Source organism: Colobus angolensis, unplaced genomic scaffold (assembly GCF_000951035.1).
Source record: "Colobus angolensis palliatus isolate OR3802 unplaced genomic scaffold, Cang.pa_1.0 Scaffold14, whole genome shotgun sequence".
Lineage (NCBI taxonomy): Eukaryota > Metazoa > Chordata > Mammalia > Primates > Cercopithecidae > Colobus > Colobus angolensis.
This window is the reverse complement of record NW_012114488.1, coordinates 16,070,517-16,134,688: the sequence shown is the minus strand read 5'-3', so window position 1 is coordinate 16,134,688 and position 64,172 is coordinate 16,070,517. Positions and strand designations below refer to the sequence as shown.

The window sequence follows — 64,172 nt, the reverse complement described above, 5'->3', positions numbered from 1 at the left end:
AAAATTTTTTTCTTTAAGAATGTTGAATATTGGCCCCCACTCTCTTCTGGCTTGTAGAGTTTCTGCCAAGAGATTCGCTGTTAGTCTGATGGGCTTCCCTTTGTGGGTAACCTGACCTTTCTCACTGGCTGCCCTTAACATTTTTTCCTTCATTTCAACCTTGATGAATCTGACAATTATGTTTCTTGGGGTTGCTCTTCTCAAGGAGTATCTTTGTGGTGTTCTCTGTATTTCCTGAATTTGAATGTTGGCCTGTTTTGCTAGGTTGGGGAAGTTCTCCTGAATAATATCCTGAAGAGGATTTTCCAACTTGGTTTCATTCTCCCTGTCACTTTCAGGTACACCAATCAATCACAGAATTGGTCTTTTCACATAGCCCCATATTTCTTGGAGGCTTTGTTCGTTTCTTTTTACTCCTTTTTCTCTAAACTTCTCTTCTTGCTTTATTTCATTAATTTCTTCAGTCACTGATACCCTTTCTTCCACTTGATCAAATCAGCTACTGAAGCTTGTGTATGTGTCATGTAGTTCTTGTGCCAAGGTTTTCAGCTCCATTAGGTCATTTAAGTTCTTCTCTACACTGTTTTTTTCTAGTTAGCCATTTGTCTAATCTTTTTTCAAGGGTTTTAACTTCCTTGCAATGGGTTCAAACATCCTCTTTAGCTCAGAGAAGTTTGTTATTACCGACCTTCTGAAGCCTACTTCTGTCAACTCATTAAAGTCTTTCTCCATCCAGCTTTGTTCCGTTGCTGATGAGGAGCTGTGATCCTTTGGAGGGAAGAAGTGCTCTGGCTTTTTACATTTTTGGCTTTTCTGCTCTGGTTTTTCCCCATCTTTGTGGTTTTATCTACCTTTGGTCTTTGATGTTGGTGACCTACAGATGGGGTTTTGGTGTGGATGTCCTTTTTGTTGATGTTGGTGCTATTCCTTTGTTTGTTAGTTTTCCTTCTAACAGTCAGGTCCCTCAGCTGCAGGTCTGTTGGAGTTTGTTGGAGGTCCTCTCCAGACCCTGTTTGCCTGGATATCACCAGCAGAGGCTGCAGAACAGCAAATATTGCAAAACAGCAAATATTGCTGCCTGATCCTTCCTCTGGAAGCTTTGTCCCAGAGGGGCACCCGCCTGTATGAGGTGTCAGTCAGCCTCTACTGGGAGGTGTCTCAGTAGAGACACCTTGAGGAGTCTTGAGGTGGCAGTCTGTCCATTCTCAGAGCTCGAAAACTGTGCTGGGAGAACCACTGCTCTCTTCAGAGCTGTCAGACAGGGACATTTATGTCCGCAGAAGTTTCTGCTGCCTTTTGTTCAGCTATGCCCTGCCCCCATAGGTGGAGTCTATAGAGGCAGCAAGCCTTGCATCACTGCAGTGGACTCTGCTCCATTTGAGATTTCTGGCAGCTTTGTTTAGCTACTCAAGTCTTAGTAATGGTGGACACCCCTCCCCCTGCCGGGCTGCTGCCTGGTAGGTTGATCTCAGACTGCTGCGCTAGCAGTGAGCAAGGCTCTGTGGGTATGGGACCCACTAAGCCAGGTGTGGGATATAATCTTCTGTTGTGCCGTTTGCTAAGACTGTTGGAAAAGTGCAGTATTTTAGTGGGAATGTACCATTTTTCCAGGTACAGTCTGTCATGGCTTCCCTTGGATAAGAAAGGGAAATCCCCCAACTTCTTGTGCTTCCTGGGTGAGGCAACACCCCGCCCTGCTTCAGCTCACCCTCTGTGGGCTGTACCAACTATCCAACAAGACCCAATGAGGTGAACCAGGTACCTCAGTTGGAAATACAGAGATCACCCGTCTTCTGCATTGATCATGCTGGGAGCTGCAGACTGGGGCTGTTCCTATTTGGCCATCTTGGAACGAACCTCCGCAATCTTTGTCTTAACCTAACATTCCCTTTCTATCAATTCCAGATCTTTAGACAAACTCAACCAGAAAATATTTAACTTTACCTATAGTCTGGAAGCTGCTGCCATGCCCTCCTCACTTTGAGTTGTCCTGCCTTTCTGGACCAATTCAATGTATTTCTTCAATGCATTTGATTGATGCCTCATGCTTCTCTAAAATGTATAAAACCAAGCTGTGCCCCAACCACCTTGGGCACACGTTCTCAGGACCTCCTGAGGGCTGTGTCACAAGCCATAGTCACTCACATTTGGCTCAAATAAATCTCTTTAAATATTTTATAGAGTTCAACACTTTTATTTGACACTAGTACCAATTTATCATATTATTCTGTTCTCATGATACTAATAAAGACATACCCCAGACTGAGTAATTTATAAAGGAAAAGGTTTGACTCACAGTTCCATGTGGCTGGGGAGGCCTCACAATTGTGGTGGAAGGCAAAGGAGGAGCAAAGGCACATCTTACACGACAGCAGGCAAGAGGAGTCCTGGCATGTGAAGGAGAATTCCCTGTTATGAAACTGTCAGATGTCATGAGACTTACTCACTATCACAAGAACAGCACAGGAAAAACCTGCTCCCATGATTCAATTACGTTGCATTCAGTACCTCCGATGACACATGGGAATTATTACAATTCAAGGTGAGATTTGGGTGGGGACACAGAGCCAAACCATATCATGGGGGTTCAAGATCTTCAGATTCATTTGAGTTCACTCAGTGTCTCCATTCCAATTCTGACATTCCCTCCTTCCTACCCATTTTGTAACTTTTGTTTAAGAGACCTGATGAGGGTATGAATTCAGCCTATGGTGCAATTCTACAGCCTATAATATCAACATTTCTCTTCTTTCTTACTCCTTCCTTCCCATCTCTGGCAGTATGACCCACTGGTAGAGCCTTATAGGAAGCCAGGTGGTGAAGGCTCTGAGAAATGTCATTTTCAGGTTTCAACATTTGATGCCACAGAAGAGACTGTGGGAGGACAGGCATGCCTGCTTTCTCAGGAAGCTACTGGAAGTTATGCTTCTTTAAAATGTGACAAAAATCAAGAAGGAGATGGCATCCAGGAGACAGGAGACAAAAGGAACACCCAGGAAGGTGGGGAGAGAGAGCCCAGGGCAACAGTCTTGCTGCAGACCTAGAGATCCACCAGGCCACAGTGGAGCATAGGGCTGGGGGCTCCAGGTGGGAGGTCTCTCAGAACAGAAGAAAAGAGAAACCAATGTGCGATGTATTTGAATACATTGAGGGGAGAACTATTATTCTGTCAGACAGCTTAGAGGAAAATTAATGATGAATATGTAGAAAACAAAGCAATAAAAAAAAAACCAGTGTTCAGGAAAAGTGACATACTATAAAAGAAAGGAAGCATAATCATAGTACACTAAGTGACTCAGTGTTAATAGCCACAATGACATGAAAGTTCACTATTTGATTTAATAAAATTGTGATAAAGTTTAAAGGGAACAGAAAAGCCGTGTGTTGGGATGAAGGGAGAGATGAAGACAGCTACATTTGTATCTTTTATATTGAAAAGTAAATAAATAATATTTAAACCAAAAAATCAAGAAATGTCAAAATAAAGAAGTTATTTAGATGTATGGAGATGAATCTCAGGGGGAAAATTCACCTAAAATAGTCAAAAATTTTCTCTATGAAATTAGTAGAGGTGAAATAGTGTGAGGAAATTTTGTTTCTCATTATAAGCCTCATAATATTTAGCTTTTAAAAATGTATTTATATTACTTTTATAAAATATTAAACATATTGTAATATCCACAAATTTTGAGACATTTTTACCAGACTAAAAATGATCATCAATGGTTTTATAATGCTAACATTTTTATTGAACTCTTCTCAAGATCTTTTGTAGAAAATACACATTCATGCTTACCCAGTCTAAATATGGAAGGACCTCATGATTACTTAAGTTGTATTCCTGATTCTTTTATTTGAGATTCACTTTAAGTCTAATCTAGATAATAATCAATGTATTTTCAAAAATATCTTCACCCATGTTATTGAAAGGCCTATCTAAAGTTCTTGACATACATTCTGGACAATTTTATATTGTTTTGGTGTTTTATTTCTTTAAGAAAATAGATGCTCCTCTCCCAACTTTTCTGTTTTTCAGACTTTTTTCTACTTTGTTTCCCTGGTCCACGGTTCCCCTGTGTATTCTGGTTAGATGGTATTGTAGAGAAAATAATCAAATTTAAAAAACACAAAGATGGGAAAAAACCCTCCAGAAAACCAATGTCAAATGTCCTAGGAATGCTGAGAATAAAGTGAGCTGGAAGAACTTGGCAGGATCTGGTCCCGTAGGTATTTTTCCACAGTGTACAATAGACTCCACTGGCTGTAGACCTAGGTTGATAGGGCTCAGGGATAAGTTTGGTTGAGTTGTATGGGCTTTGTGATGAGTGCAGGAATTTCTGCTTTTGGTCTTGCTGCCATCAAAGCTAGGTCATGACAGCAGCAATGGTCTCTCTTCTTAGTTCAATGGAATGTCTAGTTTCTGAACTTGGAGGTAAATCATCTTTTCTTTATTTTTTCTTGGTCTGCAATAAGAAATAAAAATGGAGAGGGGAGAAAAAAATTATGAGGAGGCTGAAAACCAAAATAAAGTGGGTAATAAATAAGAGGAACAACAAATGATTATAAACTTTGTTCAGGATTAGTCTTGCAATGTATTCCGAATGGTGGGTCTCACAAAGAAAATGGACAGAACTTGTTGATAACTCATGTTGACAGAGTTATTCCTAAAATTCTCTTATTGAATTGGAACTGGCCTAAATAAGTTCCTTTTTTATTTAGGGTGTTCACCTTTCTTTGTAATAGAGAATGTGGGTAAAGACTAAACTTAATCTTATATCAGTTAATGATAAAGATTGCAAAATCTAGACATTGTTATCATTAGTTAAGCAAATAGAATTTGAAAAATTATTTTTTCAAAGTGTATTTACTTTTCAACAGCTTGATAAATGAAGAATGCAATTAAAACATTTGTTCAAGTTGCAAGTTTTCTCAATCATCTTGTCTTCGTGAATGCCAGGACATTGCTGATAATCATCATATAAATGCTGCTTTCTTCATTTTATTGTTGTCAGCCATGCCCTTTGGACCTGTTTCTGTTTATAGCAATATTGAATCAAGTGTGGGCTGCTCCCGGCCACCCAGCATCTCACAGAATTTCCCCAACCTGGAGTTGGTTAGTTTTGTCTCAGTTTCTGGACCAATCCAATCTGAGACGAGGGATGGCAGAAGCTTACCCAAATAACCCTATGGTTTTGGAATTCTCTAAAGCTCCAGATGGGGAGGTACAATCAAGTCAGTTGAGCTCCTCTGGTCTCTGTGCCAACAACAATAACAACAACTGCAGCAGCAGAAATAACAGTAGCAATAGAAGCAGCAGCAGGAACAACAAAAGCAACAACAGCAGCAACAGTAGCAGCAATACTAGTAACAGCAGCAACAACAGTAATAACAGTAGCAACTGCAGTAGCAACAGTAGAAACATCAGCAACAGTAACAGTAGCAGCAACAGATATGGCAACAGTAATACCATCAGCAGCAACAGCAATAGCAACAATAGCAGCCTCAGTAGTAACAGCAATAGCAACAGTAGCAACATGAGCAACAGCAGCAGCAACAATAGTATCAGCAATAGCAATAGCAACAGTAACAACAGGAGCAGTAGCAGCAATAACAACAGCAGTAGCAACAATAACAAAAGCAACAGCAATAGTAACAACAAAAGCAACAATAGCAACAACAGCAGCAACAATTTTAGCAATAGTAGCAATGATAGCAACAGAATCAACAGCATCACAATTAAGAGCAACAACAGCAGCAACAATAGCCACAGAAATAGCAAGAGCAGCAGTAGCAACAACAGGAGTAGCAGTAATAACAGCAGCAGCAGCAACAACAGAAGTAGTAGTAGTAATAGCAGTAACAGCAGCAGCAGCAGCAATCATTACCATAGTAGCAACAACAGTAGCAGCAACACCAGCAGCAGTAGTAGCAGCAATAGCAACAGTAATAGTAGCAGCAACAGCAATAGCAACAGTAGCAGCATCAGCAACAATAGCAGCAGTAACAATGGCAACAGCAGCAGCAACAATAGCAGCAGCAGCAACAGCAACAGTCGCAGCAGCAGCAACAACAGCAACAATAACAAAAGCAACAATAGCAACAGTATCAGCAACAGCAACAGCAACAGCAACAGAAGCATCACCAACAGCAATAGCATCACAGTTAACAACAGCAATAGCCATAGCAACAGCAACAGCAGCAGTAGCAACAGAAATAGCAGTAATAACAGCAGCAGCAGCAGCAGCAGCAGCAATAATTATAACAATAGCAGCAATAGCAGCAACAACAGCAGCAAGAGCAGCAACAACAATAAAAGCAACAATAACAACAGCAATAGCAGCAGCAATCATAACAGCAACAGCAGTAACAATAGCAGCAATGACAACATCAGCAACAATAGCAGCAACAACAGCATCAGCAATGGTAGCAGCAGTGACAGCAATAGCAACAGCATCATAATCAACGATGGCAATAACAACAGAAGCAGCAGCAACAACAAAAGCAACAGTAGCATCAATAGTAGCAGCAACCACAACAGTAACAACAGCAGCAACATCAGCAGTAGCAACAACAGCAGCTGCAGTGGCAATAGTGGCAACAACAGCAACAGCAGCCATAGTAGTAGCAATGACAACAGCATTAACAACAACAACAACAACAATTTCAGCAACAGCAGCAGCAGCAACAGCGCCATAATCAACAACAGCAATAATAATAGAAACAGCAACAATAGCAGTAGCAGCAACAACAGCAGCAGCAACAGCAATGTCAGCAATGGTAGCAGCAACAACAATAACAAAAGCAACAACAGTAGCAATAGCAGCAGCAACAACAAGAGGAGCAACAAAAGTAGCTGCAACAACAAAAGCAACAGCAGCAACAACAGCAGCAGCAAGAATTATAACAGCACCAACAACAGCAACATCAGCAAAAGGAGCAACAGCAATAGCAGAAGCAGCAACAACATCAGTAGCAGCGGCAGCAGCAGCAGCAAGAGCAGCAACAACAGTAGCTGTAACAATAAAAAAGGTGAACAGCAACAGCAGCAACAAAAACAACCACAGCAAAAGCATCAACAACAGCAAGAAAGCAGCAACAACAGTAGCTTCAACAATAACAAAAGCAACAACAGCAGCAACAGTAGTGACAAAAACAACAGCAGCAATAGTCACAGCAGCAACAGTAACAGTAGCAGCAATAACAACAGCTACAACACTAACAGAGGCAACAACAGTAACAGCAGCAGTAGCAGTAGTAGCAACAATAGCAGCAGCAATAACAATGGAAGCATCAGTAACAACAATAGCATCACAATCAACAACAGCAACAGCAGCAGCAACAATAGCCACAGCAACAGCAACAGAAGCAATAACAGTAGCAGCAACAACAGCAGTAGGAACACCAGCAGTAACAACAGCAGCAGCAACATCAGCAACAACAGCAACAACAGTAGCAGCAGTAGCAACAGCAGCAATAATTATAACAGCAGCAGCAACAGTAGAAACAAGTACAATAGCAATAACAACAGCAATAGCAACAGCAAAAACAATAGCAGCAGTACCAATAACAACAGCAGCAACAACAGCAACAATAAAAATGGCCACAGCAGCAGCAACAACAGCAGCAGCAGCAGCAACAACATCAGTCACCAGTGAGTGACTACTAACTAAATACCAGGCACTGTGATGGGTGCTTCATTGCATTGTCCCATTCATAAGCCCAACCCTCTGATGGTGAGACAAGTTCATGGGCCACAAAATCTAGCTGCCAGGATTGAAACTTTGGCTTTGTCACTTATTGGCTGTGTGGTTTTGAGCAAGTCCTTTACTTTCTCTGGCCTGTTTTTATATTCCAGTTGTCAGTGGGGTTAATAATAATAACACCTATTTCATAGGGTTGCTGCAAGGATTCAATGAGGGAATACAGGCATACCTCAGAGATATTGGGGATTCAGTTCCAGACCACCACAATAAAGTAAATTTTACCATAAAGTGAGTCATACATTTTTGTTGGTTTTCCAGTTCATATAAAAGTTATGGTTACACCATACTGTAGTCTATTAAATGTGCAATATTATGTCTAAGAAAACTATGTAATTTAAAAATACTTTTTTTTTTTTAATGCTAACAATCATCTGAGCCTTCAATTAGTTGTAATCTTGCTGGTGGAGGCTCTTGCCTCTATGCTGATGGCCGCTGACTGATCAAGATAGTGGTTGCTGAAGGTTGAAGTGGCTGTTGAAACTTCTTAAAACAAGAATACGAAGTTTTCAATGTTGACTGACTCTTCCCTTCATGAAATATTTCTCTACAGCATGTAATGCCGTTTCATGGTACTTTACCCACAGTAGAGCTTCTTTAAAAATTGGAGTCAGTCCTCTCAAATCCTGATGCTGCTTTGTCAACTAAGTTTACGTAATATTCTAAATCCTTTGTTGTCATTTCAACAATGTTCACAGAATCTCCACCAGGAGTAGATTCCATCTCAAGAAACCACTTTCTAAGCTCATCTCTAAAAAGCAACTCCTCATCTGTTCAAGTTTTATCATGAGGTTGAAGCAATTCAAGTCACATCTTTGGGCTCTACTTCTATTTTTAGTTCTCTTGCTATTTCTATCGTATCTGCAGATACTTTTTATGCTGAAGTCTTGACCTCTTCGAAGTTATCCATGAAGGTTGTAATCAACTTCTTCAAAACTCCCATTAACGTTCATATTTTGACCTCCAATGATTCACAAATGTTCTTAGTGACATCTACAATGGTGAAACCTTTCCAGAAGGTTTTCAATGTACTTTGCCTAGAACAATTAGAGGAATTACCACCTATGGTAGCTATAGCCTTATAAAGTATATTTCTTAAATAATAATACTTGAATGTCAAAACTACTCCTTGATCCATGGGCTGTAGAATGGATGTTGTGTTAGCAGGCATTAAAACAACATTAATCTTTAGGTACATCTCCATCAGAGCTCTTGGGTGACCAGGTGTATGTATTGTCAATGAGCAGTAATCTTTTGAAAGCAATCTTCTTTTCTAAGCAGTAGGTCTAAACAGCAGGCTTAAAATATTCAATAAACCATGCTGTAAACAGATATACTGTTATCTGTACACAGGCTTTGTTATTCCATGACCACACGCAGAGTAGCTGTAGCATAATTCTTAGGGACTCTAGGGTTTTAATGGTAATTGAACATTGGCTTCACCTTCTAGTCACCAGCTGCAAGAGAGTCAACCTGTCCTTTGAGTTTTGAAACCAGGCATTGATTTTTTTCCCCTGTCACCTTGAAAGTACTAAATGGCATCTTCTTCCAATAGAAGGCTGTTGTGTCTATATTGAAAATCTGTTGTTTAGTGTAATCACTTTCATCAACGATCTTTGTTAAATCTGTAGAACTTGCTGCAGCTTCTACACCAGCACTTGCTGCTTCACCTTGCACTTTTATGTTATGGAGACGGCTTCTTTCCTTAAGCCTTAAGAATCAACCTTACTAACTTCAAATTTTTCTTCTGCTACTTCTTCACCTGTCTCAGCCTTCATATAATCAAAGAGAGTTAAGGCCTTGTTCTGGATTAGGCTTTGGCTTAAGGAATGTTGTGATAGGTTTGATCTTCTGTCAGGCCACTCAAGCTTTCTCCATATCATCAATAAGGCTGTTTCATTTTCTCATTTGTGTGTTCACTGGAGTAGCATTTTTAAACATCCTTCAAGAACTTTTCCTGTGCATTCTCAACTTGGCTAACTGGTGCAAGAGGCCTTGCTTTCAGCTTGTGCTGGCTTTCAATATGACTTCCTCACTGAGCTTAATCATTTCTGCCTTTTGCTTTGAAGTTGAGACTTGCAACTCTTCCTTTCATTGAACACCCAGAGGGCATTGTAGAGCTATTAATTGGTCTAATTTCAATATGGTTGTGTCTTAGGCAAGAGGAAGGCCCAAGGAAAGGAAGAGAGATGGGGGAACGATCAGTGTGTGGAACAGTCAGATCACACACATTTTATTAATTAAGCTTGCCGTTTTATGCAGACAAGGTTTGTGGTGCACTAAAACAATTACAATAGTAGTATCAAAGATTACTGATCTCAGGTCACCATCACAGATATGATAATAATGGAAAAGTTTGAAATATTGTGAGTATTACCAAAACATGCCACAATGACATACAGTGAGCACCTGCTGTTGGAAAAATGCTGCAAATAAAATTGCTTAATGTAGGGTTGCTGTATACCTTCAATCTGTTAAAAAATGCAATATCTGCAAAACGCAATAAAATTAAGTGCAACAAAAGAAGGTACACGGGAAGGGCATGGAAAGCACGGGTAGAGCTCTTAGTAAATGTTAGCTATTGTTATCCTCATTTTACAGAAGGAAAACCAGCTTAAGAAGTGAGATAAGGGGCCAGGCGTGGTGCTTCACACTTGTAATCCCAGCAATTTGGGAGGCAAAGGTGGGTGGATAACTTGAGCTCCAGAGTTTGAGACCATCCTGGAGAACATGGCGCAATCTGTCTCTACTAAAAAAATACAAAAAAATTAGCTGGGTGTGGTGGCACATGCCTGTAGTCCCAGCTACTTGGGAGGCTGAGGTGGGAGAATGACCTGGACCCAGGAGGTTGAAGCTGCAGTAAGCTGAGATTGAGCCACTGCACTCCAGCCAGGGTAACCGGTGGGAGACTGTCTCAAAAATAGAGAGATAAAAAAGTGAGACGTGAGATAAAGAATAGGGTAAAAGTCCATGCAGGCTATATTTATAACTAGGACAGGTTTAGTGCCCTTAGGAACCAAATGACTTGGTTGGTGAGGGAGGGGCTCTTGCCCTGCCCTGTTTCTGCTGGCTCTCAGCGCATATACTGTTCTTGGGGTCAGTTTTCAGTGACGGCTGTGGTCTGCACTCCTGCTCCTAGACATCTTTGCCTCCTGCAGGCCACACGTATCCCTCCCTCTGTAGGCGCACTGTTCTCTGGCTGTCTCAGCCCTCACCACTCCCACTCTTCTGCAATTCCCCAAGTCTTACACATATCTTTCAGTGCGTGGTGAACTGGGTTATGTAATACAGAAACAAGAACAGTGCGAATCTTCATAGCAGTATCTGTAGATCATATAAATGGAAAGAATATAAAATAACAACAGGAATGATCTTTTGAAATATCTCTTTAGCCAGCTTTGAACCAGCCTGATGAAAATGAACAACTCTGACAAGCATAGGTATGTGTGTGTCGCTGAGCTACACTTCTCCATCTTACAACAACAACTCGGAATGTATTTTAAAATTTGATTTCCAATAAATAGTCTAGGCATGTATTTTTCTGTTTTATAGAACAGCTACAAAAGCTTCTGTGAATAATAGCAGGGCCTTGTAGACATTAATTAATTAGTGTCAGGCACTTTATTGACACTTGGTGAGTGTCAGTTGGAAAGCACTGGGTAAGAGCACTTAGTAAATGTTAGCTATTGTTATCCTCATTTTACAGAAAGGAAAACAGGCTTAAGAAGTAAGATAAGGTATTGGGTATAAGTCTACAGGTTATATTTGTAACTAGGACAAGTTTAGTGCCCTTAGGAACCATAACAGCTTAATTAGGAACCAGTTGACACTTAATTAGTGTCAGGCACTTTACACATATTTTCTTCTTTAATCCAGTGAGTAGGTACTGTTGTCCCCATTTACACATGAGGAAACTGAGGCTTTGAGGCCTTAAGGCAATAAAGCCACACACATGAGAAATGTGATGGCAGGGCTTCAGGTTCCACAGGTCATGCTCTTCACTACACATATTACTGCCTGCTTGGCACGGGCGCTGGCTAGAGAAAGAAACTTCAATTAGGGATGCTGTAGAAAGAACTTCAGCATTTATTCCACAAATAACTGGTAAGCTCCTGCTCTGTGTATGCCAGGCACCGTGCTGAGTTCCAGCGATACCACAGTAAACGGGATTTAGACCATCTTTGACGGGAGGTGCCCATGTGTGTGGGAAGCTGCATGGCGAGAGGGGTACGGGGTTGGAGATGGTTGGTTTAGATGAAAGGTCTCCAACTCAAATGTCTGCATGCACCAGGCAGATCATACAATGTACCAAAGACAATAGGAAACAGTGGGGACTGTGGCCTCCTGCAGAGGGCAAACCCTTCAGAAAGCCAAGCCATCATTCAGCTCCTACAAATTGACAACAAGAGGAAATATCTTCTCCGTGTTACCAAATCTTCTGCTTTTTTAAAACAGATCCTGGAAATCCAGTTTATGTGGAATTTACCACTTAAAAAAAAAAAAATACTGTGTAGGCCAAAGAAAGCACTGGAGAACTTGGTGGCCTGCAGGCTGCGAGTATGTGACCTCTGTCCGGATTCAAAGGCCTTTTCCAAATCTAAGACTCAAGTTCTAGGAAAAGCCTCAGACCACTGTGATTTACCAGCATTTTGTCCATGTACTGAAAATGTTAAACAAGAAGGTTTGGTAAAATGAATAAAAATCAGTTGTTTGTGGTATCAGCAGGCCAAAAATGGAGTCAGAAGAAAATAAATAAAAATATCTAAACATACTGTATAAACAAATTTGTGGGAAGAGTGTCAGACAGGTTTGTCTTTATCTAGAATTTTTTTAATGTACTGTTTGAATGGGCTCATATGGTCCAAAATTCAAAATTACAAAAAGGAAGCATTGAAGTCTCCCTTCTACCTGTATCCCACAGTCACTCTATTCCACAGACAACCAGTGTTATGGTTCTTGTACATTTTTGAGATACAAGTATTCATATATATGTCTTTCCCTATTTTTACACAAATGATAGGATATATATTTTTCTATGTTTTGTTTTTTCCCCCATCAGCAATATGTCTTGGAGAACTTTCCTTGTCAGTGTACGTGAAGTGGCCTCATTCTTTTTAATGGCTGTATAATTTTACAGAATGGCATATCATTTATTTGACTGGTGTTCTAACTTATGATCATTTAGGTTGTTTCCAAACTCTTGTTATAAAAAAATGCCTTAATGACTAGTCCTGTACACATGTCACTTTGTACACGTAAACTTCTAGAGGTGTAGAGTTACTAGGTTAAAGGATATACATGTTTGTAATTTTAATTTAATTAATTTTTTTTTTTTTAGACGGAGTCTTGCTTTGTCATCCAGGCTGGAGTGCAGTGGCGCTATCTCAGCTCACTACAACGTCTGCCTCCCGGGTTCAAGTGATTCTCCTGCCTCAGCCTCCCCAGTGGCTGGGATTACAGGTGTGTACCACCACACACAGCTAAATTTTTTGTATTTTTTTTTAGTAGAGATGGAGTTTCACCATGTTAGCCAGGAGGATCTCGATCTCCTGACCTTGTGATCGGCCACCTCAGCCTCCCAAAGTGCTGGGATTAGAGGCGTGAGCCACCGTGCCCAGCCCATGTGTGTAATTTTTATCCTACTATTGCACTGTCCATTACAGAGGTATCTAACTCCTAACAGCAACACGGAAGGCTGTTTCTCCCCATTCTTCCCCAACATAATGTGTTACCAAGTAATTTCATTTTTGACAATCCAAGTAGTGATTAGTGTGGTGTTAATTTGAACTTTTCTTACTATGAAGGAAGTTGAGCATATTTTCACATATTTAAGAGCTGTTTTTATTTCCTTTTCATTGAATTATTTGCTCACATATGTTGCCTATTTTTTTTTCTATTGGGTGGTTGCTCTTACAGATTTGTTGGGAAAATTAGCCCAATGTAGAGTAGTAAATATTTTCTTCAAGTTTATAATTTTATTTTAAGCCTATGGTAGTTGTTTAATGCAGAATCTTTTATTTTAATGAAAGCAAACATATTGACCTTCTTTCTATGGATTCTGGATTTTTTGGGTCATATTTAGAAAGACTTTCTCCACAGGAAAGTTTAAAGAAATTCTCGTATAGTGTCTTTGTAATGTTACTGATTTTTTAAATGCTTTCAAGTCTTTGATTTAGTTTGAATTTATCTCAGTGTATGGTGTGAAGTATGAAGTCAATCTAATTCTTTCCAAATAGCTACAGGGTTGTCCTAAAACCTTCATAGAACAGTTCATTTAGAACTTTCAACTGCCTACCTCTGCATATTTTCGGCTTCCTCGATGGTCTCAGGCAAAGCCTTCCCTTTAGTTTCTGGTAGCAACAGCACCAGACCTCCAGCAACCAAGCCAACCACGGCTGAAAGCCAAACAGATGAAAATCACATTAAGAACTGAAAAACTCAAGGTCTATAATTAGCATTTCCCTTATTTTTGTTTAAAACTTTTTTTTGGTGTTTTTCTATACTTACTTACAGATTCCTTTGCCATCTCTGACTGCTGTATTTTCCATTATAAATATTATACCAGTTCCAAACTCCATTGAATTACTATTCCTAATAGGGAAATGAAATACTTAACATTTTGAGTCAAGGTTATTCTAGGGTAGAGGACATTGCCACCATATTAAGATACTTTGGAGTTAGAAAATAACTCTGCAAAAAACGAACTGTTTGAAAAGGAGGACCACAACGCTGCCAGTATAAATCACTTAGTAAGGAAAATAACTCAGAAACTTGGGTCATTTCTAGCAAATAAAAGTAATGAATTATGTATTTATTATGATGTAAGAGCACTAAAAAGTATAGCCAGGATTTTAGTTTAAATTCAGGTGTTCATTAAATTCCCATTATTCCTTTTTTTGTCTCTAGCTATAATCTTTAATAATAAACACTTACATGTTTTTGCTTCTTTAGATTCCGATAAAAGTTTTGATCTTTTAAAGTTGTATTTCTATGTGTTTCACAATAATAGAATACAGAAAATAAGATGTGGATTCTTTACTAGTTTTGAGGTCTCAGAACACTGCATGCCGGTCTCTATTTTTACACCCTCAGAAAATGGCTGAAATAGAAGCTGCAGGGCACAGAACCCAAGCTCTGAGGGCCTGGGCTCCAGCTCTGGCCCCTCGCATACTGGTCTCAAGGCCTTGGGAAGTTCTGTAATCTTTCTGGTGCTCCAGACATTCCTATATAAATTGGGATAATATACTGTCAAATCGAGTTTAGCCTATAACTGCCTCCTTACATATTTTAAGTTTGGCCTGAAGGTTTATCTGTACGTTGTAAACTATAACCTAGATGGAATGGCAAACACACTGTAGCCTACTCTTGTGCCAGTTAAAACCACCTTTGCAAAATTATGACTGAGACAGTGAAAGAGATCTAACTTAATCGACTTCCTCTTGCTTCTACCGTCCAAGCTGTCCTTGTCATTCTTGGGTATAGGCTGACCTAACTTTGGGAGAAACTTAGTTTATAGATTAAAACAAAGATGACAACAGCCAAAGCAGAACTCTTTGCTGCCTAGGGACTAGGTTGCCTTTGTAGGACTAACATTAGCCACAAGATAAGAAATTACGGTTTAGGAGTCATGCAGCTGGAGCCTACAAGATTCTGACCCTTTCTAAACTGTTGCTAAAATCAGTGCTTGAGGTATTTTGCAGACCCTGCACTTGATGGATCAGCTGGCACCACCCAAATTGATAAACTGGCTTATCTGATCTTGTGGCCCTCACCAAGAACTGACTCCGTGCAAGAAGACAGCTTTGACTCCCTGTGATTTCATCCCTGACCAATCAGCACCCCCGCCTCACTGGCTTCCCCCACCCACCAAGTTATCCTTAAAAACTTAGATGCCCGAATGCTCAGGAGACTGATTTCAGTAATAATAAAACTCGAGTCTCCCACACAGCCGACTCTGTGTGAATTACTCTTTCTCTATTGCAATTCCCCTCTCTTGAGAAATTGGCTCTGTCTAGGCACCAGGCAAGGTGAACTCCTTGGATGGTTACAAAATCACCAAGTTTAGTCAAATATGGCCAACTGTTCAAACCACGTTCAAATAAGGCAAACACCAAGCTGTAACCCATCCAGTTATTTCTGTACCTCACTTCCGATTTCTGTACGTGGCTTTCCTTTTTCTGTCTATAAATCTTCTTTCACCATGTGGTTGTGTTGGAATCTCTGAACCTACTCTGGCTCAGGAGGCTGCCTGATACGAATCATTCTTTGCTTAAACTCTTATAAATTTAATTCAGCAGAAGTTTTTCTTTAAAAATACCACCTCACAAATGTAAACCAAAAACAAAATTCGAAGATCCCCAACTGATTGAATTGAACTGAAAAACTTCAAGACTTTTCACTCCCACCCCTTCCCATTCAAGCCCTGATGGAAAGGGGTGGGGGTCAGACATGTCTCATTATACCCTCTCCCTTTTGGAGTTCAAGCACAAGTCACCAGGGCTAACATTAAAACACATCTTAAGACTGACATCACAGACTCTTTGTAGCAATAAGATAGCAAATTCCAATCTGATCACAGAATATCACATGACAGACAAAAAAAATTAAAATATTTTACCCCAAAATATATTTCTTTGACCTATTTTGAAATGGCCTGGCAAAGCCATCTTTTGTGGAGAGAATTCTCATCTGTAAAGAATCTCTATTAACATAACTAGATCTTTCCCTTTCCAGACCCTCCCAATCCTGAAGAGATTAACTGAGAGTCTAGCACCTTTTAAAGGTCTGAATAGGAAACATTTGCTATTGATTGTCTCTAAAGGCACCACCTATGAGACTTCATTTACATAATAAGAGCCTTGGTTTCCATAACCACTTATCTTTACTCAGGCACTCTTTTCTACGGATTCTGGATCTTTAGATAATAATTTAACTCTTTCAAGTAATTGCCAATCAGAAAATCTTTGAATCCACCTATGACCTGGAAGCCCCTGCTTTGAGTTGTCTTGCTTTTCTGGACCAAACCAATGGATACCTCACATGTATTGATGGATGTCTTTTGTCTGCTTAATACGTATAAAACCAAGCTTTAATCCAACTACCTTGGACACATGTTCTCAGGACCTCTTGAGACTGTGCCTCAGGCAAGTCATTCACATTTGGTCAGAATATGGTCACTCATATTTGGCTCAGAATAAACTCTTCAAACATTTTACAGAATTTAGCCTTTTTCCTTGACATGTCAGAGGCGTTTGAAACACAACAACTTTATCTTGAATAGAGACTGGGTAAAATAAGGCTGAGACTTACAGGGCTGCATTCCCAGACAGTTAGGCATTCTAAGTTACAGGATGAGATAGGAGATCGGCACAAGATACAGCTCATAAAGACCTTCCTGATCAAACAGGCTGCAGTAAAGCTGTCTACAACCCACCAAAACCAAGATGGCAATGGGGGTGACCTCTGGTTGTCTTCACTGCTACACTCCCGCTGGTGCCATGACAGTTTACAAATGCCATGGCAACATCAGGAAGTTACCCAATATGGTCAAAAAAGGGGAAACTCATTAATAATCCTCCTTTTGTTTAGCATACAATCAAGAAATAACTATAAAAAGGGACAACTAGGAGCCCTCAGGGCTGCTCTGCCTGTGGAGTAGCCATTCTTTATTCCTTGACTTCCTTAATAAAGTTGCTTTCACATTACTCTATGAACTTGCCCTGAATTCTTTCCTGTGTGAGATCCAAGAACTTTCTCTTGGGGTCTGGATCAGGACCCCTTTCCAATAACATCTTTCTGGTGAACCCTGAAGGGAGGATACTGAGGAGACCTCCCGCCGCCAGCCCGAAGGAAACAGACTGCAGCACTGATTAGTCAACTTTGGGTAAGTGCTGGCATCCCTGGGTAAAGGACGTGATTGAATTAGAGGCCCAATTTAGGGGAGTTAGAGTCTCTTCTAAGACAGAGAGGGTTAAAAGTCTCTCTTAATAAAAGGCAAAGACACTTGACTGAATTTGGGTTTGAGGCCTAGCTTAGGAAGGTTAGAGTCCCTCCTAAGACTGAGGGGAGTAGAAGTCCCTCTCAGTAAAGTCCCTCTCAGCTAAGAATGAGTTTGGCACTATGGAATGTTAACTGCTATTTTCTTTGAATTAATTTCCCTTGCACTTTGCTGATGTCTGTGGGTGACAAGATTAGGCATATAAAGGATCTTGGAACAGGGGTAGTCATTGTCAGGCCTCTGAGCCCAAGCTAAGCCATCATATCCCCTGTGACCTGCACATATACATCCAGATGGTCTAACGTAACTGAAGAATCACAAAAGAAGTGAAAATGGCCTGTTCCTGCCTTAACTGAGCTGATGACATTACCTTGTGAAATTCCTTCTCCTGGCTCATCGTGGCTCACAACCTCCCCCACTGAGCACCTTGTGTCCTCCGCCCCTGCCCACCAGAGAACAACCCCCTTTGACTGTAATTTTCCTTTACCAACCCAAATCCTAGAAAGAGGCCCACCCCTATCTCCCTTCACTGACTCTTTTCATACTCAGCCCATCTGCACCCAGGTGAAATAAACAGCCTTGTTGCTCACATAAAGCCTGTTTGGTGGTCTCTTCACACGGATGCGAGTGAAATTTGGTGCCGTGACTCGGATTGGGGGACCTCCCTTGGGAGACCAATCCCCTGTCCTTCTGCTCTTTGCTCCATGGGAAAGATTCACCTACAACCTCTGGCCCTCAGACTAACCAGCCCAAGGAACATCTCACTAATTTTAAATCCGGTAAGCGGCCTCTCTTTACTCTCTTCTCTGACCTCTCTCACTATCCCTCAACGTCTTTCTCCTTTCAATCTTGGTGCCATCTTTCAATCTCTCCCTTATCTTAATTTCAGTTCCTTTCCCTTTTCTGGTAGAGACAAAGGAGACGCGTTTTATCCGTGGACCCAAAACTCCGGCACCGGTCACGGACTTGGGAAGACAGTCTTCCCTTCGTGTTTAATCACGCGGGGACGCCTGCCGGATTATTCACCCACATTTCAGAGGTGTCTGATCACTGCAGGGACACCTGCCTTGGTCATTCACCCACATTCCCTTGGTGGCAAGTCAATTGCAGGGATGCCTGCTTTGGCTGCTCACCCACATTGCAGCCCAGGGCTGCTCACTCAACCCCTTCTCTCCCTGTCTCCACCTCTTCTCCACTTTCCTGGGGGGCAAGCACCTCCCATCCCTTCTCTCCATGTCTCTACCCCTTTTCCACTTTCCCGGGGGGAAAGCATCCCCCACCCCTTCTCTCTGTGTCTCTACTCTCTCTTTTCTCTGGGCTTGCCTCCTTCACTATGGGCAAGCTTCCACCCTCCATTCCTCCCTCTTCTCCCTTAGCCTGCGTTCTCAAAAATTTAAAACCTTTTCAACTCTCACCTGATGTAAAATCTAAGCATCTTGTTTTCTTCTGCAACACCGCTTGACCCCAATCCAAACTTGACAGTGGTTCCAAATAGCCAGAAAACGGCACTTTCGATTTTTCCATCCTACAAAATCTGGGATAATTCTTGTCATAAAATGGGCAAACGGTCTGAGGTGCCTGACGTCCAGGCATTCTTTTACAAATCGGTCTCTCCCTAGTCTCTGTTCCCAATGCAACTCATCCCAAATCTTGCTTCTTTCCCTCCTGCCCATCCCCTCAGTCCCAACCCCAAGCATTGCTGAGTCTTTCCAATCTTCCTTTTCTACAGACCCATCTGACCTCTCCCCTCCTCCCCAGGCTGCTCCTCGCCAGGCCGAGCTAGGTCCCAATTCTTCCTCAGCCTCTGCTCCCCAATCATATAATCCTTTTATCACCTCCCCTCCTCACACCAGGTCCAGCTTACAGTTTCATTCCGCGACTGGCCCTCCCCCACCTGCCCAGCAATTTCCTCTTAAAAGGATGGCTGGAGCTACAGGCATAATCAAGGTTAACACTCCTTTTCCTTTATCTGACCTCTCCCAAATCAGTTAGCATTTAGGCTCTTTTTCATCAAATATAAAAACCCAGCCTAGTCCATGGCTCATTTGGCAGCAACCCTTAGACTCTTTACAGCCCTAGACCCTGAAGGGTCAGAAGGCTGTCTTATTCTAAATATGCATTTTGTCACCCAGTCAGCTCCTGACATTAGAATAAAGCTCCAAAAATTAAATCCCAGCCCTCAAATCCCACAACAGGACTTAATTAACCTCACCTTCAAGGTGTACAATAGTAGAGTAGAGGCAGCCAGGTAGCAATGTATTTCTGAGTTGCAATTCCTTGCCTCCACTATTAGACAAACTCCAGCCACATCTGCAGCACAGAAGAACTCCAAACACCTGAACTGCAGCTGCCAGGGGTTCCTCGAGAACCTCCTCCCCCACGAGCTTGCTACAAGTGCTGGAAATCTGGCCACCGGGCCAAGGAATGCCCGCAGCCAGGAATTTCTCCTAAGCCGTGTCCCATCTGTGCAGGACCCCACTGGATATTGGACTGTCCAACTCGCCGGCAGCCACTCCTACAGAGCCTAAAGCTCTAGCCCAAGGCTCTCTGGCTGACTCCTTCCCAGATCTGCTTGGCTTAGCGGCTGAAGACTGATGCTGCCCGGTCGCCTTGGAAGCCCCCTGGACCATCATGGACGCTGAGCTTTGGGTAACTCTTACAGTGGAGGGTAAGTCTGTCCCCTTCTTAATCAATACAGAGGTTACCCACTCCACATTACCTTCTTTTCAAGGGCCTGTTTCCCTTGTCTCCATAACTGTTGTGGGTATTGACGGCCAAGCTTCAAAACTCCTTAAAACTCCGCCACTCTGGTGCCAACTTGGACAACATTCTTTTAAGCACTGTTTTATAGTTATCCCCACCTGCCCAGTTCCCTTATTAGGCAAAAACATTTTAACCAAATTATCTGCTTCCCTGACTATTCCTGGACTACAGCCACATCTCATTGCCACCCTTCTTCCCAACCCAAAGCCTCCTTTGCATCTTCCTCTCGTATCCCCCGACCTTTACCCACAAATATGGGACATCTCTACTCCCTCCCTGGCAACCAATCACATGCCCATTACCATCCCATTAAAACCTAATCACCCTTACCCCGCTCAACACCAATATCCCATCCCACAGCACACTTTAAAAGGACTAAAGGCTGTTATCACTCACCTGCTACAGCATGGGCTTCTAAAACCTATAAACTCTCTTTACAATTCCCCCATTTTACCTGTCCTAAAACTGGACAACTCTTGCAGGTTAGTTCAGGATCTGCGCCTTATCAACCAAATTGTTTTGTCTATCCACCCTGTGGTGCCAAACCCGTATACTCACCTATCCTCAATACTTCCCTCCACAACTCATTATTCTGTTCTAGGTAAACCTAGCTGACCCCATAAATCCTAAATCCTTTCCCCACTCCCCTTTTAATTCCTTAAAAAATAGCCCTAAAAGCTGCTCCCATGGTGGCTGTCCCTAACTCATCACTCCCTTTTCATTACATACAGCTGAAGTGCAGGGCTGTGCAGTCAGAATTCTTACACAAGGACCGGGACCATGCCCTGTAGCCTTTTTATCCAAACAACTTGACCTTACTGTTTTAGCCTAGCCCTCATGTCTGCATGCGGCGGCTGCCACTGCGTTAATACTTTTAGAGGACCTCAAAATCACAAACTATGCTCAACTAACTCTCTACAGTTCTTATAACTTCCAAAATCTATTTTCTTCCTCTCACTTGGCTCCTCCAGCTATACTCACTGTTAGTTGAGTCTCCCACAATTACCATTGTTCCTGGCCCGGACTTCAATCTGACCTCCCACATTATTTCAGATACCACACCTGACCTCCATGACTGTATCTCTCTAATCCACCTGACATTCACCCCATGTCTCCATATTTCCTTCTTTCGTGTTCCTCACCCTGATCACATTTGGTTTACTGATGGCAGTTCCACCAGGCCTAATCACCATGCACCAGGAAAGGCAGGCTATGCTATAGTATCTTCCACATCTATCATTGAGGCTATTACTCTGCCCCCCTCCACTATCTCTCAACAAGCTGAACTCATTGCCTTAACTCAGGCCCTCATTCTTGCAAAGGGACTATGCATCAATATTTATACTGACTCTAAATATGCCTTCTATATGCTGCACCACCATGCTGTTATATGGGCAGAAAGAAATTTCCTCACTATGCAAGGGTCCTCCATCATTAATACCTCTTTTAAAAAAATGCTTCTCAAAGCCACTTTACTTCCAAAGGAAGCTGGAGTCATTCACTGCAAAGGCCATCAAAAGGTATCAGATCCCATTGCTCAGGACAACGCTTATGCTGATAAGGTAGCTTAAAAAAGCAGCTAGTGTTCCAACTTCTATCCCTCATAGCAGTTTTTCTCCTTCTTATCTGGCCACTCCCACCTACTCCCCCACTGAAACTTCCACCTATCAATCTCTTCCTACACTCGGCAAATGGTTTTTGGATCAAGGATCTCCTTCCAGCCTCACAGGCCCATTCTATTCTGTCACATTTCATAGCCTCTTCCATGTAGGTTACAAGCTGCTAGCCCATCTCTTAGAACCTCTCATTTCCTTTCTATCATGGAAATCTATCCTCAAAGAAATCACTTCTCAGTGTTCCATCTGCTATTCTACTACTCCTCAGGATTTCTCAGGCCCCCTCCCTTCCCTACACATCAAGCTTGGGGATTTGCCCCTGCCCAGGACTGGCAAATTAACTTTACTCACATGCCCTGACTTAGGAAAATAAAATACCTCTTGGCCTGGGTAGACACTTTCACTGGATGGGTAGAGGCCTTTCCCACAGGGTCTGAGAAGGCCACTGCAGTCATTTTTTCCCTTCTGTCAGACATAATTCCTCATTTTGGCCATCCCACCTCTATAGAGTCCGATAATAGACTGGCCTTTATTAGTCAAATCACCCAAGCAGTTTCTCAGGCTCTTGGTATTCAGTGGAACCTTCATACCCCTTACCGTCCTCAATCTTCAGGAAAGGTAGAACTGGCTAATGGTCTTTTCAAAACACACCTCACCAAGCTCAGCCTCCAACTTAATAAAAGGACTCTGTCAAGAATAAAGCCCCAAAACTCACCAACCAAACAAGTAATTACACAGAACCCCCTTGGACACTCTCTAATTAGACATCCTGGGTCCTCCCAATTCTTAGTCCTTTAATATCTATTTTTTTTCCTCTTTTATTCAGACCTTGTGTCTTCCGTTTAGTTTCTCAATTCATACAAAACCACATCCAGGCCATCACCAATCATTCTATATGACAAATGCTCCTTCTAACAACCTTACCACAAAATCTTCTTTCAGCTTAATCTCTCCCACTCTAGGTTCCCAGGCTGCCCCTAATCCTGCTCGAAGCAGCCCTGAGAAACATCGCTCATTATCTCTCCATGTCACCCCCCAAAATTTTTGCCACCCTGACACTTTACCACTATTTCATTTTTTTTGTTATTTTTCTTATTAATATAAGAAGACAGGAATGTCAGGCCTCTGAGCCCAAGCTAAGCCATCATATCCCCTGTGACCTGCACATGTACATCCAGATGGCCTGAAGTAACTGAAGAATCACAAAAGAAGTGAAAATGGTCTGTTTCTGCCTTAACTGATGACATTACCTTGTGAAATTCCTTCTCCTGGCTCATCCTGGCTCAAAAGCTCCCCCACTGAGCACCTTGTGTCCTCCGCCCCTGCCCGCCAGAGAACAACCCCCTTTGAATGTAATTTTCCTTTACCTACCCAAATCCTATAAAATGGCCCCACCCCTATCTCCCTTCACTGACTGTCTTTTTGGACTCAGCCCGCCTGCACCCAGGTGAAATAAACAGCCTTGTTGCTCTCACAAAGCCTGTTTGGTGGTTTCTTCATGCAGATGCAAGTGAGTTATTTCTTCCTAAGCAGGAAACTTGAGAGCTGATAGGACTGCTGGAAAAGATCCCTTAGCTACTGACAAGTGGTCACCTGAACAGTGTTGACCCACAGGGTGGGTCTTTCTCTGGCCTCCCTGAGCACCTCTCCTTCTCCATCCTACTGCAGGAGGAGCTGCCCCTGCCACCCCACTAGGCAATGCTTTTCTCCCTTTCTCTCCTTTCTCTTCTATTTTTTTCTGTTACTCAGGGCAACTGTCTGCTCTTTCATCTTGCCCAGAGACCGCATGTTGAAAAATGTCCTTGGGAGCTTGAACTTGTAACCACATGGCAGTTCATTCTCCTGGTTTCTACCATCCAACAGATAGGAATTTGGGGGTTCATGTCATACTTATCCCTAAAAATTATCTTGAGCAGTTAAAAGCCTTTGCAAGCTCAGAATTGGCTGCTCTAAAATCCTTGTGGGAAGAACAATGGAAACCGACCAATGCTGTAGCTCAATAGCTAAGGCTTCACCATTTTACAGTGGTGGTCCAGGGTTCAATCCTGACTTAGGGAATGAATCCTTTCTGGTTTAAAATCTGTATAACCTTTACCACTGGTTAATTCTCTTCCTCTCCACAAACCATCTTGAAATTTCCTTTCTCTGAGCACAAAAACATTGGCTGTTTGGCATGGCTAAAGTCGGGCATTAAGAGATTTAAAAGGATTTGAGTGCTATGGTTAAAAGTCAGTTTATTCAAGCTCTAACAGCCTGGAACTCCTTGGGAAAAACAGAGGAGACATCACAGACCCCCTTTTGGAAAAACCTTTGTTTTCCTCATAAAACCCCAGGAATTAAAGTGGATAGATCCCTCTCAAAATCTAAGGCTCTGTTCTGTTTTTCATTGCATTATCTGATGGTTTTGACTTGGAGGGTATTAGAAATTACTACACATTATGAGAGAGCTTTGATGTGTGACTAGGTAGGAAATACAGTTTTGGGAATAGCTAATGGCAATTATGGGGAGATGCTCAGCTCTTTGCAAGTTTAGATCAGAAAAGCATGCTCTTGGCCACCTAGAAGTTATGAAAATGTCCCCATTCCTCACTGAGAGATAAGATTCCTATGAGAAATGGGCAGATTTCCTCTTTTTGGCATACAGGATATGGTATAAAAATGAGACCCTTAATTTTGGGAAATCTGTTTTTGCTTTCAGCTGTGCGTGCTTAATAGGCCCTAGAAGCTGCATACTTTGAAGAGAAACTTATAAAGTAGCAAATGAAAAATCTTACAAGTACTGACTCTTCTTCTGTCTGTGAATTTATATGTGTTGTGTGTATGATAGGAAAGAGCTTTGATTAATAGGTTTAAAAATAATAAGAGCTTAAGTCAAATATTTTTGGCAGAAAAGTAGAGAGGGTAATGCTTTTTAGTTCATGTGACTTAAGTAATCTTTGGAAAATAAAAACAGTTGCACATGCTAGGTGTGTGAAAAAAAAGTAAAATGTATTTTTGGTAAAGGATTGTAAGAAGTCATGGAAATATGGCTTTTTCTGCCTAGATTAAAGTGTTAAAGGATTGTTTAAAGTTAAATAAGATAAAGCTGAAGTTTTGAAGAAGTAGTAGAAGATTTGTGAAAAATTAGTCATGTAAAAGAAATTCTTTTGTGTGTGAATATATTGGCTAAAGTTAAAGGGGTATCATTCAGTTTTTCCATAAATTGAATATTAGAATAAAAGCACAATAGGTTTTTCTTAGAGCACAGATCTGCTCTTTAATAAAAAATTTATAAAGAGTTATAAAAGGTTTCTGAGGAACCTACCTTATGGTCAAACATTAAAATTGGGTAGGTATGTCTATGAAGGTTTAACATTAATAGTACACTAATGTAAAGGTGAAATTCGACTTATGTAGTATAAAAGTCATACAGGAAGCATTGTCAAATATAAAACGGTGTTTGGCTATCTTTGGGCTCTATTTTGTACAAATATATTAATGGTATGTGTTCCAAAATTATGTGAAACTCCTATAATTCTGATAGGACTTAGTGTACATTACCAGTAATAATTGTAATTGCTATCTTAAATTAATGTGTGCCACAGAAGTAACATATTTCTTTGTCAGTTGTGTTTTTGACTGTGGCTGCCCTAAGACTTTGCCATCCACAGACAATTGTCTTCTGTTGATCCTCTTCAAAAGGTGGTTTTATAATCAACTATAGGGCTTTAACATGTATTCTTGAATGCAGGTTTCTGATAATTTTGGAGACTGTGACATTAGAATAGAAGAAAATACTTTCAGGACTCTCACAGAGAGGTGAAATGTTCATGTATATCAAACGAAGCAGGAGTTAACTGCATGGACTGAACTAATGGAAGACTGAAGTAATCTTTTCTAACTTTTTGCTTAAAATGTTGCTGATCCTTTGTTTTGTTTTTCAGCATCAAGGAAACTTTTATTTTGAGCCATTAATATTTACAGCTTGTAACATTTAAGTCAAGTATATTCCTGTGAAAAACTTTGGAGCACATTTGTTTCTCTCTACCTGATTTCTCCAGAATTTGAAAATTATTTGTGCATACTCTTAACTTATGGCAATATAGTTATTTGCATAAGTGTAATAAGAATCTGTTTTCTTTTGCAACAGGACACAGTTGGAGAAACTGGTTATTTTTACCAAGGCTTTGACTGGAATGTTGTGCTTTCTTTTAAGAAATCAAACTTAACTTGTAGAGCCAATAAAAACCCCTTGGGAAAACTGACATCATACCTTGTCTGCATAGTCCCTGTACAGGGTTTCTGACCTGTGGCAAGTAAAAAATGTCACTTTCTGACAGACCCAGGAGTCCGAGTTATCTGGGAACCTCAAGAGGAGAGGAATTTACTCAACATAAGTTGGTATTAGAGGGTACAAACCCATGGCTGGGCTTGGCTTTGAAAAAAAAGTCTTATCTGAGATTCCTTTTATGGAACAAAGTTTTCTCAAAGTCAATTTTAAAAGCCCATGTGAAAAATAATTATTTTTGCTACACTTTGTACAAATAATCAGGCCAAGTACAATAAAGCAAATCAGTCTTACCATGATTTGTCTTTAGTAAAAATGGGAAACTGGAGAGAGAAATACTATGTTTCAAGAACAATGGTATACCTGTTTTTATATTTTAGTCTCATAAGCTGTTTCAAGCTTTTTTTCTTGCCCTTTAGACTGACCCTGCTCATTCCAACCAATGATTCCTGCAGCTCAGAAGAAATAAGATGGATGGTTAACATAAAAATCTGGATCAGACTTCTAATTTTGGGCACATTGGAATCAGGTACTGACCCCATATCAGCATGGTTTCAACAATTGCCAGATTCATGGAAAGCCTTCTAGTTTAGTTTGCTTGGAATAATTTTGCTTATTTTTCTTTACTGTTGTGGAATATATTGATATTGCCATTGTATTCTTTGTGTAGGAATATACAAAGGATTGTGCAGGATAAGCTTACCAAATGTTTTCTTAAACTCTTATTAATCTTTCAGATATCACTTTTTGTCAGAACTCAAAGTTATGAATGGCCCTCACCATATTGATGCTTTCTGACTGAACTCCTCTCTACCCTGAATACAAGAGACCCTAATAGTTAATCAGAAATATCATCACCCTTAATCAGCATGAAAAGGTTACAGAAGATGGATCTTCATCTCTATGCAACCATTAAGATTAAGAGTTCTCTTACAAAAGGGAGGGGGAAAATCTCAGAGGTGTTTGAACGAGAGCAACTTTATCTTGAAGAGGTGCTGGGTAAAATAAGGCTGAGACTGACAGGGCTGCATTCCCAGACAGTTAGGCATTCTAAGTCACACAATGAGATAGGAAGTTGGCACAAGATACAGGTCATAAAGACCTTGCTGATCAAACAGGCTGCAATAAAGAAGCTGGCTACAACCCACCAAAACCAAGAGGACAATGTGAGTGACCTCTGGTTGTCCTCACTGCTACACTCCCACCAGTGCCATGACAGTTTACAAATGCCATGGCAACATCAGGAAGTTACCCTATATGATCTAAAAAGGGGAAAGTCATGAATAATCTACCCTTTGTTTAGCATATAATCAAGAAATAACCATAAAAATGGGCAACAAGTAGCCCTCAGGGCTGCCCTGCCTATGGAGTAGCCATTCTTTATTCCTTTACTTTCTTAATAAACTTGCTTTCATTTTACTCTATGGATTGACCTCAAATTGTTTCTTGTGCAAGATCAAAGAACCCCCTCTTGGGGTCTGGGTCAGGACCTCTTTCTGGTAACAAAGTAAGCATCTACTATCCAGAAATGTCCTCCTGACCCATTGGTCACCCACTGTCCACCTAAGGGAGTGGCTAAGATTGAGTGGTCTCTAACTTCCTCCATGGCAGGAAGGAGAACAGAGGGTGTGATGTGCACCTCCTCACAATGACAAGAGGGTTCTGAGGACAGGTTCCTTAACCAGTGTTTGGGGAGAAAGAAATAGGGGTCACATAAGTCTCAGGAGTAGCACCAGCTACTCTGTGGCCAAGTTATCTCAGGATAAACAGCTTATACTCTGTCAACTTTGGCCATCTTATTGTTATTAAACTGGATCATGGAGGAATTCACTGGATCTGTTTTGTGGGTGAGTTCTATCAGTGGTTTGGAACTTTTGCTGGCAGATCTAGAGCGGTGGAAAAATTTCCCCCTCACAAATTCTGTGAGAAGAAGGAGAAGGAAGGAATGAGCAGGATAGCTGTGTGGGGCATTGCGCAGCCTTAGTGAAGTGGTGGGAGCTTCCCCTGAAAAGTGAAATGAGTGACTGAGGAAAATGTCCCAATCAGTCGAGGTTTATTAAATCAGCTTTGGGGCATGTCCCTGAAAAACCATGAGCCACAGACACATCTGTAGCTATTTTTACAAAGAGGCTTTCAGGAAGTTGGTATTTATACATTTCCTTAAAGTAGGGAGGCAGGTAGGGAGAGGGGCAGGTAGGCCACAAAGGAATGGTTCCATTCTTGTGAGACTTTAACTAGTGCCCAGTTAAGTTGACTTTCACATATGATAAGGTGAATGTTTGAAGAGAAAATGAGAGTAAAAAAAGAATCAATTATGCAGGCCTCTCTGGGTAGGTGGAGGAATGACTGATCTTGTCTTTATCCTGTACATCAGGAGATAAGCTTGGAATCAACATTATCAGTGTGGAATCAGCAGACTTCAGCTTTAGAAGCTAAGCTTAGATTGTAGACTTAAAATTCTTGTCTATGGGAGGCCAGCAAAGAATTTACTTATGAATGATCTGCAGGGGTGGTCCTTTGTAGATAACTGAGGCATGACGTATAATGCTGTAACAGCTATTTATCTGGAAGAGGGTGTTGCATGACTCAGCCTCCAGGCTTAGTTTTCCCTTTTGCATAAGGATTTTGGGGGTCCTGAGAGTTTTAAATTTCCTTTCCCTTTACACCCTCGTGTGCATCTGAGAGTGAAATCTCTTCTTCTCTTCCCCTAAATTGAGTGCTATACGCCCATGGGAAAAAGCATCATATATTCAAATTAAAAGCAGCTCAGAATGGGTGTCAAAGGAGACAGAAAAGGGTGCATTGAGATGTTCCAGTCAACCAGAGAAGGCTCAGTGCTGGTGTGTTCCCACTGGCAGTAGCAGAAGGGAAGTGCTGTGTGACACTCCTGAAATCTAATTGCTCCAGGTGCATCGACAGACGTGCTCCATTATGCTGGTGCATTTTCTTAATGTGGGTCTTTATTTCCTCTGGGTTTTGAAATTGCCTTTTGCAAAATTTTAACCCCTTTATTTGAAGTAAGAAGTAAAAGGGCTTTGTGTTTTATTGCCTCTGGTGCATGGAGGAATTAACTCTTTGACAGAGACCTCAGGAAGGGTGGAAATCAGCAGAGAGAGAGTTAGGGGCCTGCTGCTGGGAAACTTTCTTCCTTCTCATTCTTCTCTTCAATGTTCTGCCTCTATGGCTGGAGTCTCATACTTGAGTATTAGTAATGACTGATAATATTACGAATACTGAACTAGTACTATGGATTAGTATTACTAATATTAATAACATTACTAATTACTAGGCATGCCTGGGAAGAACACAAGCCACAGACACATCATTACTACTATGAGTAGTAATTAGTAGTTACTAATAGGCATGACACCTGTTTTGAATGAGGTAGAAGAGAAGTGAAGGTCTCTAGAAAAATAAGTCTTCATTTAAAGGCATCTATGAAGATTTCTTACCAAAAACCATCAGTGGGAGCTCAAGCCAGATATTAGTGAGCCGGTAGACCAGGAATGGCGTGATGATGCCACCAATGTCACACATTGAGGAACAGACGTGGACGCCAAGATTCCTAGAACGCAGGAAACTGATTTAACTTGTTAACTTATCACAGTGCAGTAGTTATCTCCCACCTAACCCTGAGTAAACACTTCCTCAAATCATTAAAATGTTCGAGAGCTATAGTGTACACTGCTCAGGTGACAGGTGTGCACCAAAATCTCAGAAATCACCACTGAAGAACTTATTCATATAACCATATACCACCTGTTTCCCAAAAACCTATTGAAATAAAAAAACAAAACAAAAATAAAATTTTCAAGAGTTTAAAAAAATCATTCACGTTATTTTCAATGCACAATATTATATATGTGTGTGTGTATACATATATATACACATAATTCCATTCATATTCTGTCATTCTTGTTTTGTATAAACTTTCAGATTTTTTAATGATGGGAGGGGCAATTGTTTCTTTTTACTTCCATCACCTGGCTTCCCTAAGTTGTTTCTATGGACCTGTTTGTGCTGTTCCACATCAATCTCCCCTGTAGCCATTGGGTAATCCCTGTCTTGCAATTCAATTTTCTATTCTCGCCATGGCCTCTGTATTTTACCCCAGCCTGCAAGTGTGAGAGGTGAACTGCTGGGCCTGGCTGGACCTTTACGTGTTCTCACCTTCCCTTACACTGTGTTTTGAAGGTAAGATGTCCTTTGTCTGCACTTGTGGTGGTTCCAGCCAATAAACAAATGTCCCACCCATCCTCTTCATTCTAAGGAAAATGCACTCACCTAATGAATGTGGGGTACAGCTCAGCATTGACCAGGCAGACTATCTCATAGGCCATTGTGATCCCCATTCTTCCCAAGCATGAGACAATAATTCTTAGCCATTGTAGATCTAAGAGGGAAAAGCACAGTACTTATCCATACACAGATGATTCTTCATCTTCAGACAGTGCTCCAGAGTGGGACTATAAGGAGAAATTCCCTATCCCAGAATGGGATGAGAAAAGAAAATGACTTATTCTATAGGCTCATGTTAATGTCAGCAGATTCTCACATTTGTCCATCTTAATTTCAGACACAATGCTAATTCTCTCTTTTTTTAAAAAGATGTTTTTTTTTTAGAGCCATTTTAGGTTCATCGCAAAATGGAGAGGAAGGTACAGAGATTTCCCACATAACCTCTGCCCCCACACATGCATTCTACCCGTCGCCACCTATCATTGACATTTTCCACAGAGTGGTATGTTTGTTACTTGATGAACCTTCAGTGGCAACGATAATCACCCCAAATCCATAGTTGGCATTAGGGTTCACTCTTGGTGGTACATTTCCTGTGGGTTTGGACAAATGCATAATGACCTGTATCCACTATTTTAGTGTTATATGGAATAATTTGCCCCAAAAATCCTCTGTGTTCTCTTAACTTTAGACCTCAGTTGCTAATGACAATGGAGTTATACCAGTTTCCAAAACTGGGCCAACTTCATAGAATTCAAAGAAAGAGCAAAATATGGGCACATTTAAACAACTACTAATAACAAAAGGATTCAAACGAAGCTCCATATTGCTAAAAGGAATCTCTTGTACAGGTGTTTGTTCCCCTTCATTGAGAAAGCATTTTAAAAGGAAAAAAAGGAACTGAATAGTTGTTTATGGATGGCATTTACTTACATTTTTCTCATTTATTCTGCAGGTGATGCAGGGAGGTCAAGAGAGTCCCCTAATCAACACCCAGGAAGTGCTGGAGTAAGACCTTGACCTGGGCCTGCTTTCCCAAGGCCTATGCCCTCTGCTCCACGTCATCTTGATGGCCTGCAGCATGGAGCTCTAGAGTCTCCCTTCTTATATCACATCAAGGAACGACTGGGTGCAATTTTTCCTAAAGGGAGGCTGGCCATATGAATTTACTTGGAAGGGTCCCAGATACTGTCCTCCAATTTGTCTTTCCAAATTGATTTGGATGACAAATTACATGGTTTTCCTATCAATGGGCCGTGACACTCCCTTTCTCCAGGGTCTTGGAGATAAGACTCCAACTTGGTCTGAAACTTACCACCAGGGATAAAACCTGAGGCCAGACAGGCTGCCCCTGCAACTATATTTGATGCAGCCCAAGGGTAACGGCGGCCGATGCGGTCGATGGTGAGGATGACCATGAAGGCAGCTGGGAATTCAACCAGGGCAGAGTAGAAGAATTCCAGGTAGATATTGTCCCCTGCAAGGCCCATGTGCATGATGAGGCCCTGGTAGAGCACAGAGCTTGTGAACCTGAGCAAAGAGGAGAATTCAGGTCAAGTCAAGCACCAAACACAGGGCACCAAAAAAGAGAGGCTTCTGGAAAAATGATGTGGATTATAAGTCACCTTTCCCTGTGATCATCTCCTTGCTAGTCCCCCATCCCACTGCTTTTATAATCTCTGATCCACTTCAGTGACTGGCTGGGGCTGGGTGGTTTCCAAGAACCAGGAGAAGGGAAGAAATTAGAATAGTTAGAAATAATTAGAAATTACAATAATGTTTCCTGGACAAATTGAAAACCAAGAAGAATGTCTTAATGGAATGATTTATTTTATCTTTTATTTTATTTTTATTTTTGACAGAGTCACTCTGTTGCTCAGGCTCTCGGCTCAATGCAAACTCTACCTTTCAGATTCAAGTTATTCCCCTGCCTCAGTCTCTCTAGTAGTTGGGATTGCAGATGTGAACCACCTGCTAATTTTTGTATTTTTAGCAGACATGGGGTTTCACTGTGTTAGCCAGGCTGGTCTTAAACTCCTGGCTTCATGTGATCTGCCTGCCTTGGCCTCCCAAAGTGCTGGGATTACAGGTGTGAGCCACTGTGCCTGGCCAATGGAATGATTTATTTAGTAAAACTATATCAAGTTATTAGTGGTTGTGAATTATTTCTCTTTGGGGTACTCTAGTGCAGTTGGGATTGAAAGAACTGACTACTTAATTCAAATTTTAGGAAACCAGAAGACCAAGTGGGTACAGCTTCCCTTCTTGATGACTTCTGGCCTGATACGAACAACATTTGGACAATGTTTCTAGTTTATTAACTAACAATGGTCTTTATATATAATGGAAAATATGAGGATAATCAACAAAAGTCACGATTACTCAGAAAAGGAAAGAAGGATAATGAGGCCGAATTTCAAAGCTGCCTCTCCTGTGCACTATTGCAAAGGTTGCTAAATGAATTCCTGATGAGCATTGCTTTTGTTAGTGATTGTAAATCTCCATTTGCCTGGGAGATCCAATGTGCCCCGAAAAGATGCATTCCCCACTAGAGAAAGCACGGTTCGAAGCTCTGAGAGCAGCCTGTAGATAGCAAACACAATAAAGATCAAGTCACTGGGCTGTGAAGCCACTGGAATTACTCTTGGGAATTATTCTTGTTCAGAAATTTATTTTTTCTCTAGGTAGAAAAGAAAAAAGGAAAGATAAGGCAATCCCATCCACTTTTTTTTTTTTTTGCCAGCTCTGTACTACAATAGAGATCTACATTCATCATCAATTAAGTTATACCAATAGTTCTCTATTTGGGCTCTGTATTAGAATCACCTGGAGCATTAAAAAACTGGTTCCCAAGCCCTACCCTAGAACAATTAAATCAGCATTTCTGGGGGTTTTAGCTTTGGTACTTTGTAAGCTCCCAGGTGATTCCAGCGTGAAGCTGAGGTTGCCATTGCTTTGATCTGTGCTTGAGGACTACGCCAATCTTAATATTTGCCCGAGAAAAACGTGGTCAGGAAAACCTACCAGACACAAGCCACATTTCTGCCCACGTCGGCATTAATACTGGGATGAAGTCGTGTTTTCTTTCCTTCCTTAATATGAAGGATTGTGATTAAAAGAATTTGGAGGCATTTCAAAGTGAAAAATATTCCTTACCAGTTGTACATCAATATCAAAGTATGTTTTCTTATCTGAGGAGTTCTGACCAAGTCAAGAAATGAAGGGTTCAATTTCTTGCCAGTTTCCTCTTCAAGTCTCAGGCGCTAAGAAAAGGAATAGAAAAGATGGCTTTGTATATCTAATGCTAGTGTCCCTGGGTCACATAGGGAATAACAATAATTCCTTATCCATCCTGAGCACCCATCTCATGCCCAGCACTAGAGCAAGCACTCTCCACACTGTGTCTCATTTCATCTTTCTTTTTTTTTGAGACGGAGCCTCTTGCCCGGGCTGGAGTGCAGTGGTGCAATCTCGGCTCACTGCAACTTCCACCTCCTGGGTTCAAGCAATCCTCTGCCTCAGCCTCCCAAGTAGCTGGGATTACACGAGTGCGCCACAACGCCCAGCTATTTCTTTTTTTTTTCCCGAGACAGAGTCTTGCTCTATTGCCCAGGCTGGAGTGCAGTGGTGTGATCTCGGCTCACTGCAAACTCCACCTCCTGGGTTCAAGCAATTCTTCTGCCTCACCCTCCTGAGTAGCTGGGATTACAGGCACCTGCCACCATGCCCAGCTAATTTTTGTGTTTTTAGTAGAGACGGGGTTTCACCATGTTGGCCTGGCTGTTCTCGAACTCCTGACCTAGTGATCCGCCCACCTCGGCCCCTCAAAGTGCTGGGATTACAGGCATAAGCCACTGCGCCCGACCAATTATTGTATGTTTAGTAGAGATGGGGTTTCCCCATGTTGGCCAGGCTGGTCTCGAGCTCCCAACCTCAGGTGATCTACTTATCTCCACCTCCCAAACTGATGGCATTACAGGCATGAGCCATCACACCTGGCTTATTTTCTAATAAGCTTAATCTTCTCTTTTCTACCCCCTGTGGAATGAAAAGGTTTGAGGTCAACGTGGTGAGATCTACTAAAGGCAAACAATAAACACAGGTAATGAACACCTCTGTAACTGGATTCTATTTAAGAAGGCAGGGGATTGCTTAAAAGCTTTTGAGCCTGGTGTGATGGCTCATGCATGTAATCCCAGCATTTTGGGAGGCCGAGGTGGGTGGATCACCTGAGGTCAGGAGTTCGAGACCAGTCTAGCCAACATGGCGAAACTCTGTCTCTACCAAAAATGCAAAAATTAGCTTGGCGTGGTGGCGCTCATCTGTAATTCTGGGTACTAGGGAGACTGAGGCAGAAGAATCACTTGAACCTGGGAAGTGGAGGTTGCAGTGAGCCGAGATTGCGCCACGGCACTCCAGCCTGGGCAACAGAGCAAGACTCCATCTCAAAAACCAAAAAAAAAGCTTTTTGGACAATTTCTATCCAAAGTGTTTAAAATTCTAAGAGATCCTGTGTGTTTAAAGAACTGCTTTACTGATCCAAGAATCTGACCTGAGGATGGTGAATATGCAGATGAGGGGGGTGCTGGGCACCTGGGCATAGGAAACTGGCACAGGTGTAAGTTGCACAAGACAGAAGCTCCTCAGCTGACCTTTAAATGATTCCTGGTTCTGTTTTAGTTTGATGTTTTCCACCTGTTTGAAATATTCTCCCACGGAACCACAAATCCTAGTACATAAAATTCTCTGTTGCATTCCGCTACAGGTAGGCCAAAATGCAAGGGGGTGGGCGCTTCCATGGTTCCCCGCTGAGATCACTGGCGTGCATGAATCTTACCAGAGCCTCCCTTTTCTCCATCCCCTGATTTGATACTTAAGGCCCTGGCTCACCTGAAGGGAGGCAGGTAGAGATTTTCCATTTTTCTTTGCGATGTGCTTAAAGATTCTCATGGCTTCAGCATTCTTATTCTGGGAGATCAGCCACCTGGGAGACTCAGGTATGCACCTAGGGTACAAGGTGAGCAGAGGGCAAATCTTACTGAATCCACCTTACCCCATCCCCCATTTTTTAATAAGCAGATTTCTCTGAGGATGTTAATACAGTTGGATCTCCAAAGAAAATAATACTCGTGTAAGGGGATATGTGATTCTTTCCTCTCTCAAATGCTAAATCCCTCCTCAGGGATTTCTAAGCAGAAACACAGGAAGCAAGCTGCAAAGCAGGGTGCAGCTGAACATCCAGCTCCTGTTGCAAGGAGGAGAGGGAGGTCCCTCAGGGTGGTCCTAGGCTTTGCAAAGGCCTGAGAACTGGCAGACGGGTCAAGGACTAGATGCTGGAGTATGCAAACCATTGTGGGGGTGGGGAGCAAGTATGTATATGTGTTATCCTCAATTTCCCAAAGGAATGAGATAAGCATTTGAGGTCAGATGGTGAGATAACTGAAAAGCCAGACTTCATAGTTTAAGCTTGATGTAGCAGGGCTCGGGGAGCTCTTGCAGGTTTTTGAGCAAGACTAGAACCATTGACCCTGTGTCTGGAGGGAACTCTGAGCAGCTGAGTTCAGGGTGAATGAATTCAGGGTGGAGGTTCAGGGGGAGGAGAAACTGGAGAAAGGAGGTGATAGGGCCGCTGTTGTGGCAGTTATGGTGTAAATGTAGGAAGGCCTCAGTTGGGATCACCACTCTGGGAGAGAAGCTGCTCTGAGAGGCAGGGCTTAAAAGGAATTTGGAATGGATGTTTTTGTGGAAGTGTAATGGAGAGAGCAGGAAGGGTCACTCTCAGGGTGTAATGGACTGAATGTCTCTGTCCCCGCTGAAGTTCATACACTAATACCCTCACACACAGTGTGCAATTTGGAGTTGGGCCTTTGGGAGGTAATTAAGTTTAGCTGAGGTCTGGAGAGTGGGGCCCCCAGATGTCCTTATAAGAAGAAGAAGAGAGACTAGACTGTTATTTTTTCTCCACCATGTGAGGGCCCACAAGTGGGATGTCTGCAAGCCAGGAAGTGGGCTCCCATTAGGAACAAATCTGCCAGCACCTGGATCTTAGACTTCCCAGCCTCCAGAACTATGGGAAATACGTTTTTAAATACCCGGTCCATGGCATTTTGTCACTGCAGTCTGAGCTGGTAAGACAGAGAGTTTTATTGGCTTTTGGATAAGAAACAGGCTTCCTGGAAAGAATTGAGATGTTTAATTCTTAGGCAAGACAGCCATGGGAAGAACAAGTAGGTAAATCCAGGAGGAACTGAATAAATGGGTTGTGGCATGGGAGAGAGATTTGGTCTGATAATCTAGTATCTCCTTTGCTTTATTTCACATAATCTCACGTTAGGGGTTTCTAATAGTTTCTGGTATTTCCCATGTGTTTCCCTTGGGCAGAGATGACAAATATATTTTACTTGCCTTGGTAACTCTGATTGATTGGTATGGTCTGTCTGGAGTGTCGTGTTGGCCTTATCTGGGATGAAGAACACTGTGATTCACTGGGGATGTCTGCCTTGAGCATGAGTGTTGGGAAATGGTGACACAAGTGCCATACTCTGCTTTCTCCACCCTAAAGTTTCCTCTGAGGAGGGAGAGAATAGTACTAGTGATATTTTCAGTCTCTTCAAAGGGCCTACTGCCCAAATTGTACCACAGCTGCCAGAAGCTAATTTAAACGCCAGATAAATCATGTGGAAATGTAAGATCCAGGTTATAAAAACTTTAAGCACAAAGAGAAAGGACATTTGAGAGGGAGAGACTGGTGAAGCTTGTGATTTTTATTCCTGAAACACGGAATTGGGCTCTTTGTGAAATGGGTCTGGAGAGTGAAAGCAATCTCAGAATCAGAAAGACAGTGTGCATTAAGGAAGGTAGCCTTTTTAGCAAAATAAAATACTTCGATTTCTTTCCTTTTTATTCCAAATGGACTTACCAGTAATAGAGCAAGAAGCAGAAGTTGGGCAGAGTAACTGTGAACTGCAACCACCTCCAGTGAGGAAGTGCGTAAGCCACCCCAGCTAGCACCAGGAGCCCAACTGTAAAGGCAACTTGGTAAAAAATCCCCACTGTTCTCCGATAGCTCCGCCCAACAAATTCTGTAACTGCAGAGATAATTCAAATGGTTAGTGTAATGCAATACAATAAGGAGTTGGCTGTCCAGCTATCAGGAAACTAGAACGCCAACCTCAAAAATATAGACAAATTTGAGAATATTCTATACAACTCTCTGAATATTTTTAAGTGTTTTTTGGTTTTTATTTTGTTATAACTATTGCTATTTTACTAATTAATAAATCTAACAGTCCCATTGGAGATGGGATGAAAGGCCTGCCAACATAAGCAAACACGTTTGCTTTATAATTTCCATGATGCAATTGTATTTCAGGTACATGCAAGATTTTGACCTAGAGTAGTAACTCAAGACCTGAACAAATGAATCAAACATTAAATTTAGACTGTTGATGATTTTTATGTAAATGAACGCCTGAGTATAACTTGTTCTCTTACATGGGTTTAACATTTATCTTGCAAGTCCTATTTGTTTATTTGCATAAATGGCTTGGTAACTTAGCAGAAGGCTGGAATCAGCTAGTGCTGGGTTGCAGGAACTGGTTTTACATGCTAGGCAATTTTACAAGCTGGTGGTTCAACCCATTGGTATCAGCCATAGTGAGAATATTGCTATAAAGATGCTATGCTGTTAGATGTCAAATATTCTCTTATAGTATATGGAACTTAACTGTAACTCTGGCTACTAAGGAATAGGATGTAAGTTATATTCCTGGTCCTAAAAATGGCTGGCTGAGTAACCTGGGTTGACTACAGTACTTGTGTTTTCAGTTTCCTTGTGTGTAAGTTGAGGATAATTGTAGTTTTCTAGAATAGATTTTTGCAAAGTATTAAAGTCCTTTATAAATTGACTACATCTCTCATCATTGAATCTTATTTATGAATAGGTCTGATAGGATGGATTTTCTTTCTACCCAATACTCCAGGGTACAGAAAACAAAAATTCCAAAAAAGTTATATAAGAATCTGGGTGTCATTATGTTTACCCTTGTTTCGGCCTTCATTTTTCTCTTTATAAGGAAGAATATTGAATGAGTTGATATGCTTTTAGAAATTCTTTTGATATAGAAATAAAAACACCTCTCAATATTGTCTTGAAGCTGTGTCCCTTTTTCTGCATGCCACCCCCCCGCCCCACCTGACTCTGTTTTGGCAGCAAGGTGGCTTTGTTCTCACAGCTGCAAGCACAAACATTCTTACTCAGGATGAAGCCTATTAACCAGCCTGCTTTGCTGACCAGTCCTTGGATTAAGCGAAAAATTAACATCCATGTATATGTTGGAGAAATGGCCATGAGAACTCCAGATGCAGCATTTATGAGGATTGTAGTTAGGAGGCAGAGCTTACGGCCAAACCTACAGGAAGAAAAACAAAGAGAGGGAATCAAATTAATTTTGATTTGTGAAGATTATAGAAAATGCATGGAAGTTATGGAAATCTAAACAAAATCAGAAGTTAACTTTAAATTTTGTAAATTCAGGAGGCACAGACTGATAGCCACAAAGGGAATCTGTGACTCCAGGTCCATGTAGCATGTTTCATCAGCACACTATGTGTAAGTTTTCAGCAGGATAAGCCCCATTCAGCCCAGGGTTCAAGAACTTTCTCAGTCCCACACTGTGGCAGGTATTCAGGGAAAGAGTAATTCTTCCAGGCCATCCTGTGCTGAATACCCTGTAGTCCTATCTAGGTCTTACATCGTCATGTGAGCTGCGGCCTTTGCACTAATAGTTTCAACCAATTATCCACCCAAGAATGTTTTCCCTTTGAAAACAAAATTCAGTGTTCAGTATTTACCCCCTTTCTTTTTCAACACTGCTTTTAGGCTTTGTGAAAATTGTCTTTGGTGCCACACATGTTACTATCCTATGACGGCCTCTGTTTGGAGCGCGCTGGGAAGACAGGTTCCACACATCAGATTTGGGAGACTTAGGTTTCTTCAGTTTAGGGATTTGGAAAGTTGTCCCAGTACATAGAATAGAGGAAAACAATTGGCAACCTGGGTTTAATCATGACCTTCCTACTTACTATGATGTCGGGCAACCTATTCAACCATATTCAATGTCTTCATCTGAAAAAGACCCATCTGACCCAGTTGAAAAGAGGATTGAGTGAGATGTTACAGGTAAGGAGCTTGGCACACAGCCTGCCTCTGACCCCTTCCTTCCTTTCTTCCTTCTGTTTGCAAAGCTGGCTCAGCTCAGAAAGTTGACTTGGGGCCCAGTACTGTTATTTTCACCATGTCCTAGTTTTCTTGTAAAAGACACCCTAATCCACTTAGTGGATATTTAAAAAAATTCTTCATAGAAAACAATGTTTATTTAATCTTTGTTTTTCCACTTCAATTGGAAGGACAGCTTTTTGTTATTAGGATTGCTCATTTTAATGGTGGATAATTGTTGTTTAATGGATGCCTTTCTTATTATGCAACTATATTCTAGTGAAGGTGTCAAATACTAACCATTTCAAAATAATCCACATTATTAATAATTATTTTGGAACAGTAACATTTTAAATATGAAATTTAAAGGTTAAGCAGTCACATTGGTAATTAGTGTTAACTAGTAAATTTTGTAAGTCTTAAAACTGTCTTGACCATGTAATTTCATTTAAAAAATTTTTTTATTTTTAGTTCTGGGGTACATGTGCAGGATGTGCAGGTTTGTTACATAGGTAAGTGTGTGCCATGGTGGTTTGGTGTGCCTATCAACCCATCACCTAGGTAACCATGTCATTTCTTAATTCTCAGTCAATGGTTCCCCACTGTAAATATACAACCTCTTGGCCTCTAATTCAAAGCCTTCCAAAGTCACATCTCAACTTAATTTTTTAGCTTTTCTTCCCACATTCTCCTACCCAAACCCCTTCCTTGACCCTCAAAGAGTATATAATCTATAAACATTGACTCAAATCGTACTTCTTCAACTTCCAAAACTGCTTCAGGCACACAATAGAATACCACAGTAGTGCTCCATGTAGATGGACAAAATCTTTTAGGTGATGAGAGGGAATATTCATCATTTGAAACTCAGAGCAAGAAAATCATATCCATGATGTGGAAAAACTTCACTGGGGACATGTTCCACATAGGGAAGCAATGCTACTTAAAACAACGGTAAGGCATGGCTAGAATAAATTTGGGGAATCTGGGATAGAGGTTTGAGACTCCTCCTACCCCTCAGCAGGGCTATTTAAACGGTTAAACGAAAAATAATCAGATGAAACAGGAGAGGAAGGGTGGACTCCCCATACTGCTGGCTTGGTAAGTCTTTTAGCTACTTGCTACTCAGAACATGGCTGAGGACTATTAGCATGGGCTTGGGAACAGCATCACCTGGGAGCTGGTTAGAAATGCAGAATTTCAGGCCCACCCAGATCTGCTGGATCAGAATCTGAATTTTAGCAAGATCCCCAGGAGATTTATATGCACCTTAACATTTGGGAAGCAGTGCATTAATTTCACGGAGCCTCTTCACTCATTATAAATTATGGATCATGAAATCTACTTTAAAAGGCTCTTGTGATCCTAAATGAAATATAACAAATGAGGATGCCCAATAAAGTGACTAGCACACAGTAATCAGTGGTGAACTTGTTTTGGAAGATCACATATAGTTGGCTAAGTTTGACTGCAACCCACCAGGACTTTAATTCTGCTTTTGGTGTAGGACAGGCAGCCACCAAAATTGGGGCTTAGCCCGGGAGGGTTCTTGGCTTTGCCCGGGAAAGAATTAAAGGGCAAGCTGGTGTTGTTAAATAGCAATTTTTATTGAAGCTGCAATGTATAGCAGCAGCACCTCTGCTCCTTGTGGAGCAGGGATATTTCATAGGCAGTGTGCCTGGAATAGCAGCTCAGAGGAGGCTGTTCTGTACTCATATTTATTTTTAATTATATGCAAATTACATTATACATTTTAATTATAGTTTAAATTATAAATTTAGTTATATGCAATCCACTTTTAATTATATGCAAATTAAGGGATGGCTTATATAGAAATTTCTAGGAAAAGGGTGGTAACTTCTGGGTGGTAAAGTCATTGCCATTAAAATGGGGTGGTGATTGCCATGTTGCCATGACAATAGTAAACTGACATGGTGCACTGGTGGGCATGTCTTAGGCAAAGCTGCTCCTGCCTGGGATCTGTTTTAGCTAGTCCTCAATTTGGTCCGGTATCCAAGCCGTGCCTCCAGAGTCTCTCTTCCTAGCTCACTTTGATCTAGTTCCATCACAACATATAAAAATAAGGTGCTAGCTCTTGAGAGCTAATGATCAGACTTCTGGAAAATTTGCAAGCTAATTGTTAGCGTAACCATTATGAAAAATTAAATTACATACATTTATAATTAAATTATATTGAAAACAAGTGTAATATGCAAAACATCACTTTCCAATGATTTTACTACATTTGGCCATCTATGCTTGTGAGGTTATTTACATCTACTGTATCTGCATGGTGGAAATGCAGTGTAATGGTGCACACTTCTAGCCAACTCTGTGTCATTTTTGCAGGCTTAAGTGAACCACAGTGGGTATGTTTACACCAGAGAAATAAATAAGCGCTACAAACTGGAACTTTCCCTCCCAGATGAGAGTTGTTAAGCATTTACAAGCATGCCACACTAAATACAGCACTTATGGCCAGGCGCAGTGGCTCATGCCTGTAATCCCAGCACTTTGGGAAGCCGAGGTGGGCAGATCACCTAAGGTCAGGAGTTCGAGATCAACCTGGCCAACATGGTGAAACCCTGTCTCTACTACAAAAATTAGCTGGGCGTGGTGGTAGGCACCTGCAATCCCAGCTACTCAGGAGCCTGAGGCAGGAGAATCGCTTGAACCCAGGAGGCAGAGGTTGCAGTGAGCCGAGATTGCACCACTGCACTCCAGCCTGGGTGACAGAGAGAGACTCTGTCTCAAAAAATAAAAATAAAAAATAAAAAAAATAGCACTTATAATTACTGCTTATGAGAATAAAAACAACATGGAGTTGGTGAGGAATTGCTTTTCTGTCTCAGGTGATACTCAAAATCATGGATTAGGAAGTTACGGGTATATTCTCAGGTCCACTCTTAGTCTTACTTACAATCTTTTCATAATGCCTTACTGGTTTTTTTTAATTATTCAAGGAAGACAATGCGTTTTCATGTTGGCTTAATCTGTGAATACACTGGGGATCCATGACATTCTTGTCCCATTGGATAAAATCTGAAAATTGTAGGCATAAACTATACAAAAACCAAATAGCTTTCTCATTGCTTAAGGCTAGGCTTCTCACTCCTGCAGGCGGGCACAGAACAGAAGAAGACCAATGATCAGCCAAGCTTCAGACGGTGTAAGAAAAAGAAGTCAAGGAATGGAGATGGCCTCTGGGGGAAGAATAAGGAGTACTTACCTTGACAGAAGAGATTTCAACAATAGGTATAAAATAATGAGATCATCTAAGAAGGTGGATAATTGACCAGGGCTTATAACTCAGGAATGCACTGTCAGTAGGGATTTATCACCAATCTCCTACTTGTTGAGTGGGACACGAATAATTAACTAATTTCTTAACCCACTGAGCAAGGGTTAAAGATTGAGTCACCTGTTTACTCACAGTCTGCCAGGGAATGAGTGTTAGCACCTCTACCTGATGGTGGAGGAGGGAGTGCAGAGAGTGAACGCCTGCAGGGCCAGAGCTGCCCAGGGGTGTGATGGACTGTGGACCTCCCCTTGTTAATGTGTCTCTCCTGACTTAATGGGTCATCTTTAAAGAATCATCCTCAATTCTGCAGCAATAAAAATAAAAACCAATGACCTTCCCTTTCACCTTGCAAGCCTCTCGCAGAAAGCCCCAGGAAGAGCCTTGCCAGGGCAGCTGAGGAGACAATTAATAACGGTGGGTGATGGATGAGGTGCACGTGGCCCACGCCTCCACTTTTATCCCTCTTCTCTTCTGCTGCCAGGAAGGCCCTGGGCCCCTGTGAAGTGCATATGCCTTGGGGGTGTGATATATTAAGCCATCATCATTAATCTTTAACACATTTGCAAGTTTTAATTCAGTCTAACAATATAATACAATCAGAGAAAATGTTCTACTTGCATTTAACATTATACTCAGGTTTGGATTATATCACAGATGTAGTCGGGGGTGGCATGGAAGGGCAACAAGCATAAAATACATTTACTTTACCATTTATTTCAGTTATATATTTATATTTTACATGTACATTCATAATTATGTATTTATATCTAGATATAATTATATGTTTGTATATTATATATAATAATATATAATATGTATCACTATCTCACTAGGTGATTGCTGATTAAGAGGAATACTATCACTCACAATGTTGAACACAGTGCCTGGCCCCGGAAAACACTCAATAAACAGTGTTATGAATATTAAATAATTAGCCCTGATGGCCAAGTTATCTAAAGTGCTTATCAACTGTGAAGCAAACTTTTTGGTTCCTTTTCCTTTTGAGGACTTCTAAAAATGTCTCATTGGTCATCAAGAGAGCAAAGCTGCGTGTTGTAAGAAACTTGCAGGACAGTGAGTGTGGGATTCCAAAATGCTGGATAAGTAAGAGCTACGGCAATAGCTTGATTTGTACAAACACTGACTTGCTGAAGACACAGACTCATCAGAGAGGCCTCTTGTCATCTCTCCAGGGACAATGACATTGCAGAGATGGACATTTACCCCTCTTGTAGACAGACCCTGTTTCCCTTTCTTTAAGTTATAGGTTCCACACATATAGTCACATGTGGCCCCAGGAACCCATTCAGGACTCTTGCAATCCCACGGGTATTAGGGAGATTCTACATCAGGCCTGGTGCTGGGGACTCCCAGCATATGTGAGACAAGCAGAAGATAGGATTGAGCTCAGAGGTCCTGAAGGCTGATGGCCAGGTGGATGGTGATGAGGCCAAAAAATGAATTGGGAATTACAAAAGGGATGAGATCATCTGTTACTCTCCCTTCCGACTTTAAGCTTCTGCATAGCCCACATGCAAGACTTGCTGTGTAATGTTGAAATATCTGTCTATGACCCCTGAGAATTTGAAAATAAAGACATCGGTCATGGTTATCCAAGCGGCAGAAGAAATTTAAGATTGTAAAAACACCAGCAGGAAGGCCAGGAGGTTGTGATCTGTGTGCTTGGGAAAGGATGGGATGCAAGCAGGGGCAGGTGCATCCGAATGTTCTCCAAACCTTTGGGATTGTTTAAATTCCACCACAGGTGATTCAACCTACCTGTCTGCTATGTAGCCGATACTCATAGAACCGATAAAGAATCCTACATTCACTGATGACTGGAATAGGTCCAACATCCAGGAGTTGGCACATACCAGGTTAAACTGCCAGCAGGGGAGATGTGTTCCAGCAGGGGAGATGTGTTCCAAGTTGGGAGAGAAAGGAAATGAAATCCCATTAGGATTCTGTTGTACATAACTCAGCTAGGGTACTCATTAAATATTCCTTGAATTGAACTGTGTAATTAAGTGGCAATAAGCCACTGTTTCTTGATCACGTCAATTTTCTTCTTCTCTCTCTCTCTCTCTTTTTTTTTTTTTTTTTTGTGAGACAGGGTCTTGCTCTGTTACCCATGCTGGAGTACAGTGGTGATCATGCCTCACTGCAGCCTCGACCTCCTGGGCTCACGTGATCCTCACACCTCAGCCTCCCAGAACGCTGGCATGATAGGCGTGAGACACTGTGCCCAGCCTCAATTTTCTTTACGCAACAAAAAGCCTTGCTCTTCCATCTGGCAATTTGTCATTAAGCTAAAACTATAGCATTGTCTAAATCAGCTGAAATTGGGTAATTACTCTACTTATAGACAAATTTATTTTTTTCTTTCTAATTTCAGTGCACATGCAGGTAGGTGTGTGGACGTGATACAATGCAGGTACCAGGAGGTCGGGCTGTTTAGCATCTCCCTGCTGTCTGTTTAGTACAAGGGGATTAGGAGTGACTGCTGAAGGCTGCTGCATTTGCTCTTATTTGGAATAGGAGGAGGTGGTCAGGTGGAGCAGGTGCTGGACCAGGTCAGGAGACCCATCTTCTAGGGCTATCTCTGCTAAGTCACTCACTGTGTGGCCTGGGGTAAAAACTTTTCTCTGCTTGGGGCCTCTCTGTAGGAAGGAATGAGATTGGCCATGCGAGAGAGCCTCGGAGAATTATGTGGTGTGAAGCCCATGAGCGGCCACGTTTCCTGTAACTATCCGACCACTTTAGACCCTTCAAATTAGACTCTACCTACCCATCTGTTCATACAGAATATCTTCCCATCACCCAAGCAGTCATCTGAAATTAAACTAGGCAACTGGCTCTCTCAGTATTTTCAGGATAACCTAATTCCCCTGTTTTGCTTTGCTTTCAATAAAAGCAAGCTCCATTTTTTGGTCTTTTTTTCTATTATATTTATTGGAATGAGGCTTCACAAATAGCTTTTGATGTCATCTGCAGTTTTTAACAAAATAATAGTGCCACAGCATGATCTCCAGCCCTAAATGATTTTATATGAACACTCTGAGGAAATTAAAGAGAAAAAATAGGAATCGAGAGAAAAGCACGTCCCATCACACAGTCAGGCACAGTTCAGGTGAGTTCCACAGGCTTTCAGGTGTGTGGGTATCTGTGTGATGGAAGAATAGAGGGGGAGGTAAGGCTTCCAGAAAAAGAGGAGAATCCACAAGATTCCCTATCTTGGCAACATTTCCGGGGGCCCTAACGTGCTTTTGCCTGTTTCTTACTGCTGGAACAGGCACAAACTAGAATCATTATTGTCAGCATCTGAGGACGTTTTAACTAACCCAGTTATTCTCCAGACAAATTAGAAGCTGCGTGTTTTCATTTGGAAACTAGAATTTTGTAAGATACCTGGAAGCCAAAGAGCATGTCCAGGCAGGGGTTTATAAGAGCTGGGCCTTCGCTGGTTGCTTCCTTGAGAACAGCTCCACCATTTGCTTCTCCATCGGAGCCCTGAGCTCACTTTCTTACCTCGGTGACGATGGAGGAGCCAGGCGTCTCGTACAACCAGCCGTCCCGGCAGGGGCCCAGTGGCAGGCGGCTCCTGTTGGTGTCCAGGCTGGCCAGGGGGTCCACGCAGCTGAGGGCGCTCTGGTTCCAGTTCACCTCGTAGCGCCTGCACTGTCTTGCGGAGGCCTCGCCCACAGGTCCTGGGCCTGGCACAGTGTAGTTCAGCTCCTCTGCAGGACTCCAGCCGCAGCGCAGACTCAACTCGGCCACTCCGGGGCTCCGGCAGCGGTGGTCCGGGGTGAAGCCCAGGAAGACGATGCCCACGTAGATGGGCGTGAAGGCGACCGAGAGCAGAGATAAGAGGAAAAACATTTGCTTCTGGAAAAAGTGGAACTCCCCTCCGTGCTCCAGGGCATCGTCCACCGAGGTGGTCATGATCCTGCAGGCAGGCAGACCTGAGGCTGTCCGACCTGCCGGGAGCGAGGCTGAGAGCGGCTGCAGCCAGCTCAGCACGAACCCTGGCCAGAAGTCAAAGAGGGGAGTTTACCTCTGCAAGTGACCAGCCTTCAGGGCAGGCCTCTCCTTGGTCCAGCTGACTTCAAAGGTGCACCCCTCCAGCGAGGGTGCGTGTCCTTCTGCACTTCCGAAATGCCCTGAGCTCACTCCCAGGATGCCTGTCGTGTTTATTGTTAACAGGTTCTCCACAGGCTTGTCGGTGCTCCAGGCCAGCAGCACAAACAACCCTTTCTCTGTGTCCCACTGCAGGGAATCTGAGTGCTGGCCCATATCACAGCCCAGTAATCTTCCCGTAGTGCTCCGAGCAGCCAGGAACTTAATATACTCCTATCTCAGGCAGACCACCAGCTTTTCTTCAAGGGGCTATGGAGAAAACACACATGTTTGGCCACAAGGCCCAGCGTGATGTGAATCAGGATCTGGGTCAGAACCCTGGTCCAGATTCGCAGTGGGTTGCAGGCCTGACTGCTGGGCTCATTCTCCAACCTACAGCAAGAGCCCTTGGGATGCGTACTGGGGCTGCTTGTTTTGATGTCATCCAGATTTTATAACTCTGCTTTTTAAAAGCATTTGCTCCAATCTGGTATTCCTGCATTTCAACCCTGCAGTGTCCTTCCCCTCAACCCATCTGGAGGGAAAGAGTAAAGTGTTCACATTGCAGACAGGTCAAGTGTAAATGCAGGCAGGTGTGTCCAAGCCACTGTCTTTTTGTCCTGGATTTTTCTGTTGGGGTCTGTTGGGGCTCAGAAATCCATGCCCCAAGGTGAAGGTCTCAGAAGCAAAGTCTGTCTCTCTGACCTTCTCCTGCCCTCCTGTCTCTTCTGTCACCCATCATCCTTCCCCAGGGCAAGCCACAGAAGTGCTTTCTTCCCCAAAGCAGCTCATAGAAGCCAGACTCCTTTTTTCCCAAAGCCAGCCAGAAAGCCTAGAAATCTGACTGTAACTTCCCTGCTGCCTTTCTGTGTAACCGTAAAGAAATCCAGACTCACATTCCAGAGGGGTCCTGTCCCCGATGCCTGGAGGAAGCAGTACTGCACAGAGAGGCCAAGACGGATCTGAACAGATAGGCCTTGCTGGATTTTCCCCTCAGCCTGCGAACACGAGCTGCTGCCCTTTTTGTCCAACCACAGCTCTACACTGCCGTCCACAGTTTTCCTTGTATCTTTGGGTCTTCATTCTGAAGGCTCCTGTGTCATGTAAAACTGTGATCAAATAAATGTGTCATGCTTTTCTCTTGTCAACCTGTCTTTTGTTATAGGGGTGTTGGCCGTGAGCCTTAGGATGAGGAAGAAAGGGATCACCCCTTTTTGCTCTCACAGATCAGGGCCACCTCTTTAGGATGGTGTTGCTGCATCTAAATTTCAAGGCAAACAGGAAATTTGTCTTTCCTGGTGGACAAAAGGATCCTTAATACATCGTTTTCCTGCCAAGTAGAGAAGGTGGCCTGCTGACATATCTGCAAACTAAATACCAGAAAGTTAACCCAATTTTCCTTCTTCTCCTTCTTTTCTTCTATTGAATAGTCAGTGGGTGTAATAGCATAGTCTAAAAGGAGCGAGCCACGGGGTCTTTCTCCTTGCTGCAGCTGCAGGCTTCTTCTTTTCTTAAAAAAGCAAAAAGCAGGGCGCCAGCAAGGACTTCCATTGACCTCCACTGCGGCTGTGTTGGGCACACAGAGGCACTCTGCTTCATGGTGCCCTGGGCTGCTGCCAGCCCCGTTTGCTCTGAGCTGAATGAAGGGGGCTCAGATCTGTTTAGGGACTTCCCGTTTGCAGCCAGCATCGTGAGTGCATGAGCCGGAAGCCAAGGCTGCTCTGTCTGCACCTGTTCCCGGTCAAAGAGCTGAAGGATGGCGAGTTCAAGAGTTAAAAAGTGACAGAGGCTGTCAAACTTTACTCCACTTCAGGGGCCCAGAGATGCTCCTGACTGCCTCTTACAAGAAATTTACAGACACGTGCACTTGAGTTTGACTCGCTTGACGTGTCAAGACATCAGATCCTCACGTCATGAGCAAGGGGCACCAGGTAAGGGCCAGAAGAGCTTTGCTGGTCAATGGGAAAGAATATTGAAATTCACTACAAATTACTTAGAGGGAACAATCAGAAAAGGAGAAGTCCAGACCTCAGGTCGCTTGCAGCAATGCATTTACAGTCATTCAACATTGTTCTATGGATGCACGAGTCACAGCACAGCTGCCAAAAAATCAATCCCATTAGGTGACAGACCCTACGGAGAAGCCACATGGGCAGTGAGCAACTCGGGGAAAGAAACCACAGAGAGGAGGGGTAGACGCCCCCCAGTTTGATTCCAGGTGTCTTGGGAAATTGTCACTTATTTTATGGGGGTGCTTACATATTCAGAAGCATCGCTGGAGTATAATCTGATCATTTAATCCATATAACCTGGTAATATATTATAATTTATGTCAGAAGTATTTCTCAACCTCTTGTCAGGTTTCTCTGCAATGTAAATAAATATTGCCCCAGTGTACAACCCTCTCTGCAGCACTGAAGAAGGCCAGTTGTGCCTAGACTAACTTTCTCGGCCCCCTGTACAAGAAGACAAGGGGGCAGTTAGGGTTGGAAGTTAGAATGGATGAATCCTATCTACCCCATGGCAAGCCAGGCATCAGGTTCTTAGAGGATGACAGGGCAGAAGCAGTGAGACCCATCAGCAATGGAACGTAGTCTTTTGGGTCATTTGTTAAGCAGGATGATTTTAGCAATTAATATCTTCTATTGAGGTCAATGCAACCTGCTTGGCTAAGGTGTTGTCTACCTGAGACAAAAATGACCGAAATCGATTGTCTCACAGTGATGGTTGCTGTCTGTCCTGTATGCAGCTAACATGGAAAAACAGTGGGACAGAGGGGAGGGTCAGCAGAGCAGCAGAGCCCGAACTGTGACCCAGCCTGGCCCTGATGTATCCATGTCACCTGGGCAAGTTCTAATACCTCTTGTAACAGGGCCATTATCCCTTAGTCAGAGAGCTGAGGGATGAGATCACATAGGACTATTACTGAGCACAGTGGCTTCAATAGTTGGAAGTTATTCATGGAGACACTGTCACCCTCTCTATTTCTCCCTTGTTTTCTTCCTTTGTGCACCCCATCTATCCGTCACATGCCTTGGTCTCTTTCCTCAATTCCCTGCTACCCACCTGCATCACAGCAGGGTGAACTAGGTGTAGAGCTCCTGGCCAGGCACAGTGGCAGGTGATTTGTTTTGACCCAGACTTCTGGATCGCAGAGCCTCCCGGAGGGAAGGCAGCTTAGAGGACAGCAGGCAACACCATCTGACACTTCAATTCCTCAACACCTGTCCCAAGTAGTTACACGGAAATGCTTTCAGTATTGGCTGAACCCAGGCTGTTGTTGGACTTTACAGATTGCTGGAAAGATCTTCCTCACAGCACACAGGATTCAGCTTCCAGAACTGTCCACACATGTGGACACTATTCTCCCTTTTGGGGTCGGGTAGATTAAGTTAAAACCTTCCTACACAGAATTTCAGATATCTGAAGCTTCTGTTTACCTCCAACTCTTGTCTTTTCAGAGTAAATGTCCCCAGCTCCCCACATAGCGAATGCGCTCTTCTCACCACCACCAGGGACAGCCCTGAGCTCTGTTTTGGTTTATCTCTTGCCTCCAGGAGAGGAGTCTGGGGCCTGGCATATCCCCTGGGTGCGCTGTAGAGCCAGCGGTTATCTCCTCATGCAGTGCTGGGGCTAACATCCCTCAGTGAGTTCAGTGTGCAGAAGGCAACTCTAAACCATTTCTACTGCCATCCTATACTGATACTATAAAATCAGTATAGTTCTGATTTTATTCATTTATCTTTATTGGTTCTATTTTCCCCACAAAATGATAGCTCTGTGCTGACATCCTTTGAGGCAGGAAATTGGAATTAGCCTGGTGATGAGAGGAGGAGGCATCCCCTGGGGGAGGAGGGGCGCATGAGGGTGGCTAACTCGCCCCTCCTGTGGTTCCCTCTCCACTTTCCTCTTATACTCCCAGCCTTCACACCAAGCCTGTAGCTCTAGAAATCACAAAAGGACCGGACTCTGTTCTTCAAAAGGCAGAGCATGAGTCTAACACAAAAACCACGGAGAGGACCCGGCGAACTTCACGGGTGTAATTTTGAAGAGCTCTAGGGAACCATTTTGTAAAAGACCCAGAGAGTTAAGTACTAAGTTTTCTTCTTCTCAGATATTCATTTTTAAAGGCTGTATTATTACTGTATGTAAAATTAAGTGCAAAGTATTTGGTTTGACCCTGGGCTTCCAAGTTAGTGAATGGGGTTTGGGACATGCCACTCCAAAATTCAGAACCTTGGAATTTGAGAAAAGAGGCAGAGACAGAAAGATCTCTCACCTTCTCTGTTCTTCTCTCCTGAAGCAGGTCAGAATAGGACCTCTGTTTGAGACGTGCCTTCCTGATACCTGGAGGAAAGAAACATCCTTATCTCTGAAGACACAAGGACACAGAGAAGAGTCTGAACAAGCACATCTTGCTAAGCTTGCCCCGGGTTATTGCCGTTAGCTCATAGCCTGTTTGTGCAATCACACTTCCCCACACTGTCCACTCTTCACCCACCTAAGCTTAAAAATATTCAGATTTCCCTGTTTCTTTGGGCCTTCTCTTCTGAAGGCTCCAGCGTCTTGTAAAATGTGGGTAAATGTGTATGATTTTCTTTTGTTAATCTGTCTCGTGTTAGTAGGGGCCACAGCTGTGCACCTAGCCATGGGCAAGGAAAAGCTCTTTTCTCCTTCCTCTTCCATGAGGTTAAGCCTGCAGCTGGGATGTGCTGCAGGATCAGGGCCAGGTGTGGGGCTCATGCCTGTCATCCCAGTGCTTTGGGAGGCCACGGTGGGAGGATCACTTGAGCCCAGTAGTTCAAGACAAACCTGGGCAACATAGTAAGACCCTATTCATTAAAAAAATAAAAATAATAAAAAGCAATAAAAACATGCCACAGGACCTCACTGCTCAGAGCTCTTGGGTCTGGCAACCCTGGACCTTCACATGGTTTTGTTTGCCAAAGCAAAGTCCTTATTAATATCCAAATGCAGTTCGAGTTTTCTTGGGCATTTATGCTCTCCAGAAACCCAGGAGTGTGTCAACTTCTTGGTTGCCTTGCTTTCTTCAAAGAGAGAGTGAATCCAGTGGAGATAGAAAGGACATCCTTTACGTATCCCACAGAGGCCTCATGGAGAACGGTAAGAGAAGAATCATTAAAACGTTCGTTGCCATAATTCTCTGCTTTCATTTTTTAAAAGTTTGGTTTAGCAACCAATTTCCTCCTTGACCAGGTGATTATTTCCTAAGACTGTTTATCCAGAGTATTAAGGAAAACGGAGCATACCAGCCTCCCACCACAGATGAGAAGGGGATTCAACACAGGTGCGTGTGCTAGAGTTAAGGGAGCATATTACGTTAATATGAATTAATTCCAAACTGACTTAAAAAATAGGTGTCTGAAGCAGGTCTTTTAATTCACAGCAAAGCTGTGGCTCACCGCTGGAAGTGTAGCTGTTGTAATCTGGCTAGAGAGGAAAGTCCATTACATTTTAATTTTATTATGACTTCAGCCTGGAACAGAGTGAAGTGGATAAAAGAGAGAGTTGTCTTCTTAGAAAAATTGCTGATTTCAGATCAGAAGAAGGAACTCAACACCAAGAGCCTGGGACATTCTGTTGGGCAAAAACAACAACAACAACAACAACAAAAACAAACAAGAAAGCTGAGACCATTGGCTATGTTGACAGGAACAAGGGGCCATCTGAAAATGCTCCCATTGGCCTAAAGTGGGGGAATTTGTACATTAAAAAAAAAAAATAACTGCAACAGGCTGGACGTGGTGACTCACACCTGTAATCCCAGCACTTTGGGAGGCTGAGGTAGATTGCTTGAGGCCAGGAGTTCGAGACCAGCCTGGCCAACATGCTGAAACCGTGTCTCTAGTGAAAAATAAATATAAAAATTAGCTAGGTGTGGTGGCATGTGCCTGTAGTCCCAGTTACTTGGGAGGCTGAGGCAGGAGAATCGCTTGAACCCAGGAGATGGAGGTTGCAGTGAACCAAGATTGCACCACTGCACTCTAGCCTGTGTGACAGAGTGAGACTCTGTCAAAAACAAAACAAAACAAAACAAAAAAACAAAAACAAACAACAGAAAAAATTAAGTGCAACGGATTGAAATACATGAAGTATATTTTAAAAATCTATGAGTATGAGTTTATAATGATGTTTTTTAAATCCCAGGAAATAATGAGTCTCAGCACTGATCTGCAATAGATATTAAGTTTATTAAATGAAATACTGATGAGAAATTTCATATTGGAGGGGTCAGGCTGACACCATCACTAAAAGTGGAAAAGCTTGACTTTATGGGCTGCATGTTGTAACGCAATCAGTTACAACACACAGCACACAACTGAAAACATAAACCTGAATGCACTCAAGCCTCTAAATCTGTCAGTTTACAGCAAATGTGGGGAATAAAGTAACAAGTTAAATGACAATAGAAGGAAGCAATCGGACAAACGCAGGATTCAGGACATTCTACCAATCACCTGCGTTCTCCAAGGAATCCACGAGACTTAGGAGATGTAAAACCAGACCCAATGAGTGGACTGTGTTTGGATATAACTGAAAAAAGGATCTTTCAAACCATTTGAATGTGGACTAGATATTAAATGATATTAGATAATTAGTTGTAATTTTATTAGGTCTAGTCATTGTGGCCATGCTTTAAAAAAGGAGGCCTAATTAATTAGAACACATCATTCTGAAGTATTTACGGGTGACATGGCACATTGCCTGCTATTTTATTTAAAATTGTTTTTTTATTAATAATGGTAAATGTAGCTGGAGAAAACAAGAGTGGAAAAATTGAAGCTACAAAAATGTAGTCACTGCGACAAAGGACGTTATCCATGAACCACCTCAGGCCTTCTGATGCTTATGCCCCTGGTGGCATCCTCAGTCAGCTTTCAATGGCTTTCTTACTTCATTTGTTTCAAAAGACCTTCCTAAATCCATCCACTCATTCTTTTAGTTTTTTACTGCCTCATTTTTCCAACTGTACAAGTTGGTGTCAATGAAGTGGGATTTGCTAGAATGACCCTGGCTCTGGGAAACATGTGGTTTGGGAAGAAAAAGGATAAAAGGGTGGGGGTGAGGAACATTTGATTCCTTGGTGGCCACGTGGTCGGCCATGTGTGGAGCCACAGATGTGCTGTGCTCAGTTACTAAAAGTGAAAGCTATCAGTGGTGCTGAGAGATGGCTCCAACTCCCAGGGAGCTGGTTCACTGGAAGCATACGGAAATGCAAACTAGGGTGAAATGTGCAATTCCTTGGTTATTGCTACATGTAGCAGCTAAAATGAAACTAAAACGCGGTGCTGGCTCAGACCTTGATGCTAGACCAAGCTCAGATTTCAGTGGGTCTGAGCTTCAGCCACTGGCCTGAAAGCCACCCTCAAGGGAAAAGTTATGCAGAAACAACAGAAAGTATCTCTAAGATCTCTGGTCACCAGAAGGTAGTGCACCCGGGTAGAGGGCCAATCCAGAAGACTATCGAAACCAGAGGTGTAGTGTGAAGGAATTGTTTATTTTGTAGATCAGTATCATCAGCTTCCTGAGGAGTCTTTAGTGAAAATGGATTATGACAGCAACGAATTTAGGAAGAGTGTCTTTAGTTTTGAATGCTGCAGAGTGGACGAGCGTGTTTGGGTTGATGCAGTACCCACAGCTCGCTATGGAACAATCACAGGTGGCTCTCAGTGATCAGACACACAGAAGGTTATTCTCAAGGGAACAGCCAGCCTGGTGGACTGGTTACAGTCACTCTAAGGTTTGTTTATCCTGAGAAGAGGGACTGTTGGCCTCTCCTATGACTGAAGTGGAGCACCCCAGATGAAGCGGCTGACATGCTTTGCACGCAAGCCATGTGGGACTGTCTTTTTGATGACTGCGATATTCACCTGCTACACATGCCTCTTACCCACGTAAAGGAATATATATATATTATAAATATATATATAAAATATATATATATATTTGAGATGGAGTCTCACTGTGTCGCCCAGTCTGGAATACGGTGGCATGTTCTTGGCTCACTGCAACCTCTGCCTCCCGGGTTCAAGAAATTCTCATGCCTCAGCCTCCTGACTAGTTGGGATTACAGGCACCTGCCACCACGCCCAACTAATTTTTGTATTTTTAGTAGAGACAGGGTTTCACCATGCTGGTCAGGCTGGTCTTGAACTCCTGACCTCAGGTGAACCACCCGCCTCGGCCTCCCAAAGTGCTGGGATTACAGGTATGAGCCACTGCGCCCTGCCGTAAAGCAGTGTTCATTGGGCATGCTAAATGGGAACCAGTGAGACCGTCTGAGCCCACAGGGGAGAGTTAAAGCTGGAGCGTTGGTAGGGCCAGATTCTCTCTGTGTTAGGTCTGTGTGGTGTGTGCACTGGAGCTTACAGTTGTCTGTGGGCACCTCCCAATGACAACTACTGGGACTTTGGACTGGAGAATTCTCGTTGAAGGGGCATTTACTAACTTGGTCTCAGACATTAGTGGAAGCTACTGTTATGACTGAAGGACATAAAATGATCTTAAAACATGAAATACCCCTGCTGTCTTGGGTGATGTCAGAGAAATGCTCTAATGGGAATGGCAGTGCTCAAAAGAGTCCTGTAATAAAATGGAAGTGGTTTATACAGGATCATGCTGCCTAGGGAATACAAGGAGGAGATACGAGCAGGGAGCCCATTTTCCTCTGGGACTGAATCCGGAGCTATGTGAGGAGCTTCTGGATTCTATCGTCACTTGATCAGAGCCCTGTCAACTTCTCTCAACTGACTGACCCAGAGTGGCTTGGTGTGTGGGTGGCAGTTCCAAGGTGAACAGATACAGTCGTAGTGGAAGCGCTACTTTGATCAAAGCAGGTTAAAACAAATCAACTTGGTGGGCTTAAAAGCATGCTGTTACCTAACAGTGATGGAAGAATTGAAGGGTTGCAGAAGCTTCTGTGTTTGGGTTTTTATTGACTCTCGGGCAGTGACCAGTGGCCTGGCCATACACTCAGCAAGAGGGCTATGGAAACCTGGCTATTAAAAGGACTCCCCCATGGAGCACAGCCCTGTGGAAATCTGAGGGTGCATTAAAGTAAAACAAGTCAATGCTCATCAGAACTCCCTTCCAGATTCCAAAGGTGACTGGAGTCAACAAGCAGTTATCCCCGTGTCCTCCCCTGAAGTGGCCAGCTGGGTCCCTGAGATAAGGGGGTAGCTGTAGCAAAGAAGAGATGGACTGAATCTAGACATGTTCTGTATAGAGACTGACTCTGGCCTGAGCTTTGCTTACCCGGTGGAAGATGTAAATGCTCACCGTGCCATTCAAAAGCCAGAACAGAAGATATTGCACCAACTTGGATGGCCCAGTATCATTTCTTTAGACCAAGGAACACACTGTACAGCCTGCAGTGTCCAACAATGGGCAGAGCTAGCCTCCTCAGAGTAATAGTTTGATAGAGAAGTAAAATAGGCAATTAAAACATTGGTTGTCCTAAACAGGGGGAGATGAAGACACGAAGGGCTGGCTTGCACATCTTCACAAGTGTGTGCACACTCAGCATGAGTGGGGCTAGAGGCGTGTTCCCCTAACACTTTCCTCTGTTTCCTGGTGGATCTGGGGGAGAAGGGTGGGAGAGTGCTGGTATGACTATGCAGTTCTTGCCAAGGGAGAAGTACACAGGTATAATGACTGTAATTTTTTTTCCTTCTCTCTCCACATCACTTTAACTCTTTTTCCCCTACGTGATGCGGGGGTCATAGGCCCAGGGCTGCAATTATAAGTGCTGGCAGCAGGGATGATTCCTAAGCAGGAAATTGTTACCATGTTTTTAAAACTTGTGTCAGAATTCCCAAGGGCCCAATGGAGATGGGTTGTGCCTTCACCCCATCTGGCAAAATTGGGGTTAACACAGAATGAAGCTATCTTATTGGGTGGTAAATATAGCCCACTGCTTTGTACCCTGTCTGAACGGAGTGGACCCGGGGGGAGGCACTTGCTAGACCAGTAATGCTCCCAGCAATCTAGACCAGAACAGTGGCTTATCTGAGTGTCCCTTCCAAGGGTGGAAATGTTTGGGTCTAAACAAAGAGAAGGAGAAATCATAACTGATGGAAAAGGAGTGAATAAAAGGCTCCTGCAATGAAGGAAGTCTCATGTTATATTAACACTTTCACACTTTGAAAACAGTTCAGAGCAAGAGGTATCATTGCCTCTTAGCTCAGTTATCCCAGATGCCTGGAAGGGTAAAGCTATGTTTGCCAATGCCACTCCTGCTTTTGAGGCCCTACAGGACAGGGTAGAAGCCTGCAAATCTGAGTAGCCCCACCCTGGGAGACATTTCCATAAGATATGATGATGAACTGGACTAACTATTAATGAATGAATGGGATTCTAGTCATGTGATGGTATCTTTCGAGTTGTATATGATTTTGCTATAAGAGATCTGTGGCCAGAGACAGGGGGTGGACTGTGATATTGTACTATAATAAGAAATAGCTTTTGGTCTCTGCCCCCAGTTCCTGGCACAGACCTCCTAAAACCCTTGTAATTTCCCCAGCAATAGGGGTGCTAAGAGCATCTTTTGCTCTGATGTTTAGTCTTTGACTCTGGTTCCTGACACAAAACTCCTAACCCCTGGAATTTCCTGGGTGACAGGAGTGTCTTTTGTTCTAATGGAGCCACTGCTGGTGGGTTCCTGCACGGGGGCTGGTCGCCAGAAAGACCGAGCCATCTCCTCTGGGAAGAGAAGAGGGGCTGGAGATGGAGTTAATGATCGATGACATGTATGTGATGAAGCTGCCATAAAAATCCCCGAACTGCAGGGTGTGGAGAGCTTGGGGGTTGGTGGACATGGGGGAGTGCCTGAGGGAGGGAACCTCTGTGCCCCTTCCCCATGCCCTGCCCTGTGCATCTCTCCATCTGGTGCTCATCTGTACCCTTTACAATATCCTTGATATTAGTAGTAAACTGGTAAATGTAAGTAAACTGTTCCTCGGAGTTCCATGAGATGCTTTTGCAAATGAATCAAACCCAAGGTGGGAGCCATGGGAACTCCTGATTCATGGCTGATCTGTTGGAAGTTCTGGAGGCCCAGCCTTGCAATTGGTATCATGCAGGCAGTTTTGTGGGACTGGGCCCTTAACCTGTGAACTCCCAGTAGATACTGTCAGAATTGATGTGTGGGGAAAAACCCAGACAGAACTGTTCTGTGCTGTGCTGAGAGTATAGGAGGGAAAATCAGTTTACTTTTTTTTTCCTGCCACGTAACAGAGCCTCTCCTGTTTGCTCCCGGGAGAACCTGGGATTCTCTTCTTTTAAGTCTGATGGAAACAAAGGACTTCATCTACCTGGGTCCTTCCTTGTATACAGGATTTTCTGTTTGAAGGCTTTTAAGCACAATCACCATGGAGAAAAAGGACAGAAGGTTAATGTTGGGTTCCCCCAAAATATATGTTGAAGTCCTAATACTCAGCACCTCAGATGCCACCCTGTTTGGAGACAGGGCTGCTACAGATGTAATTCCTTGAGGTCCTGCTGGGGTAGGTGGGCCACTGGTCCGATGTGCCTGGCATCCTTACAACAAGAGAAGAGACATATGCACATGGCTGTGGAGATGCAGGCAGAGGCTGGAGCACTGCAGCCGTGTGCTAGGGAACACCAGGGATCCACAGCCATCCCAGGAGCTGGGAGAGGCGAGGAAGCATTCTCCCCTACAGATTTCAGAGGCAATATGGCCCTGCTAATACCTTGGTATCGGATTTCTGGTCTCTAGAACCAAGGGAGAATACATTTCTGTGGGCTTCAGCCACCAGTTTGCAGTCCTTTGTCACGGCAGCCCTAGAAGCCAACACAATTACAGCAGGGGTTCCAGAATCTAGTAGTAATTCTGTGTTGTGCTTCATAGCAAAGTGGGGTGCATCTTTGCTGATTGGCTTCTCGCTGAAACCTCTGGGCCCTCATGGTCTCACTCCTGTATTCCTAGTGACAAAGCCTGCTATAGTCTGAATGCTGGTGTCCCCCGCCAGATTCGTATGTTGGAAACGGATGCTTAGTGTGATAGTATTAAGAGGTGGGGCTTCTGGGAAGTGATTAAGTCATAAGAACCCCACCCTCGTGAATGGGATTAATGCCCTTATAAAGAGACTTGAGTGCGCTTCCTTGCCCTTACTGCCACATGAGGAGGCAGCAACAGGACACCATCTATGAAACTCTCACAAGACCCTTAATCTGCTGGCACCTGGACCTTGGACTTTTGAGCCTTCTGAACTGTGAGCAACACATTTCTGTTGTTTATGAACTGCCCAATTTAAGGTATTTTGTTACAGCAGCTCAAACAGATTAAGACAGAGCCCAACCAAACACCCTCTCCTTGGCTTGCTCCACTCCTTCCTTTTGTTGCCTCTCGCCTCAGTGAGGAACGGGGAGAGATGAGGGATAAACAAGCACGGGGACAGATTGGTCCTAGATTGTAGAGGACTATATGCTCTTGCAAACGAAGCAGGGCATTTCCCCCATTAATATTATAAGTCCTGCTCTTGCAAACGAAGCAGGGCATTCCTCCTCTGCAAACAGGGAGGACAAAGGAGCCTACAAGACTGGCCTCAGTTGCAAATAGCAGACCCTGGGGGCTTGTTTATATGTAAACATCTTGGAAATCCAGAAAGTCAGGGAAAGGTCAGAAAAACAACAATGTGTCTTGTGACTTGGTAACATTCCACAAACGACGGTATAAAATAAAGTGGAGCGTGTCGTTCGGGGCAGCCGCCATGTTTGCGTTGTCTTGTGTGTTCATTCCTTTGTTCAGGAAACACGCGGACCCCAACACTAGACCGACAGGGGTGATGTATGCATCAGAGATTTCCTGGGCCTTGCTCTGCCTTTGGTCTTCCAGCAGTGTGCAGACCTGCTCTGCCCCACTCTGCTCCACTGGCCTCAGTCTTCCTCTTTCATCAGCGTTCACCTCACTCCCTTCTTCCCTTGTTCCCAAACCTATCCTGATGAGAAGTTTGAATTTTATTTTAAGGAAAGACCTTCTAATGCAGTGTGGAGCGAGGGCCATTCCCACATATATACATACTCCATACTCATTTGAAGTGATTTTGTGAATTACAAAACCACAGTAATTTTCAGGAGTAGTGGCATGTCTTAGTAGGAAATGTGGAATGGAATCACAGAAAGCTTGAGAATAAGAAAAATAAAAAGATAGGATGTGCTGACATTTGTGAAAGCCCTAAAATAATTTGGTGTTCATAGCAGGAACCTCATCATACTCACTTACATAGTATGGAAGGCTATTTGACAAAAAAATCAAATGAGGTATAGGAATAGTAACTCATTATAAATTGGAGACAATAAAGCCAAATTCCACTGGATTTTAAAGTTATACAGATGACTCTCTAAGCCCTAAATTAGGGATATAAAAGTCCATAGGCAGCTTTGGGGCTGAAAGGGGTTCAGTCAGCATCTTGCTGTATAATGGAGCAAGTCCTGATCCAGAAAAGAATCTGTACTTTGTCCCAGATAGGCTGTAACTTGCTCTGTGACCACCATCACGTGTGTTCTGGCAGAGACTCCGAGGCAGGAAGAGGAGTGGGGAAACTATGAGAGCAGAAAAGGGGAGGTGTCGGGTGTGTGCTGACTGGAGGCTGCTGGCCAGGGAAGCTGGAAGGAAGTGGGCTCTTCAGAGGTGGTGCATCCATCCTCTGTAGTTGGTTAGGGCACTTAGTTCACTCTCTCCAGTCGAGGCTGATTGCAGAGTTCTAACTTTATATGTGGTCTGGCCATTGTCCATGTGTATATTCAGTCTCTCCCAAGCTAGTCATCTGGTAAGTGACCAGCAAGCTTTAGTTACTCAAAACAAAGAAACCAAACCAGCATTAGATGGGGAGGAGAGTTCTATCTAGAGATCTAACACTGTGATGGTGGAAGCAGTCCCAAAGAATGATAGCCTATGATACCATGCTTGGGGGTGTGGTCTTCCATTCTCATCAGAAAAAGTACAGAGCTCAGAGCAGACAGAATCACATGGAAGCAACCCTCTCCTAGACTCTCCTAGATGTTAGGTCTCTGAGATCATAGTAATGCAGTCAGCAATGAAACCTGCCTGGTTAAGTAGAGAAACCCAGCTCCATTGGTGTAAGAGAGAAGTCTGGTAAGCCTTCTTATGGAAAATTCTTTACCTATTTTCCCTTCAAATATTGTTTCTGCTCCATTCTCTCAACTTTCTCTCAACTGTAATCTTTCCATAAATAAGTTGGAGCTTTTCATTCTTTTCTCCATTTCTTTTAACTTTTTGTCTATATTTTCTATCTGTTTAGCTCTCTGGGTCAAAGTCTATTTTGTGTTCTGAGATGTAGTTTCGGCTCACTAGTTTTCCCTTCTGTTGTGTTTGGCTTACAGTCTAATTTGTCTGTGGCATTTTATTTTAATGGCTGAATTTGTACTTAATGGTGTTTTTTCAATCTCCTTGTTCTTTTTAAAAGTAATTTTGTATTCTTATATTACTACATTAAATACTTTCTTTATATATTCAAACTTTGAAAACAGATCCGCTTAAAATATTTTTCACATTCCCTTATTTTTGTGTTCCTGGGAGTGAGCTACCCGCAACTCTTAGCTTTATTTGGGGAACTCAGTTTCAGCTTCTCATCACATGCAGGCTTGAGGCCACAAATTCTGTTTCTCCTTGAGTATTAAACTCCAGTGCCAAGGGATTCACTGCACCCCATGGGCTCAAATCATGTTGAAACTCAAGAGCCACCTCTCTGCTTTCAGTTTCCTTCTATGACTTTATGACTGTAGCACCTTTCTTGCTTTTGAGCTCTCTTTCCCACAATGGTTCTATTCAGTATTTCTCTGTGGGAGGAGCAGCAATGTTTTCTCAGTCTCACATGTTAACCAGTGTCAATGAATATTTATAATGCACCTACTGTATGCCCACTTGGGCTAGGCACTGATGATACAGAAGTAAACAAGGCATGGGCTTTTACCTCAAGGAACTTATAGTCCAAAGGACCAGACAGACAAATGAACCAATATTTATAATAAAATACAAGATGTGCAATAGTACAAGTATTGCAGGTTTTATGGAAGTCCCAAGGAGGGGCATCTGACTCAGGCTTAAGGGGAAGTAAGGGGAAGTCAGCAAAGAAAATACATGTTCTTCTAAACAAAGATCTTATTGGAACAAATGAATGAGAAAGGGCATTTTTGTGGGGAAAGCATTTTGGCTTTATTTTCTTTTTAAATCTTTGTGTAGGCCCCAAACCCACAGTTGCACACAGACGTCCTTGTCTCCCTACTTCTCATAGTATGGGACTTTCGTTACCTATGTGTTTCCTTTCGGCTTCAAAGATATTATCTGATGCATCATTCATTCAGCAAACGTCATGTAAACAGTTATTAAGTTGGCTTCCCAAAAGGCTAATTTTACTACTGGGATGTAGGTTATACCCGGGAAGACTTTGAATCATTGCCAACTGCCATTGTAAATATTTATTAGAAGTTTGTTCCCAGTATCTTAGGAAGCTTTATTCTGTTGTTTTTGTTTTCCTTTATACATTAACATGGATAAAGAAATATCCATGTTATGTGCCATGCACATATTTTTGGTAAGGTATAAAAATTAGGCTGGTCATGGTAGGTCATGCCTGGGCAACATGGTGAGACCCTGTCTCTACAAAAATAAAAAAAAATTAGCTGGGCATGGTGGCTCACATCCGTAGTCCCAACTATTTGGGAGGCTGAGGTGGGAGGATTGCTTGACCCCAGGAGGTCGAGGCTGCAATCAGCTCTTGACTGCACCATTGCACTCCAGCCTGGGTGACAAAGTGAGACCCCATCTCAAAAAATAAAATAAAATAACAAAATAAAATAAAAATTGTTTTTTAATATATATTGAGGATAAAGGATCTGGAATGGAAGAAATATATTGAACTATCTGTAGGACCATAAGATGTTTAAGCTGGATGTTACCTTGTTGAAAATGAGGTAAATCTAGGTGAAACCAGGGTTTCTTACCCTCAGTATGATTGAAATTTTGAGTGAGATAATTCTTTGTTGTTGAGGGGCTTTTCTGTGCATTGTAGGACGTTGAGCAGCGTCTCTGGTCTCTACTGACTAGGTGCCCATAGTCATGACATGCTGCATGTCCCCAGATGAGAACTGCTGGCCCAGATTCCTTATTACAGAGCTAAGAAATGAAGGTTCAGAAAGGGAGGGTGATATGGCTTAGACAGCCAGTGAGAATCAGAATTTGGACCAGCACCTCTGAGTTCCTGACTTTATAAGGCTCTTCTCACAAAAATGAACTGCAACAAAACCTGCTGGCTAATATTAGCCTTTCAATCCCATTTGCATCAGAGCCCTGGGCTCAGACCCTCAGAATAATGTAGCTTCTATTGAAAAACTCAAATTTGGCAAGCTTGTCCTGTTTGAGTTGTCTCCAAATTCACTTAAGAACCAGGATTTTTGTGAAATTTCAATGACAGTCATTGAGTTGATTCTAAGTGACCAAAATGTTCCTTCCAAACTCACACTTTCTTTTTGAACGAGTGTCTGTTTCTCTTTCCGTCTGCTTGTGAAAAAACAAATCCTTTGAGTCAGTCCCAGAGGATTATTTTATACTTGATCATTTTCCATGGTACTAATGATTGAGTGACTGCATGCTTACCAAACAGTAAATAAATCCATGCATAGTTTTTGTTCATTTGAATAATTGGGTGTAATATATGCAAAGTTAAAGTTCACTTCATGAAAACATCTGGTTTTATTTGAGGTCTTTTCTTCTGGTCAGTGAACCCAAAGGCCTAGGGAAAAAAATCAACTCACATGTTTGAAACACTGTGGTCCTGCCATTTGCCTCTCATTCATCATGTTGACAAACAAGTGTAAGGGAGAACAGAGGGTGAA

At 42.6% G+C, this 64,172-nt stretch overlaps 1 protein-coding gene across 1 annotated transcript; it reads right to left on the bottom strand.

Moving 5' to 3' along the window:
• Positions 1 to 3,731: 3,731 nt before the first annotated feature.
• SLC22A2 (solute carrier family 22 (organic cation transporter), member 2) lies at positions 3,732 to 47,348 on the bottom strand. The gene is made up of 11 exons (XM_011934992.1): positions 46,689 to 47,348; positions 44,940 to 45,043; positions 38,899 to 39,053; positions 37,562 to 37,730; positions 35,533 to 35,647; positions 33,799 to 33,905; positions 31,958 to 32,172; positions 30,688 to 30,796; positions 29,856 to 29,968; positions 14,056 to 14,155; positions 3,732 to 4,463 (listed from the first exon to the last, which is right to left on the bottom strand). The coding sequence occupies exons 1-11, from the start codon at positions 47,100 to 47,102 to the stop codon at positions 4,397 to 4,399; spliced, it is 1,668 nt and encodes a 555-aa protein (XP_011790382.1). The 5' UTR covers positions 47,103 to 47,348; the 3' UTR covers positions 3,732 to 4,396.
• Between the last annotated feature and the right edge of the window lie 16,824 nt (positions 47,349 to 64,172).

Bases quoted from the DNA above. Each gene is read 5' to 3' on its own strand.
- SLC22A2 (XM_011934992.1), bottom strand. From the start codon at position 47,102: ATGACCACCTCGGTGGACGATGCCCTGGAGCACGGAGGGGAGTTCCAC. The intron at 37,731-38,898 runs GTAAGAATGTTT...TTATCTCTGCAG, and splicing joins GTTAATAGGCTTCATCCTGA to TTACAGAATTTGTTGGGCGG. The intron at 30,797-31,957 runs GTAAGTTTCAGA...TTTCCCTCTTAG, and splicing joins CTCAGGTTTTATCCCTGGTG to ATCTACAATGGCTAAGAATT.